The 71,626-nt window shown below is 42.2% G+C and overlaps 2 protein-coding genes and 1 long non-coding RNA gene across 10 annotated transcripts in view; 1 reads left to right on the top strand and 2 right to left on the bottom strand.

Moving 5' to 3' along the window:
* The window catches only part of PPP4R1 (protein phosphatase 4 regulatory subunit 1), a 62,770-nt gene extending 57,044 nt beyond the window's left edge, over window positions 1–5,726 (top strand). For 3 of the 4 annotated variants that reach the window (XM_049620425.1, XM_049620424.1, XM_049620427.1), the window contains 4 exons: window positions 2,663–2,783; window positions 2,881–3,015; window positions 3,478–3,619; window positions 4,577–5,726. In XM_049620425.1, coding sequence (XP_049476382.1) covers window positions 2,663–2,783; window positions 2,881–3,015; window positions 3,478–3,619; window positions 4,577–4,740 — 562 coding nt within the window. In that variant the 3' untranslated portion in view covers window positions 4,741–5,726. Of the gene's footprint in view, window positions 1–2,662; window positions 2,784–2,880; window positions 3,016–3,477; window positions 3,620–4,576 lie in introns of those variants that run through there. The other variant, XM_049620426.1, reaches the window with a different exon arrangement.
* A 7,973-nt stretch (window positions 5,727–13,699) lies between these two features.
* On the bottom strand, window positions 13,700–20,010 carry LOC125914832 (uncharacterized). The gene is made up of 2 exons (XR_007455451.1): window positions 18,394–20,010; window positions 13,700–18,023 (listed from the first exon to the last, which is right to left on the bottom strand). It is a non-coding gene; the product is annotated as an uncharacterized LOC125914832 (long non-coding RNA).
* Window positions 20,011–20,094: 84 nt separating this feature from the next.
* On the bottom strand, window positions 20,095–67,601 carry RALBP1 (ralA binding protein 1). Of its 5 annotated transcripts, none has more exons than XM_049620432.1 (11): window positions 66,955–67,117; window positions 53,570–53,642; window positions 40,873–41,171; window positions 38,458–38,916; window positions 34,430–34,779; window positions 32,731–32,892; window positions 31,598–31,729; window positions 27,192–27,299; window positions 22,762–22,883; window positions 22,393–22,516; window positions 20,095–20,629 (listed from the first exon to the last, which is right to left on the bottom strand). In XM_049620432.1, the coding sequence occupies exons 3-11, from the start codon at window positions 41,114–41,116 to the stop codon at window positions 20,366–20,368; spliced, it is 1,965 nt and encodes a 654-aa protein (XP_049476389.1). In that variant the 5' UTR covers window positions 41,117–41,171; window positions 53,570–53,642; window positions 66,955–67,117; the 3' UTR covers window positions 20,095–20,365. The 5 variants fall into 5 exon arrangements, with proteins under 5 accessions (XP_049476389.1, XP_049476390.1, XP_049476386.1 ...); XM_049620433.1 differs by having other exon boundaries at window positions 67,014–67,117; XM_049620429.1 differs by lacking the exons at window positions 53,570–53,642; window positions 66,955–67,117 and adding an exon at window positions 67,472–67,601.
* Window positions 67,602–71,626: the final 4,025 nt, after the last annotated feature.

Here is a 71,626-nt window from a genome sequence, read left to right as displayed (position 1 = left end):
ATTCCTTTTAATATGTCTTGAAATGCAAGTGTTGACAGCAGTGAGTTTTCTCAGCTTTTTTTTTTTTTTAAGCCTGTTTCACCATTTATTATTATTATTATTATTATTATTATTGTGATAACATACACATAACCAAATTTGCCATTGGTGAAATGTAGTAGGTTCAGTGTTATGCAACCATTACCACTCTCTGGTTCTGGAACATTCCATCTTCCCAAAAGGAACACCATACCCTTTCCCAGTCATTCCGCATCCCTCTCTGCCCTCGACTTCTAGCAGCTGTTAACCTATTGTGTATGGATTTGCCTGTTCTGGACATTTCATATAAGTCGAGTTTTATCACATGTGGCCTTTTGTGTCTGATTTTTTCACTTAGCATAATATTTTCAAGATTCATTCATGTTGTAGCAGGTGTCAGAACGTTATTACTTTTTGTGACTGAATAATACTGCATTGTGTACCACTTTGTAAAATCCATTCAATTGATACACGTTTGGGTTGTTTCTACTTTTTTGGCTGAAGTGACCGGTACTGCCCGTAATACTCAAATACAAGTTTTTCTGTGAACACCTATCTATCTTCAGTTATTTTGTGGTGGATTTGCTGGGTTATTTGATAATTCCGTTTCATTTGCTGAGGAGCCACCAAACTGTTTGCCACAACAGCTGTACCATTTTACATTCCTATGAGTAATGTACAAGGGTTTAGTTTTACCACATCCTCCCCAACACTTGGTATTTGCCTTTTTAAAAAAGATTATAGACATTATTATAGTGGGTGTGAAGCAGTGTTTTATGGTCATCTTAATTTGTATTTCCTTAATGACCGGTGGTGTTTAACATCTTTTCATATGCTTGTTGACCATTCGTATACAGTCTAAAGAAATGTCTATTCCGATCCATTGCCCGGTTTTTAATTGGGTTTATCTTAAGTTGGGTTAAGTTGTAGGAGTTCTGTATATGCTCCGGATTCCAGACTTCACTTGCATTTTTAAAAGATATCTTTGCTGGATATAGAATCGGGACTGCCAGGTTGGGTTGTTGTTTGTTGTTTTCTTCATACCTTAAAGGTGTCAGTCCACTGAGTTCTGGCTTGCCAAGTTTGGACTGTAAATAGGCACACCTCTTCTGCCCTTAGTGTGGAGGGTTGGGTCCATCTACTCAGGAGCAAGCTGGGTTTGGGCTTGTTGTTGCTGTGATTGCCTTCGGTGCAGGATACGCTTTGATTCTTCTCGCCGGGGCCTGCCAGTGCCTTCTGCTGAGGGTGGGGACTGGGGTGCCAGGGGGCCTTTTCACGTGTTAGCATTCCTCCCTCAGCTCTCGTGCACCCCTGCAAAACGGGTGGGTCTCTTCCCTTCCCCTGGCTGTAGGCTGCTGTGAGGACGTGGTTGGCTCGTGCTGGAAAAGGGGAGAATCTTGGTTATTTGGGGAGGCCCTGTGTGCCTGGGCTTTCTCAGAATTCTGCCCTCTCCCTGTAACATCCAGTTTCTGCCTTGTGTCTGTGGTCAGTGTTGGGCAGAGGCTCCTGCCCCTCCTCAGCAGAAGGAGACTTGTGCCTGTTATCAGCGCAGGGTCTCAGCTCAGAAGGTTCTCTACCCCTTTCCCTGGAATAGAGTTTGCTCTTCTCCTCTGCCCCCAGCTGCAGTGTCTGCCTGCACCCAGGCGTGGACAGGCTCTGCCGCCCCTCCGTCAGCGCCTTAAGGCTCGAGCTGGGTAAAGAGAAGGACCCAGGAGGGGAGTGCGCGGGGTTTGATGCCTGTCCCCCAACATGTGTCAGTCATTTCCTGCCTGCTAAGGGGCCTCTCCACTTTGCTTACCTGATGCCAGACTGGCTCATGTGGTGTGCGCCCAGGGAAGGGAGGCCAACAAGAAAGTTTGCAGTGTCACAAAATAAGAGTTGATACGTGTGCCCCTGTCTCTAAGGATTTATGTTTGTGTGTATACACAGGTACATCGGTCATCGCTGCGTTATGTATATTCATGCCTCTAGCTTATTCCCTGCCGACTACAAATGTCAATAATCTTAACCATAAAACCTGAAAGGCAAAAGTCTCATTCGTATCTGAGGTATTTCTTGAAGGGCATTGTTGCGTCCACTCAGAGTAGCGTCATGGACACTGTCAGTCTTCAGGTCTCGCGAGACATAATAGGAACACTCACTAGAGGTAGAGGACCTCTTCACTTCTCTTATCCCTCGTAAGCCTGCCATTCCCTTCAAAGCTGCTCAGAGCCTTGGCGGTTCCACACCAGGCTACCTGATGCTGCCAGAACTTCTTATTTAGAAAACTGATTTGTAGGTGGAAGTATCTCAGTATCTGGACAATACCTGTGGAAAAAACATGTTCCGTGTCCCAGTTGAACCTACTAGGAAATGCTTTGCTCTGTGTCAGTCCCTGCGGACACAGAATGCCACATTTGTCTCCCTTACATTCAGAAGGCAAGAGCTACTTCTTGAACTCGCATAGCGTTTAGATCCATTTCCAGATACACGGAGACTGGAAATAACTCTATGCACGAGAGACCACACTAATCATGAGTCTTTGCATGCACTTGTCTTACAGACAAGTGTCCAGTGGGACAGATGATTTACATGATTAACCTGTTTTCATTTATTTATTTTAAAATTGTAATTATATTTTTATTTTTATAATTCATTTTTATAGACAGCTGATTTTACTTCTAGAATTATATAGTCCCAGAGATGTTTATGACTATTTACGTCCCATTGCTCTGAATCTATGTGCAGATAAAGTTTCTTCTGTTCGTTGGATTTCCTACAAGTTGGTATGTGTTAAAATTTTTATAATTTTAGAACAGCTAACTATTTAATAAGATCTTAGAACAGAAGACATTCCTCACTTGTGTGTGTTCACCCTCTTAGGTCAGCGAGATGGTGAAGAAGCTGCACGTGGCCACGCCGCCCACATTTGGAGTGGACCTCATCAATGAGCTTGTAGAAAACTTTGGTAGATGTCCCAAGTGGTCTGGTCGGCAAGCCTTTGTCTTTGTCTGCCAGGTAAGTGAAGACTTACCCATTTGTGACCCCTTTCTCTATCTAAAGCTATGTTTCTTCTTTCACTCTTGGCCTCTCAACACCTTGTTTCTTATCCCTGCGGAACAGAGTTTTGCCAGGTGGCTTTTCACAGGATCACCTGTTCCTCGGAGTTGGGTGTCTGCCGTGCCCATCCCACAGCCATCCACTAGAGGGTGCTCGGGGTCCACGGCCCATGGCGCATGTGTGCAGATGAATGTGACTGCACACTCCAGGTCTGCGTGGAGCCACTTAAAAGCTGTGTGTCTGCAGGGACTTAAAATTTTGTCATTTTTGTTTTGAGTTCCCAGGTACCTGGAATATTGGCTTGAAAGGAAGTAACTAAAATCTGTAGCACTTAAGCTGTCACTAAAAGATAACGCTAGCTGGTATTATGGTTTGATAGACTAACTTGGCAAATCTAAAGCAGCTGTTTCTCTTCCCTAGACTGTCATTGAGGATGATTGCCTTCCCATGGACCAGTTCGCTGTGCATCTGATGCCACATTTGCTAACCTTGGCAAATGATAGGGTTCCAAACGTTCGAGTGCTACTTGCAAAGACATTAAGACAGACCCTACTAGAGAAAGGTGGGTGGGTAGGTGACTGTGTTAGGAAAACCGTACGTGGCAGGGAGGAGGTTCGTAGACGACATGGGTAGATAAGTCGCTAAGCAGGAATATTGTATGTTCATAGGCAGAGTCTAATAAAAGAATGTATTTGTAAGTTGTTAATGGAGGTTCCCCCTAGAAAGGACATAGATTAGAGGACGGGGACTTTTGGCCTTTCTGCTCTAGTTGCATTTATTTTATAATTGCAAACTTACTGTTTGAAAAATTGGATAGTCACTTAAGACATTATGAAAAATTACCGCCTTTAGTCGGCCCCAATTGACATCTGTTACTGTGTTTGGGGCTAGGAGGCATGTTTGTGTTTCCCCCTCCTCTTCATTAGACAAAAGACAGATGCCCCCTAGGATTTGCTTTGCTGCAAATCCTAATAAGCTGCTCGGGATTCACTTGTTTTATTGTAATCCTCCTAAAATACCTAATAAATATCATTTAAATGCATGAACTCATGAATGAAGCACAGAAAGAGGTTTGTAGTAGGTTTATAAGAATATGGGTAAATGAATAGTGTTTCTTTTTTCTCCTTTAGAATCCAGTTAAATTGTTTTAGGAGCAATTATAGGGAAATGGCTAGAGAAGACTGGCTTTCAGTCTGCATGTATGATTGGTATTTGGGGTGTTTTTCCTGAGCGAATGAATAGCTGTCACAAGTGTAAGTTTTAACATATTAGCTTAGCACCGCTCAGCCTTTTAGTCCATTCTAAAAACAATCAAGATGAACCTTCTGACTCTCTAACGTTTGGGGAGTCTTTTCATATCACGCGAATCGGTTTGGATTACTGCGTATAATTCAGCATGGCTTGTTTATACTTGGAGAAGTTAGGGTTTTGACGAAGAACTTACAGTGTACTTGTACTTGATAAAACTGACATGTCCATAAAACCGATTTCATTTGTAATCTGCCCTTTGCATTTCCAGAATATTTCTTAACCTCTGCCAGCTGTCATCAGGAGGCCGTAGAACAAACCATCATGGCTCTTCAGATGGATCGTGACAGTGACGTCAAGTATTTCGCAAGCATCCATCCCGCCAGCACCAAAATCTCTGAAGATGCCATGAGCACCGCTTCCTCAACCTACTAGAAAGCTTGAACCTCGGTGTCCTCCTGCTTCCTAGGGAGCCACAGGCTGACAGGCGCTCCACACGTGTGTGATCTGGGACAGCCTCTGGGAGGAGGAGAGACCTTCCTCTCTTGCAGACTTAATTGCAGGTGCAAGTTGCCTACACTGATGCCAGGGATTTTAAGAGTCAAGAGAAAGTACAGTAAACACTATTATCTTATCTTGACTTTAAGGGAAAATAATTTCTCAGAGGATTATAATTGTCACCGAAGCCTTAAATCCTTCCGTCTTCCTGACTGAATGAAACTTGAATTGGCAGAGCATTTTCCTTATGGAAGGGAGGAGATTCCCAGAGACCTGCATTGCTTTCTCCTGGTTTTATTTAAATAGGTGGAGTGGCAGCCAGAAGGCGGCTGTGAGCCGGGATGCGAAAGAGACCTTCAGTATTAGCCCTGTGTCCACGCAGGCAAGGACCTGTCGGTTCTGTGGCCCTCTGCCCAGTCCGCCCTAAGTGTGAATAGTTTTTGACGTGTGTAAATGGGAAAGGAGATTTTCGGGGGTTTCTCCTAAGGGCTTGATGCTAACACTAAAGTAGAATCCGATTTTAACTCTTAAATGCAGCATATTGCTGTGCACATTTACAGAACGTTGGCCAAGTATCTGTGTCCTGATTCTCTTCATGCTGGTCATGACCTGAAGGAGTTTATTGGCACGTGTGCTGTGTGTCAGGTGTTTTTACCTTGATCACGACCGGCTGTGAGGTGCGGCTTTCCTTCACGCGCTGCACACGCCTGTAACCACTCTGGGGAGTGCTGCCGTCTTTAATCATGCTGTTTAACCTGTTGTGGCACAAGTTCTCTTGTCCAAATAAAATTTATTAATGAGATCTATAGAGAAAGATGTATACACTTCCGATTGTTTTCTAGGTGTCTGCAAATCCAATCTGTGACCTGTAGCAATGATTTAGTATAAAGTGGGGAAACTAGATTAAAATATTTGTCTTTTAAGTAGTTTAGTAATTTCTTTGCCATCCACACCTGCCACCCAGGGCCGGGCTCTGCTCTCGGCAGACAGCGTCGTGCACCGGGCGCTTAGTGCTGAAGCTCTGCTTCCGGGAGAACATTCGGAGCCTCTGTGTTTCCGAGGAACAGGATAGTGAAACCCGCTCGTCCGGGGCAGAGTGGTCTCACGCTCCGATGAGAGCGTGGAAGTGCCTTGTAGAAATGTCCGTCGCTCTCATGGGCCCAGGTTGAAAGACCCTCGGCCCGAGTCCCTGCGGTGCCTGCGTGGGTGAGCTTTGGTTTTGGTGACTCGGCTGCCAGGGACTCCTCAGGGTTGCGGAAGCAGGACAGGCTCCCTTGAACCTTGTGCGTGGACCTGGGAATGTGTGGGCCGCTTTCTGTACAGATCATTACAAAGAAGCCTCGTGTTCCTTCGCTCTCGCGTTAACAGCCCAGGAACGTAAACGTGAGCGAGTTCCACTGGGACAGAGGAGGCAGGAAGTACGCGGGTGGCATGTGAAGCGGGTGCCGAGGGCAGGGCTGTGGAGAACAGGAAGGTGATGAGGGGTCCGTGGGGCCTGGAGGGCGATCAGAGCAGAGATCGGAGGAGGGTGTGGCCTCGTTTGATGTAGCCGAATCTCTGGGGTGCGTGTTCCCTGATGCTAAGTTCTGGTCATACACTTGGCCCCCTAAACTTTCCGGTGCACAAACTACACCTGAAATTGTACAACTGCTGTAAGTGTACAACTGCAGTTCTACACAAACAGCAGCGTTTTCTTTTAAGCAGTGGCAGTAACAGCATGTTTTGGGGTAAAGAACTTGAACCCAGGGTAAGCCGACAAATGCACCAGCCAGTTCTTCCTCGTGAGCCTTCCTGCTGCTGCCCGGTGCCGCGCTGAGGAACAGCAGCAGGTGCCCTGGGGGTCTCCAGGTGCCCCGGAGCCACGCTGGGATTCCACTCACGTCCATGGCAGTGCGTACAGAAGCCACCTGCACTGTTGAGCAGTGACGACAATGAAAGCAACCTGGTGTGGATAATCATTCAAGATAAGGAAAAGGCTGCAGGTGTCACCTCTTCGGTTCTCAACCGTATTTAGCCCCTGCAGCGGGCTGGCCGAGGTGTGGCTGGTCCTGCTTCGGGGCGTGATGGAGAGTGGTGGCCGGGTCCCCAGGACAGCAAGGGCGCCCTCTCGGCTGACAGGATCTCCTAAGGGAGAAGAGTGGGCTTCCAAAGGCTGCACAAAACCAAGCAAATGAGTAAAGTTGACGACTCGGCAGTTCTTTGAAATCCTTGAGGAGGCAAAAACTACAAACCAGTTAATACTCCAACTAATTTCATAAGAGAAAAATGAATAAAATAGTAATAATCACGTCCTCCTAGGTATTTAACGGGTGGCCAATCTTAGAAGATATTCTGTGATCCTAGGACTTTTGAGGCAGGTCGACAAGGTGAAGAGGAAAACTGTATTTTTCAAAAACTAGAGCTCGTTACTCAGCCAGTACGGTTGGTCTTTGCCGGGCGCGTCTCCCGTCCTCGGCCCTCGCCTCCCCCACCAGGCAGGCTGGGAGCGTGCAGCATCCCCTTCTTCAGCCTCTGCCTGGTGCTCAGCGTCATGGTGCCGCACCTGACCTTGGCTGCCCCGCCCCTCATCTGGGAGAAATCAGTGGGCGAGCTTCTGTGAGTTTTCAGGGCATCCCTTTACCCGGCCCCCAGGTCACCAGACTTATTTGCGTAGTGGAATTTTGGCTGTGATCTTTGTCCTTAGGTCTTGGAGGTATTTCTGTGATGCCAGACCGCTCATTTTTCTGGAACCCTCTAGCTGAGTTGGCAAGTGCTGAGTTCCTGAGATCGTTTACCATGCACATGTCCTGTGAGCTGCCCAAGCTGCCGGCACCCTGTCACGGAACGTCCGTCCAGGCGATTCTTAGTTTGCCGGGCAGGCAGTCGGGTGCACGGTGTGTTACTGATCCTTCCCACGCCTGTTGGGTCCGCGCCCCACTTCACATTGGGTGAATCTGTTTCCTGGCAGACTGGCAGCTGAATACGCCCAAGGAAGCAAGTCGAGAATCTGCCCTCTCCGGCGTCAGGGGAACACGGGTGTCTGAAACGGCAGGCGTGGCATATTTGGGAAGCCTCAGGGAGCAATACTTCACAGAGATAGCTCCAAGGAGGGGGTTTCGAGAGGGGGCAGCGGGGTTTGAAAGTGACCATCTATAGGAAAAAGCGCGGCTCAGGCTCTGGGACACTCGCGATTGTTTCCTTGTATGGTAATGTTTCCGTGCAAGATTCCAGGAGACAGAAGGAATGAGTGATGGGAGGAAAAGAAACTCCCAGCAACTTGAAACCATGCAAGCGGCCTCTTTACGATTAATAATCTTCTGACTCAAACCAGAGGAAAAGAAGGTGAGTCTGGAAATCATGTGAGTAAGCAGGACTCTGTGGTTCTGTTGTATTTGTGAATTCCCTCTTGAGCCTTTCTAAAGTCCTCATACCAGATGGAGAAGGTCAAGAGCAGGGCCACCTGGAGGGGTGGGTCGCTGGAGGAGGATGGCCGGGAAGGAAGGGGGCCCGGCTGCACCCGGCACTGGGACCTGTGGCCAGCAGGGTGGGGACCCTGCGTGGATGGAGGCCAGGCCCTTCCCTCTTGGTGTTCCTGACGGTTAAGTGACCTGGATGAGTCCGAGCCGGCAGAGTTCGCGTGCCTGCTGCTCCCTAGGAAACCAGGTGGTGGTTTAGGTGAGGGTAGGGTAGGGGAAAGAAGCCCAGTTCTCCGATTCTCCCACCAGAAACCCCAAATCTGAGGCCGTGTGATCCTTTGCGAATGGATGTTTTGACCCAGGGGAGGTGTTGGCCTTGAGAACATCTGCCCGTTCGTGAACGCAAAAATTCGAACAGTGATCCGTTTTGGTGAAGGAATTTCTGCAGTGAACTGCATCAAGGCCACATGAATTCTTTCATCTGTTTTCTATAGAGAAGAAACTAGTTTTAATCTTACAGAAACTGTTTTCCTTAAGCATCCTTTTCTTAGAAAGTCGGACGGCGAGCGTCCCGTTCAGGGATCAGATTTTATTCCACGCAGCGTTTTACACCGCTGTCACAGGTTTATTTCCAAGGCTTATTCAAGTCAAATTTTCCCGATATAAACGTGGCAAGATCGGATACTTGGAGTTTCTAGTCAGAGAGTTTAGCCTCTGAATCTCTCAGCCTGACCAGCTGTACTTCGTGTCACGATGCCAGCAGTTACTGACTGGACACAATGCACGTATTGGGTCATGCCTGTCGGTGTTCCGTGAGGAAGCCGTGAGCGGTTCTTGTCGGGCGGCGGAGGAAACTGTCACCGCTCTTGTCCCTGAGAGATGGCGGAGCCTGGAGCTCGCCGGTAGCCCAGTGCCCTGGGAAGGTACGAGTTTGGGAAGGAAAGTATCGGAGGACAGGAACGTTACCTACTCAGTGACGGACAGGAGGAAAGCAGGCCAGCTTCTCCCGGGGCACAGACAGTCTCACTTGGCTCTTTCTTCTCCGTTCCAGGGAGGCCGTGCCCGCTGCCATTTAACCTCTGGTGCCGCCACAGCAGGGATTTGCCCCCTCGGCGGGACACCCACCCTCCCCCTGGCGGGAAAATTCTCAGTGCGGTGTGGTCCGTGTGTGTGCATCGTAAGGCCGCCAGCTGGCTTGTTTTGGACAGCCATTTATTCTGAGATTTTTCTGGCGGTTTTGTTTGGTTCTGGCTTCTAAATATGGCTGGTAGGGGCGCCTGGGTGGCCCGGTTGGTTCAAGTCCGACTCTGGCTCAGGTCGTGATCTCACGGTTTGTGGGATCGAGCCCCACGTCGGGCTCTGCACGGAGCATGGAGCCTGCTTGGGAATCTCTGTCTCCCTCTCTGCCCCCCCGCCCCCCACCCGCCGCTGCCTTCCACCTTCAAACATTAAAAAGAAAAGGGTTGAGTATTTGATACTTAGTCCGTTTCCTCAGTTGCCAACCAGCGCATTCATGTGTGTGGCGGTGCCCACGGGGTGCCTGGCCATCAGGCAGGCGTCACGGCCACAGTGGCTGCAACGGCAGCACCAGACACAGCTGGTAGGCAAGCCTGAAGCCCGGGAAGAGCCAGCCCTCCTGCAGGTGACCGGGATGGGCGAGGGTCAGCCAGGTGCAGGATGGCGGGACGGGGGGGCTGTGTCCTCCAGTGGCCCCAGACTGTTCCGCTCGCCTCACCCACCGTCTTCCCGTCTGCTGCCTCCTTCTGTACATAAGTCCGCCCCCTGGTGGTCAGACCGTGAGCTTGCTCGGCGGGGCTCCCCCCTATCTTACATTGAAGGCAAAGAGCCAAACGTGGTCAGTCCTGAAACCGTCCTTCCCTCCCCAGTTCCACCCACTTGGTAGCGTCAGCACTTCCCGCATTTTCTCCGCGTTTCTTCAGTACACCGAGGCCCCTCTGTTCCCCTCAAGCCAGAACGGCCCTGGCCTGTGCAGCACTCAGGGTCTCTGTTACCTTCCGCAGAGGCGTGAGCAGCCCCGTCGCTAGTTAGCGCACTGAGGTGGGCTGACCAGACAAAAAATAAAAATACAGGAGAGGAGAGAAAAGCCAGGACACCCTTATTCAAATATCTGTCACTGTTGATATGAAAGTAAAACGGAACCAGGACGTCTGCACTTCAACGGCAACCTCACCAGAAGGTCAGCCTAAGTCAAAAGACCGGAGGCCCGGGAGCAAGACGGCATCACTCCTCACGGGGCTCTTCCGCCCGAGGAGCTGCCCTCGGACAGACGTGCCTGGGTGGCCCCACCTGCCAGTTCACGTTTCATTCCAGAGAACTCGCCACTCCTTCCGTGCTGCTGCTCCCTGCTAAGGAAGCAGACAGCAGATGTCACCGAGACCATCTTAACAGCAGCAAATGGTAGAATTTTCGGTGCGGCCTTTATCCCGAGGCTATAGACATGCTCCTGAAGAGGCAGCTCTTGCTTGCTCTAATTGGAATCCTCAGCAGTTTCCGGCCTGTGGGAGCTGGGCACTCCAGAGAATTGAGCCCGTCTCTCCCTCCCCCCGGGTCTATTTTGAGGCCATCGGAACTGGGCCCAGGATGCCTTCACAGAGGCTACTTCATTCCCTCTCAGGGGTGTGTGGTGACGGCACACGCACGCTGTGGAGTCACTTAAGTTAACCCCCACATCGGCCAAAATGAAGAAATCAGGAGACTATAGATGCTGGAGAGGATGTGGAGAAACAGGAACCCTCTTGCACTGTTGGTGGGAATGCAAATTGGTGCAGCCGCTCTGGAAAGCAGTGTGGAGGTTCCTCAGAAAATTAAAAATAGACCTACCCTATGACCCAGCAATAGCACTGCTAGGAATTTATCCAAGGGATACAGGAGTACTGATGCATAGGGGCACCTGTACCCCAATGTTTATAGCGGCACTCTCAACAATAGCCAAATTATGGAAAGAGCCTAAATGTCCATCAACTGATGAATGGATAAAGAAATTGTGGTTTATATACACAATGGAATACTACGTGGCAATGAGAAAAAATGAAATATGGCCTTTTGTAGCAACATGGATGGAACTGGAGAGTGTGATGCTAAGTGAAATAAGCCATACAGAGAAAGACAGATACCATATGGTTTCACTCTTATGTGGATCCTGAGAAACATAACAGAAACCCATGGGGGAGGGGAAGGAAAGGAAAAAAAAAAAAAAAAGAGGTTAGAGTGGGAGAGAGCCAAAGCATAAGAGACTGTTAAAAACTGAGAACAAACTGAGGGTTGATGGGGGGTGGGAGGGAGGGCAGGGTGGGTGATGGGTAGTGAGGAGGGCACCTTTTGGGATGAGCACTGGGTGTTGTATGGAAACCAATTTGACAGTAAATTTCATATATTAAAAAATAAATAAATAAATAAATAAATAAAAAGTTAACCCCCACATCACCAAACCGAGACTCGGCTTAAAGTTTCAGCTTCTCCCAGAAATGGAATTGTAAGGTAGTGGACCCAGGCCATCCTGGGAAGACAACTTTGCAGTAACTGACCTGCTTTTTTGGCCCATTACAACTTCTTTGTCCCTGCTCGCTGCAGCCTATAAAATCTCACTTCGTACAGTTCCTTAAACTCCCTTCTGTCTACTAGACGGGGTATTGCCTGATTCAAATCAGTTTTTGCCCCCCAAAATTTTTAACAAGCCTCAGTTTGTAACCGTTCTGGTGTCAGATGTGGGATCTGAAGGAGACACCCATCAGCCCCCAGGACCAGTGAGGAGCCAGGCATAGGTACCCATCGAGCCCCTTGAGCTTGCTGCTTTCTGGTTGCCTTGGAGATGGTGGGTAAGTCTTTCTTAGCTCAGGCCCTTGCAGTTTTTGCTTTGTGAGCTTTCAGACTTTGAGCCTCTCCCCCCCATCCCCCCCACCCAGATTGGGTTTGACTTAACCAGAATGGATCCAGATTTAACTAGGTCCAGGCTGAAAACTGGATTGTATCCAAGGTCAGACTAGGTCCTAGTTGGAAACCGGACTGGGTCTGGGGTCGGACTAAGTCTAATTTAGCGGGACTGGGTCGTGTGAGGCCTCAGATGAATAAAATCTGCTGTGAGGCTGAACAAGCAGGTTTACCTTACCAAGGGTAATCTCAAGTTACATAGTGGCCACAATGGACAACTTTTAACCTAGCTAAGCTTATCCATTTATGGCATGCCTAGAGAAAAATGGGTCTCAGCCAAGCGCTCACCATTAAAAGTAGAGGAAAATTATTTTTCCTCGTCTACGGTTTCTGGTGAGCAGGAAGAGACCTGGTGGAACAACGCACTTACTGCAGCCAGGATCCTGGGGCAACTGGCAGAAGCCAGCGAGCTGTGAGAATTCTTACCAGTCAGCGCTCCCGTGTCTCTGTGGTGCCTGGTCCAGAGAGGAAGGTAAAATGTTACTGTGTCCCTCCCTCCCTTTCTTCCCAAATTCAGACTGGCAGGCAAGAAGCATTTGTAAGAATTAGACCTTCTGGGGCGCCTGGGTGGCTCAGATGGTTAAGCATCTGACTCTCGATTTCCGCTCAGGTCACCATCTCACAGTTCATGAGATCGAGCCCCACGTCAGGCTCAGTGCTGACCGCACAGAGTCTGTTTGGGGTTCTGTCCTTTCCCCCCACCCCTTCTCTCCACCCCTCCCCTGCTTGTGTTTTCTCTCTCAAAATAAACATTAAAAAATAGATCTTTGAACTGTAACTTGGAATTTGCTTTCCACTACCCATTGGTTATCGATCCTTTCTCTCCCATGGACAGTTATGTTGCCTCATTGTCTCATTTTGTATCCACAGAATTTAGCTTGTCAACTTTTAGGATGGGGACCCCAAAAGTATGGCTGGACAAAAATGTGGGTTACACTCTCCCTTTGGGGCTAGGGTCCAAACCTCTGTTGCCAACTCTCAGGGATATTGTCTCTTCTGGCTGTCTTTAGGATAATCAGACGGTAGTATCTTTTGCACCTTCTTTGGGGATACCTCTTGTGTCCATGGGGTTGTTCAATACTGACAGGAATATTTATTGTCTCAGCTAAAACCCGACAAGCTATCTGAAAGAATTTTTTAAATTAGCTAAATGGCCAGAAGTTGGCCAAACTGGAAGCTGATATTCAGAGCCTGATAGGAACTTGTTTAGGCCTTCTCCCCAAAGTTAACCTGAAACTATAGGTCCTGAAGGAAAGAAAAATATTCTGAAGTCTTTGTGGAAGTATTTACTAAAACATTCCAAAGACACAGAGCTCTAAAACTAGAAAGTAGGAATCTTGATTTCCATCTTAATTGAAGATCTTCTCCCTGATGTAAAAGGAGAAAATTGCAGGCACCCGGGTGGCTCAGTCGTTTGAGTGTCTGGCTTTAGATTTTGGCTCAGGTCATGATATCAGGGTTGTGGGATCAAGCCCCACATGCTGAGCATGGAGACTGCTTAAGATTCTGTCTCCCTCTGCCCCTCTCCCCACTTGTAGTCTCTGTCTCTAAGGAAAAAAAAAAAAAGGCAAATTGAAGATAATATAGTTGGGGGCACCTGGGTGGCTCAGTCGAACATCCAACACTTGATTTCAGCTCAGGTCACATCCCAGGGTCGTGGGAGCAAGCCCTGAATCAGGCTCTCCGGCTGATCATGGAGCCTGCTTGGAATCCTCTCTCTCTGCCCCCACCCCGTCCCACCCGCCACTCACACTCTAAAAACAAATTTTTTTAAAAGATAATGTAGCTGGATGGGTGGGGCAGCCTCTTGGTATCATTCTAATTGCAACCCAATTCTTTAAGGAATTCAAAACAACCGTACTTCTGGTGCCTGGCTGGCTCAGAAGAGTGAGCGGCTCAATCTCAGCGTCATGGGTTCAAGCCCCACACTGGGTGTAGAGATTGCTAAAACCAAACTTTAAAAAATAAATAAAAACATGTTTGCCTTACAGATTGAGCCTTCACAAGACTAGAAACGTGGCTCTGAAACAGTCTAAAGCTCACCTGTCATTTTCATGAACCCTAAAACCGCCCCCCTTCACCTCAGAAGGCCTGCAGGTATTGTGAAAGATGCGGACTTAGGGAACAAAAGTCCTTCTCAGCGGAACTTGCATTCGTTCTCTGTGCCTTTGAGATGGAAGAGTTCTCTACCTGGTCTCCCCGATGTAATGCTTGTCAGGAAAGAAAACTATTTTAACATCTTCTGCACAGATATTAGTGAAAAGCTTAAGCCATCTGAGCAGGTAACCTTAACTTACTCCATTCTGCCAGAAACAAAATTTGATTCTTTTGTAAACTAGTGAGTTTTGTATTATTTAGCTATCTGGGCTAAAATCTTAAAATGAAAGCTACAAGATCTGTTTGCATCTGTAGGTTTATGTATGTCAATGTATGTTATAAACGTGATTTCTTTTTTAGCTCCAAAAGGTGTTGCCAAAATTAATTTGTAAAGAGCCCTATTTAATTGGCTTAAAGACAGACAAATATTATGTAAATCAAGTATCCTCTCAGAAATACAGGAACTAACCCAAATGATTTTCTAGTTCATGTGATCTAGGATAATCTTCAGTAAATAAAAGCTAGTTTAAGTTTGCTGGTTTAACTCAAAAGGCATGTCTTTAGAGTTGCTAACATTAAATATAATCTGTACGTGTAACTTTTATTCTACCTTAGTTTACTTAAACATCAAATAAGCTCACATTATCTCTGTTACCGATTTTGTCAGCAAGAAAGATAAGATGGTGGTTAGCTGCTTAATATCAGGAAAATTTCAATGACTGGTCTAAATTGTTAAGGGCAAGTGAATTAAAATAGATGCAAGATAAAACTTTATAAATGAACTTTTCAACAACAACTGTGCTTTTTGGTATGTCTACTTAAAAGTAGTTTTCAAAATCTTTTTGGTAACTTGAAGCCTTAAAGTTATACTGAGACAGATAACGGATATTCATGGAGGATCTAGATCACTTTCCAAATAAGATAAAAATACCAAAACATTGACTCAACAAAGGTTTTAACCACTTTGGCTTCCTTTTACAGAGGAGGTGAAGACATTCGGATCTATCAGTAAACCCGTTTTTGTGCTGCGTTGGAAATTTTACCAAGAGAAAGAATATGCTTTTAGCAACTTTGAAAATGTATTTATAAATTTGCCAGTCCACAGAATGCAGGCTTTACGGTCCACATTTGCTTACTACTTAGTTTTCACTAGGAACGAAAGATCTAAGGCTTCCAAGTTCTTCTCAATGTGTGTAATTAAAGCTACTTAGAAATTGTAAGGGCGGAAGGAAACATCTGTGTATGGAAAATAGGTAAGGAAAGTAAAATGATTGGTTGAATTTTCCAGAATTAAAAGAGAAAACCTAGGACAAAATCTGAATGGATAGAAAAAAGTTGTAGGTTTGTGGAAAGAGAATCTTGGCAGGATTTTACATGTGGTCAAGCTGGCTAAGATTGGAATAGACTTATTAACGTTTTTTAAAAAATGAGTTTTAATATCAAAAGTACACTGGTACAAAATTAGAATTTGGTTTTCTCTCCGTTAAGAGGACAAAGTTTTCTTAGATTATTGGTCTGCTACTAATAACCTAAGCAACTGCTGCAAAGGTTGTTTTGTGGTTCTTTTTTTAACCTTTGGATAGCAAAGATTGTTTTCTTTCCCAAATACATTACTGTGCTTTCTACAGTCTTGTATCAGGTCTTTGATTACTTAAGAAAATCCAGTCTTTGTCATACTGAGAAAGCTAACTTTTGTTCACCTGTATTTACCTTGATTTTCTATATTTACCGTAACATTTTTTTTTAATTATAAAGTTTTATTTTTTGAGAGACAGAGAGCATAAGCAGGGGAGGAGCAGAGAGAGGGAGACACAGAATCCAAAGACAGCTCCAGGCTGAGCTGTCAGCACAGGATCCGACGTGGGTCTCGAACCCACGAACATGAGATCATGACCTCAGCCAAAGTCGGATGCTCCACTGACTGAGCCACCCAGGCCAGGCGCCCCTACCTTAACGTCTCCTATTGCCACTTTTGTTATACAATTATTTCATAATTATCTGTTACCCTGTTTAATCAAATGTTCAAATCTTTTAACATTTTCTTAAAATTCTCAATAGTCTTTTTAACTTTAAACTAGCTTGAGATTTATCCCAGAGGGCTCCTGGAAGATTTCAAAGGCTATCTCTCATTAATTTAACATGTTCAAATATGTGGGAAGCGCTGTCAAATGCTTTGGGTTTGTGTGTACAGTAAACCTCAGGTTATATGTGCGTGGATGTACCAGAAAACCGAAGTTTCTAGAGATCTGTCAAAGCTCTCAGTGTCCAGTTATTACCCTAAATGATCGTATGCCACAGAATTAACTCCACTTCCTTCTCCGGTGAACCCGTCGGCTCCTTAAGCACGGGCCCGTTGAAGTCTTCTGTCATTTACAAACCGTTGCTCTACTCCGATGCTTCTGTAACAGTGAGATTCGTGGACAGGCCCCGCCAGGTACTCTGTGCTGCCAAACTGCAAGGCGTTGAACCCTGGGTGTTTATTTCACAAGATGGCCCCACCTGACATCCAGTCCTGTGCAAATGCTGGAGACCTCAAGATAAAACGGACCAGGAAGGCAAGTAGCCGTCATCGAGCCAACATCATCCCAAGACACAGGGCCAAGAGTGTTTCCTTCTACTCCCCCTTCCCTCTCTGGCCATCCTTTTCCCAATTCTTACATCATGAAGGTCTTTAGGATTCTTTTCTTCGGCCTTTTTTGCCTTGCCTCTGGCCCAGAAAGTTCTCCCAAGCGGGTAATCGCATCCAAACAACTGTGGGATTTGCCACGATGCTGGTGAGCCTATAGTTCTGTCCCTCACAAATGTCTCTCTGATTCCCGATGCCTCAGTTTCTCTGGAACAAGCTCAGCCCCCTCAATCCTGTCAGGCTCCCTAACCCTCAGGCTCCATCTCCCTGTCTCCAGTTAACCCCAAACCCGGGGGACCTTGCCTCCATGCTCTGGACAAAGAAACAGACACAAGATGTTGACTAGAATAAAACCACCTGAGCAGCCTACAGATCCAGAAATTAGACTGGCCTTCATGGCTGTCAGCTGTCCAGTCCCGAGCCACAGACTCAAACCAGAATTTCCAGGAGGCGTAATCGATTCCAAATTCACGTCCTTCACCAGATTCCCCTACTCACTGTGCTAAGTGCAAATGAAGCTATGATCAGGAACCTCTCCTGAACTCTGAAGATACTGAAGAATCTGCCGCTAAAGCAATTAGCTGCCCAATGACAACTAAAAACCCTCAGCTCTCTCGCCAAAGATGGGCTCCATGATAGGAAAGCCCTCAGTTATCCGGCAGCTGAGCAAGGCGGTGTCTGTGCTCCCTGCACTTGGATCGACACTCATGTGAAGGTTGACACTCCAGCTACATGAGGTCTGTGTACAAGCCAACTGGCTTAAGTGACTCCTTCAAAACAAAATTTTTTTTAATTTTTATTTTTTTCTGGGGGGTGGGGGGGCGGGTGGAGAGAGAGAATCCCAAGCAGGCTCCACGCTGTCAGTGCAGAGCCCAATGCGGGGCTCGAACCCACAAACCATGAGATCATGACCCGAGCGGAGATCAAGAGTCGGCCGTTTGACCGAATGAGCCACCCAGGCGGCCCTTACTTGACTCCTTCGACAGGGAAATCTTTGTTGACTGACTTGGGTCTTGGGAACAAGGGCTCCGAAGTGCACTCCGGATAAGTGCGCTCAGCATTATCCTGCTTACGATCACAGTAGCTCCACGGTGCGCGGAACCTCTCAAAAGCTTTAACTGCGTGTCTGCAGCCACTAAGCACCACGCAAACTCCTTAAGATAGAACATGAGAAAAGGGACAGAGAATGACCAACTTAAAGACTGTGAACCCAACACCATGATCTGCGAAATGCTACAGAGATTTGGCAAAAACTGCAAGACCCTCAGAGTGATAGAGAGAAGCACTAATGCCTTATATTTTAATCACATCTCTCACGGCTGAGAGTCTCGAGTGGGGGAATTATCAGAAACCAGACAAGAGGCCCAAAACAGTCGCTTATGCTAAGTCCCATGTCAGCAAACCACCACCGAATTACAGGTTCAGCTCTCCCGGCGATGGAATCTTAACCAGGAATGTCAGCCCCTAAAAGAAAGGGACTTCGCAATAACCGACGTGCCCTCCTGCCACGTTGGGCCGACTGACCTGCGCGACATTTTCGAAGGGCACGTTCCACTGTCCACAGGACGTCGCTCACAGAAGAAGCTGCAGACCCGATCCCGGTCAGCTGGCTGTGCAGACGTGCTCCCTCAGCAGGTAAGCACCTATTGGGAAGGAGCACAGTAAACCCTAGAAACCAGCAAGGGGCACCAAGTCCACCGGGGCGAGGAACACACGGAGAGTCCGAACAGAAGGTTAGTTCACTCTTGGAAGCAGTATCAGACCAACTCCTTGTCAGCCACAGGACGCTACTTCAAAGAAAGAAGGTGCACAAAAAAACAAGATGCTTTTGTTTGTTGGTTTGTTTTTCCTCAAATGGCTGTCGAATTTATTTGTTTGATCAATAATGGTCCTGGCAAAAATTAGTTAACGAATGCGGAGACAGTTGTAATGAAATACTAATTTTAAAAATCCATGACACCTTGATAGAAATTAGAGTTTACACAAACAAAAAAGAAACCTTCGATATTGCCAGCAAATATAAAATAAGTGTAATATGACCGACAGGACAGCAAGAAGGCTTTTATACGTTTATATTTGACACCTGACCATATTTTCAGTCACCATAATATCTTCTCTCCAGATTTAAAAAAATAGTATGCTGATTTCTATAACAAAGCTTTTTTTCGTACAAAAATCAAACAATGGCCAACAAGTCACAACAGTGCAATAGGTAGAGAATAAAAAACCGCATCGAACAGGTGCTGAAAATAAATAGTAACTAGGAGAGGACAGAGCCCTCGTGGGGGGTTTGTTTCCATCACCTTGAGTGCGTGGGGTTTATCTTCACAGCCATGAGAGCTGACCTACCTCACGGGTGCCATTTATTCAGACAGAGCGTCACTGAACAAAGGTGCCCGAGAGCTGACCTCCCAGATGCCTCAGTCACCGGAGAAGTTACAGAAGCAAGAAAACGGGGTCGGGGAATCACAGCTATCATTTAAAGGAAAAGTTTTTTTCTATTGCTCAATCTTGTCAATTGGGAGTCCGTCAGCAGGTTCACTGAGATCATAGGATACGGGTAACTGAACACTTTTGTTTAAGAGCATATATGGCTTATTCAGGCAAAGAGACTTTTACATTCCAGCCCAAGCAAGCAATCTAAGTCATCCTGTGTTTAATGGAAGATCAGTCACACGAGAAGATCTCCGGGTTAAGGAACCGGTCCTCTGTGTGGAGGCCTCAGGTCAGGCGGCTACCTCCGACCAACCCACTGAAAAGCACGTGATCACCAGCAGCGAGGAGCCCGCAGGAGCCTAGCGGCTGCTCCTACACGGAGGCCACGCTGCCCCGGGGCCAGCGGGCGGGCTCCGCTGGCAGCTCTGTGACAGGTCAGGCCATCCGGTGACTCAGGTTCATGGACTGGTTTAGGGCCGTCAAAGGAGAGGGTGACAAGGGTGGGCAAAGGTAACCTCAGTAACAGCCATTCTGGCCAGTCAGGAAATCTGAGGCAGCTCCCCATTATAGAATCTGCACCGAGAAGGTGTAAAAGGCACAAGCAAGAGTGACTAGTAAGCAGAGATCCCGGAGGGTGACACTACGGGGCAATCCACAAGGCAGGAACAGGATTTACCTTGTTTGGCTCCACCCCCCCCACCCCCCCACCCCACCGAGAGAAAGAGATCCTGATTCTGCTGTAATAAAAAAGCAAAGAAAGACGATTTTTGGTTTAAAAAGAAGCCACTCAAGGGTTAAAATAGTTTTAAGTTAACAAGGAAAATTAATCTTCAAATAAGCTGACACTATCTGGAAAACTCCTCTGTCCCCTACAAGCCCACAATGCGTGCACTGCTTTGTCCTCCCGTGTAACCTGAGCCTGACGCGGAGAAGTCATACGTGTGAGAGAAGAAAGAGTCTGAGGAGAAAAGACATCTTTACAGAATGTACAGCACAGAGTTGTGCACTCTGACTCTCGGGATTACAGTAAGATGCACGGGTCTCGGTGGGTCTGGGCTGCTCAGATGGGCGTCTCCTTCCTGTCTCTGCTCGGCGACGGCTTGGCCTGCTCCTTGGCCGCCTTCGGCTGCTCCTTGGCCGCTTTCGTCTCCGGGGCGCCGTCTCTGGGCGGCTGGCCGGCCCCGCGCCTCTCGGGCTCCTCGTCGCCCTGCCCTGGCGGCTCGGGCTTGGCTCGCTGCAGCTGAAGCAGGCGGAGCTGCACCCGCAGCTCGACGATGGCCTCTCGCTCTTCGTGAATTGCTTGATTCAAGTGATTGTTCTTTATCTTGAGGAACGACAAAAGAACAGTCGTCACTTAAGCAAGAAGGTCCAAAGGAACAGATTCAGGAATAGAGAACAGTTAGCAAGGGTGTGCTACACAGCAATCTATTCTGTTTTAGTCAACTCAGTTGTGAGACTGGAGACAGGAACACGGATGTGCAAATGAGACACGTCAACACCTCGACCCCGAATGCACAAAATTCAAGAACGAAACTGCTGCTAATTACAGAAGAGTGAACACATCTGGAAAACATAAATGTACCAAGAGAAAACAGTTCGCTTAATAATAATAAATATTTCAGTGTTTCAAGTAGGTGCATGTTTTGAACTGGCTCCTGACTAGCCCTTAAGTAAGCAGAAGATGAGAGCGACTCGACCAGCCATTAGAGGGGGACGTCAGAGACAGGATCAAATCCCAGATTTATCTCCAAAGTGAACGTCCTTTGTCTTTTGTGAATGGCATTACTTTACACCTGAGCTGTGCTACTGAAGCAAAAACTACAGAAAACTATCAGTTCTAAATGATCCGCGTGCATTCAGCAAAGTCGAGGTAGCCAGACGGTAGCTAATCCCAGAATCCTACAAACCTCCCTCGGTAGCAGGCTACTTACTGGCTGCACGGCGCACCCTCTCCTCTCTGTGCTGTGGCATTTCTACGCAGCCTGCGTTTCCCAGGCTCCCTTGCGGCTACCTACAGCCACGTGACTGTGCCTCTGCTAACAAGGTATGAGCGGAGGCCCTTAACCACCAGGCATCCTTGGATTCCTTCCCCCTTCCTGCTGAGAGTGGGCAAGACCTAAGGCCACTCTGGACCCCAAATGTTTTCCAAGTGGGGGGAGGGCTTCCCGTGTGGAGGGTGGCAGACGTGCATGTCTGCCAGGCGAGGGACAGAACCGTCTTGTTCAAACCGCGAGAGTATCCTCTCTTACAGCGGCTACACCTAGATCCCAAGTACTACAATTCTGGAATAGATCTTCCTACTTAGGATTTTCATGTGGTCTGCCAAATGTTAGGAAAGCAAACTAAAGTGCCAACGGGAGGCCCCTGTAAAGAAGGGAAGCCACCTGGTGGCCCAGGCCTCAACCGCTGCTCTGCTTCTCCCACGACACACCCGTGGCCGTAGCCAGTGTCCTGGGACGTGGACCTTGGTGGGCAGCCCCTCGGAACTCTGTCCACGGGACTTCTGTGGGCGGCAGTTTTGTGCGGGATTCTATTTTCTATGCAGTGGGAGGCTGATTTGCCCCAGCAGCTGAGTGCACCGGGACGAGGGAAAGCAAGCCGTCGCCCTGTTCTTAGAGCAAGACGAGAACGGCTCTCCTCTCTCAACCCCTGAGGTACATCTGGAGACAATGATTAATCTGGGGTAAGCACGGGAACTCCGATCGCGATCACAGAAATCTCTTGCTTTTCACCACGCGGTTGCCTCCCCGATCCCTGGGGCCGGCACACTGGCTGCTCCGAGGGTTAAGGGACAAGAGAAAGCTCTGTCCCCATTTTACCCACAGGAGAGTCAGGAGGCTTTTCGACCTCTTCCACCAGCATTGCTCTTTCTGCTCATCTCTGGGAACTGAGCCCAGATCTTTCGCAGCGGTTCGAGGGCAGTCGGGGCAGCCGCCACAGCCCAAGGACGCCCGCTGAGGCCACACTGTGCGGCGCGCCCGGCCGGCTCCGGTGAGACGTCCCCTCAACTCTCTCCTCAGCCTCCCGCTCGTTCCCACAGAAAGGAAGACCGCTGCTAAGGGAAACTTTCTGGAAGCCGGTGCTCACTTCTAGCTCCTCGTTCTGCCTCTGGAGGTCCTCCAGGATGATCTGCAGCTCCTCCTCGTCCTCGCTCTCGCTCTCGCTGTCGGAGGAGTACTCCTCGGTCTCGCTGCGGCCGTGCTGCTGGCGGCTGCGGGCGGGAGGCCGAGAGAGCCGGTGAGCAGAGGAGCCGCGCCGCTGCCCTCCCGCCCTTCCTTCCCCTTCACCAGCGCTCCACGGGTCCACTCAGTGGAGCCACTTAGGAAGAAACGGTAAAGCTGACTGGTTCGGATGCCCAGTTCTTTTGCGTGGAAGTCTGAGAGCTGAAACAACTACGTGCGTTTTCCAGTAAACATTCCTGCGAACTTAAAACTAAGACCCTCTGCTTTCCTCTACCTCTGAATTTCAGCAATCTCAGCTCTGAGGCGTTCGATCTCTTCTTTTTCGGAGGCGATCTGTCGGCGCAGAAACTGCTCCATGGCTAGAAGCTCCTCCTGTTCAGTCAGGATCTCGTTCTCCTGAAATAATGACCACTGGTGAGCACCTTCGAGAGTATGAGTCTAGGGAATGTCACCTTTTTGGGGTCTCCTATGTTGCCTTAAATTCTTTAGCCCCATACGTAACACAGGTTATGGGAAAGCTTGTACTACAAAGCTTATAATCCTGTTTCCCTAACTAATGTCACGGAAAGGCTGAGAAAAAGTAGACTAAGTTATTTGGGAGGAATATCTAGATTTTTCCCAAGACAAAAAATGCCACCTCAGAATCCCCTGTCCTCAATTTGCAAAGGCTCCCGATTAACCAGTACCCTGGGCACAAAGGTCAAGTGACTGTCTCTTTTTGATTCCCAGTCCCTCCTGAATGCTTTTCTACTTCTCAGTAAGGACCTCTCTTATCTATTTCGGGGTCAAGATAGAACTAGGAAAAGAAGGACCCAGGAGATACGCAGCTGGTGTATCACCCTAAAGCAAATCCTAGTAAAGGGAAAACATTCCAGATGAAATCTTTCCTCCTCACCAAAATCCACCGTCCTCCTCAACCCACGTCCCCAGAGATGATAAACAGTCAATATTCTGCTTTCACAGATATGCATTTCTAAAACTGGATCACCAAAGGGAAGCTAACCCCTCCAACCTATGAGTCTAGAAATGAGTCTAGAAAAGAACCAAAAGCAGACAAAATTTCAGAGGCAGAAATGTCAGGCTACGGAAAACAAGGAGTCGGAGGCAAGGGTCTACAGCATTTCCTTCTCAACTTCTAGGTATTGAAAGGATAAGCACCTGTGTTTGAACCTGAACGCCACTGGGGTCAAATTCTAGAGGGAAGTACTCAAAGCCTCCAGCAAGCACAAGCAAGCTCTCAGAGATGTAATATGCAGCGTTCCCTCCCCATGTGTTTCTAAACACAGATGCTTTCCCTTTACCCAGGGGACCCATTAAAGCTCATGTTCTGAAAAATGTCAGACTGAAAAACTCTGAACTAAAGACATAATCTGGGACTTTATCCTGTCTTCAGGGGAAGAGCTGTATTCCTGCTAGGTAAAACATGTCCTTCTCAGAAGTGAAAGAAAAGGGGGACGCCTGGGTGGCTCAGTTAAACGCCCAACTTCAGCTCAGGTCATGATCCTGCAGTTCATGGGTTCGAACTCCACATCGGGCTCTGTGTTGACAGCTCAGAGCCTGCTTCAGATTCCGTGTCTTCCTCTCTCTCTGCCCCTCCCCCCACTAGCACTCTCACTTTCTCTCCCAGAAATGAATAAACATTAAAAAAAAAAAAAAAGTGACAGAAAAGGAATGGAACTTGTAAAGCTTTAGGTACCCCACACATGTGAATTTCTGGAAATACACGGACTGCCATCAGAACCTAGGACTTCATTTCTGGTTAACCTCTGGGAGTTTCCAGAACAGAGTGAGGCTGACTTGAGAAATGCAGAGAGAAAGAAAGGAGCTCATTTCCAACTCTATGCCTGGAATACAGTAGGTACTCAAGAGCTATTTATCAAATCAATGAATGAATAATAAAGCAATTCATCTCCAACAAATGAGTTCACCCACAAAGAATAAAATGAAAATATCTAAACAGGTGTTATCAGCAAGAACAATCAGATAAAATCTATACTGTTACATTTCAAGGATCCCAAACTTTGTGGTCAGGAAAAACACATTTTAAAATATTAAAAGTCTGGGCGCTTCCGTGGCTCAATCGGTTAAGTGTCTGACTCTTGGTTTCAGCCCATGATCACATGGTTCATGGGCTCAAGCCCCGCGTTGGGCTCTGTGCTGGCAGGGCAGAGCCTGCTTGGGATTCTCTCTCTCCCCCTCCCCCGCTCACTCACACACTCTTTCTCTCTCAAAATGAAAGAATAAACTTTCATTTTTTTTAAAGTGCCATCTCGGGGCACCTGGGTGGCGCAGTCGGTTAAGCGTCCGACTTCAGCCAGGTCACGATCTCGCGGTCCATGAGTTCGAGCCCCGCGTCGGGCTCTGGGCTGATGGCTCGGAGCCTGGAGCCTGCTTCCGATTCTGTGTCTCCCTCTCTCTCTGCCCCTCCCCCGTTCATGCTCTGTCTCTCTCTGTCCCAAAAATAAATAAAAAACGTTGAAAAAAAAAAAATTAAAGTGCCATCTCATTAACATGAAACAAATTAATTACAACTCCCCTGTAAGTTATGGAAAACATTATAACTCAGACCTGTGTGTGGATAAAATGAGATCAAGCATCTAGAACAGTGTCCAGGAAGTGGCAGTCAGTAGAGGATAGTTTCTCCTGAACACTTCAGCAAACACCACATAAAAGTTAAAACCAACAAATACAACAGGCATGATCCCATTAAAGCCACTTAATCATCTTTCGAGTTTCTTTAAAAGACTCACACCTCTGTGGTTGAGCTTTTCAAATTATAATATATGAGGACCATTTAGAGTCTTGCAACACACTCTTGAAGGACCAACGGGTCAAAGAAGAAATCAAATATCTAGAGATGAATGAAAGTAGAAACACAACGTGTCAAAACTACAGGATGAAGTAAGAGCAACTCGAAGAGGGAAGTTTATGGTGATAAATGCCTTCATTAAGAAAAAAGAAAGATCTCAAACAACGTATCTTTACAGCTGAAGGAACTAGAAAAAGAACAAACTAAACTTAAAATTAGCAAAAGGGAGGAAATAATACAGATCAGAACAGAAATAAATGAAATAGAGACTAGAAAAACAATACAAAAGATTAATGAAACTAAGAGTTGGGTTTTTTTATTTTTGTAAATGTTTATTTTTGAGAGAGCACACACGTGCACAGTAGCATGCACAGAGGGGCAGAGAGAGAGGGAGAGAGAAGCCCAAGCAGGCTCTGAGCTTTCAGTGCAAAGCCCAATGTGGGACTTGAACCCACAAAAGATCAAGACCTGAACCAAAATCAAGAGTCAGACATTCAAACGACTGAGCCACCTAGGCACTCCAAGAGTTTGTCTTTTGAAAAGACAAAATTGACAAACCTTTGGCTACAATAAAAGGACTCAAAACCATACATGAAAGAGGAAAAACTACAACTGATACCGCAGGAATACAAAGCATCATGAGAGACTACTATCAACATTTATACACCAACAAACTGGATAACCTAGAAGAAATGGGTATGCTCTTAGAAACACAGTACCTACCAAGACTGACCCATGACGGCATAGCAAATCTGAACAGAGTAGTACAAACACTGAATCAGTTCTGAAAAATCACCCAACCAAGCAAAAACCACAACCAGATGGCTTCACAGGTAAATTCTACCAAACATTTAAAGAAGTAATGCCAATCCTTTTCAAACTCTTCCAAGAAAATGGAAAAAGGAATGCTCTCAAACTTCCTTTTATAAGGCCAGCATTATGATTACCAGAGCCAGACAAAGACACTACAAGAAAAGAAAATTACAGGTCAATATCCTTGATGAACACAGAAGCAAAGAGATCATACACCATGATGAAGGATTGATCTCTGGGGCATAAGGATGGTCCAACATATGCAAGTCAATAAATGTGATATACCACATTCACAGAGCACACTGTTGGTAGGAATGTAAACCGAACCCAGTCGTTATGAAAAACAGAACAGAAGAACTACCATACGATCCAGCAATTCCACCTCTGGGAATATACCCAAGGGAAATGAAAAGAAGACTGAAGAGATACCTGCCCTGCCACGTTTACTGCAGCATTATTCACAATAGTCAAAATATGAAAACAGCTTCATGGTCAATGCATGAATGGATAGATGCGGGGTGTGTATGAACACACACAGACACAGGAATATTATTCAGCCATGAGAAAGAAGGAAATCTTGCCATTTATGACAATGAACCTGGAGGACACTATGCTAAGTGAAACAAGCCATACATAGAAAGACAAATACTGTATGATCTCACTTCTATGTGGAATGTTAAAAAAAAAAAAAAAGTAGAACTCCTAGATGTAGAGTAGAACAGTGGTTACCAGAGGCTAAGGGATGGGGAAAATGGCGAGATGTTGGTCAAAAGATACAAAGTTGCAATTACAAAAAGATAAGTAAGTCTAGAGATCTAGTATACAGGCATGAGGACTATAGTTAATAACATTGTATTAACTAGTGGAAATGTACTAAAAGAATAGATTTCAGGTGTTCCCATCACAAAAGAAAAAGGTAACTGTATGAGGAAACAATGTTAATTAGCTTCACCATAGTAATCGCTTCACTATGTATAGGTGTATCAACCATCACGCTGTATACCTTAATTATGTACAATTTTTATTTTTAAGAAAGGATCTTGCAAAGTAGAGAGCTTACCTGAAGCCAAAGTTTAGCTTACCTGAGCAAGGAGAATATTTATAACTTCTTCATTTTCATTCATTTCTTCTTTGGAAACATCCTCTTTTGAAAGACTGGCAATCTCTTGTGCAATCTTGGTTTCACACTCCTATTGGGTAAGACAAATGAAAAAGAACTGCTCAGCCCCTATGTAACACATATTCAACAATTCCACACCATCACCAAACTTCCTTCTCACTTCCCAGAATTGTAAAAGTAGCAGTAACGGTCAGGTGACCCACTGGATAGATGAGCATCTGTTAACTGTGCTTCCAAAGTAAGGTGTGCATCTTAGTCTGTGGTCGCACTATGAAAAATGTTTAATTCTGGTTAACGTGCTCACCATTTCTGGAACCCATCCATATAAATGACTGTCTGTGATCTTTTTGTTTGTTTGGATGTTGTCAATTTTAAGTATACAATTCAATTAGTTTGGCAAATGAATACAGTTAAGTAACCAGCACAATAATCACATTACAGAACATTTCCATCACCACACAAAGTACCCTTGGGTTCTTCCACCATCTGCTGGCCTCTGGCAACCACTGACCTGTTTTCCATTGCTATAGTTTTGCCTTTTCTTGAGTGTCATATAAATTGAATCAGTCAGTAAGAATATCTTTTTTTATGTAGCTTCTTTCACTTAGCATTATGCTTTTTTTTTTTTTAAGTTTATTTTGAGAGAGAGGGAGGGGGAAAGAAAGGGAGGGAGGGAAGGAGGGAGACAGAGTGAGAGAGTGAGAGAGTGAGAGAGTGAGTGAGAGAGTGAGAGAGTGAGTGAGAGAGTGAGAGAGTGAGTGAGAGAGAGAGAGAGAGAGAGAGATAATGAATATCCCAAGCAGGCTTCACCCTGGCAATACAGAGCCCAACAGTGGGCTCCAACCCACAAACCATGAGATCATGACTTGAGCCAAAAAAGCAAGAGTCAGATGCTTAACTGGCTGAGCCACCCAGGTGCCCTCAGCATAAAGCTTTTACTATTCATCTATTTTGTTGTTTGTATTGGTAGTTTGCTGAGTAATATGCCACAACATAAATGTACATCAAGTTGTTTATCCATTCACCAGCTGATGGACATTTGGATCCTTCTTGGTTTTGAACTATTATAACCAGAGCTGTTATGTACATTTCATACATATATGCTTCGAGTGGGTACATATGCTTCCTTCTTTTAAATACTTAAAAGTGGGATTGCTTGGTCATATGGTAACCATATGTTTAACTTTATAAGAAACTGCCAAACTGTTTTCCAAAATTACTGTACCATTTTGCATTACCAAGAGCAACAATGAGCATTCCCGTTGCCCCACATTCTTGGCAACACCTGGTATTTTTATTTTTAATCATTCTTGTTGGCGTGTAGTGGTATCTCACTGTGGTTTCAATATGTATTTCCTTTATGATAAACGATGTTGAGCACTGTTTATTTGCATGTGCTTATTTGTCATCTGTACATGATCTTTGGTAAAGTGCCTGTTCAACTTTTTTGCCTTTTTAAAAAAAAATGTTTAAGAGCGTGTGCACACACACAAGGGGGAGGGGGGCAGAGAGGGGAAGACAGAGAATCCTAAGCAGGCTCCTCACTGTGAGCGCAGAGCCCAACGGGAGGGCTCAATTCCATGAACCATGAGATCACGACCTGAGCCAAAATCAAGAGTCAGACGCTTAACTGAGCCACCCAGTCACCCCAGTTTTTTTGCCCTTTTAAAAACTGAATTCTTATTATAACAAATGTACCATACTCTGGTGGGAGAGCAGAGGGTATATGGGAAATCTCTGTATCTTCCTCTCAATTTTGCTATGAACCTAAATCTGCTTAAAAAAAATAAACTCTAAAAAAAAAATTTTGTTGTCTTAAGTTTTTTATATATTTGAGTCCTTTATCAGGTATGTGTTTTCACAAATATTTTGTCACAGCCTCTGCCTTGTATACTCATTTTCTTCAGTGTCTTTTGAAGAGCATGTTTTATTTTTATTTATTTTTAATGTTTATTTATTTTGAGAGAGAAGAGAGAGCATGTGCATGTGTGAGCAGGGGAGGGGCAGAGAGAGAGGGAGAGAGAGAGAATTCCAAGCAGGTTCTGTGCCATCAGCATAGAGCCCGACACAGGGCTCGATCTCATGAACTGTGAAATCACGACCTGGGCTGAAACCAAGAGTCAGGTGCTTAACCGACTGAGCCACCCAGGTGCCCCTGAAGAGCAGGTTTTAGAATGCTGATGAGATGTAATCTAACAATTTTTTTTTTTTTTAACAGTTCATGGGTATTGTGTCCTATTTAAGAAATTACTGCCTGACCTGAGTCAGAGTCAGTAAGATCTTCTATGCTTTCTTCTGGAAGTTCTTTTTAGGTCTTAGATTCACTTTGACTTAGTTTTTGCATATGCTGTGTAGAAAGAGTCAAGGATTTTGTTTTGGTCATTCTTTTTTTGCATACAGATATTCAATTGTTCCAACACCATTTGTTGAAAAGAAAATCCTTCCCCATTGAATTGTCTTATCATCTTTGTGGAAAATTAACTGCCCATATATTGGTGGGTCTATTTCTGGACTTTCTCCTCTATATGCTTGTCTTTATTCAACATCTACTATCTTGGTTACTGTAATTTCAGAGCAAGTCTTAATATCAGGTAGTACAAGTCCTCCAATGTTGTTCTTTTTCTACAATTGTTTACATCATTTGTATTTTCACATAAATTTTAGAAGAGCTTATTAATTTCTACAAACCCACCTGTTTAGATTTTGATTGGGATTAAATCCACAGATAAATTTGAGAAAACCTAACATTTTAACAATATTAAGATATATCACTCCACCTATTTCGGTCTTCGTTCTTCTTTTTAGGTCCAATATCTGATTGCTCATTGCTAATATACAGAAATACAGCAGACTTCTGTGTATCTAGTCTTGTATCCCACAATTGTGCTAAATTCACTTATCAGTTTTTTTATAGATTTTGTATGTACAGTCATGTTGTCTACATATAAAGGATTTTTGGGGCGCCTGGGGGGCTCAGCTGGTTAAACATCGGACTTCAGCTCAGGTCATGATCTCACGGTTTGTGAGTTCAAGCCCCACATCGGGCTCTTGGCTATCACAGAGGCTGCTTTGGATCCTATCTTCTCTCTCTCTGCCCCTGCTTGTTCTCTGTCAAATAAACATTAAAAAATAAATAAATAATTTATTTCTCAAGGTTGAAATCAACTTGACAAAACCTTTTGAGAATTTTATAAATGAACGAGCAGCTATAAAGAGTTAGCATAAAGAAAATTGGTAGAGTAAAAGTAATCCATCCTTTCTAAAGTGCCTCTGGTTTGCTCTGTCACAATTCTTTTAACCAAGAGAGAGGAGAAGCAAGAGTAATGAAAACCAAACATACGTTATCCCTGTCACAGGTCAGAGACCCTTCACTTCAAGTCTGAGAGGCAATGCCACGTGGGTAACAATTACAACCATGAGGGCTAATCGGTCAGTCACTGGTTCCAGACTGAAGCATGAAGAGAACAACAACAACAGGCATAGGGGAAAAAAAAAAAAAAAAATAAGACAGATAATCTGGTAAGCAGGAGAAAAGAAGGAAGAAAAACACACAAAGGGCTTTTGCCAGTCTGCCAGTCCTAGAAGGCATGTGCAAACATCTCATGTTTCCTCTCTGACAAAGCTAACTTCCACATAAATGCAAATCTCTAATCTCAGAGCAACATAAATACATGAGCTGTCTTTGTCTGTTAGCACAACCACAATGGTGACCCACCACTGATCATGCTCTAGCAGTCTGATGGATGCTGACTAACGTTCCCTGGAAGTACTGTGGGGCCCGCCATTGAATCTGAACACAGGTTGTAAGAGGGTCCAGAGATCTGAGATCTCAGCCTTTTGGCTAGGCAACCCACGGCCCCAGAACCAAGCAACATACAGGATAGGCAACCCACGGCCCCAGAACCAAGAAACATACATGAGAGGAGATGAAAAGTCTGATTCGTGTGCCCCAAACTTAGCAGGAGTCACAGGCTACTCTTCCTTTTATGAGGTGAATAAAACTGCCTCCTCATGTTTCCCAAGAGCTGACTCAAAGGCTTCAAATTCCCCAGCAGTCTCTGAAATGTATCACTATCCAATTGCTTCTGTTTACAAGTACAACCAAGCAGGAAATGACAAAACAGCTTTTAGTAAAATCATCTGTTTGACTTAAAAAAAACAAAAACCAAAAAACCAACTTCCTAAATAATCATTTCCCTGATACCAAAATGAAGGATCAATAATCCAGAACTGGGAACACTCAGGGAACTTTACTTCAGGAGACATGTACATATTGTGTTTTAAGAGAAACTTAACTTTAAAAATTCCAGCGCATTCTGTTTATATTCTATTATCGACATGACGTACCAAAATGCCAAATTTACTCACTTGTCTCTTAGCTTCTCTCAGTTTCCTTTTGAGGGCTGTCAAAATTCTTTGCACTTCCCATAATCTTTCTTCTTTAGATAAATCCTTTATCCCAGCCTGCAAATCTCGATGTAAACAATTTAAAAGAAACTCCTAGAAAACAATATACCACACACTGAGTGGTATCCCATGTCTCATCATCGTAAAATAAAACCATACGAAATTTCTAAAGATGTACAACCATTTTTCAATTATTAGTAAGGGAATGATATAATGGCATGAACTATTTTTTTCGAGGCTATCACTGAAAATCCTTTTTTGCCTGGGCATTAGGTTCTCATCATTAATTTACATTGGTTCAGTAACAGTTCATTCACATCCCTTTCCCACAACACATCAACAACTAATGATGGGAGCTCAGAGCAGATAAAAGGAAAGAAAACCAAGCAAAAATTTGATAATATGTATGCAAATAAAAAGTATAACAATAATCAAATATAGGTAGATTTCTTGGCCCTGAATTTCGTAATCAGTTTTGCTAAACACACACACATCAAATGAACGGTATTTTCTGTCAAAACAGAATGGTGGAAAAGCACTGGATTTGGGGTCAAATTCTGGTTCTACAGTTTACTAAAGCCACGTGACACAGTGAGTTAATTTCCACAAGTTTATATCTATCTGGAAAACATGGCTGATAACAGCAACCCTGTCCAGATAAGTTAACACTTTTGGACTCCTTACAACGTGTCTGGCACCATTATCCCATTTATGGTAGTAATCTTCATGCCAAACCACAAGATGACCCATTTTAAAACGGGATCATCAAGGTTAACAGAGGTTAAGCAGTATGCCTAAAAATCAGTTAACTTTAACCACAGCAAGAATTTAAAGCCAGGACTTTTGGGTTTCAAAATCTGTATTCTTTCTACCACAATATTCTGACTTCACCGGCATGAAATAGGGCCAGGCAGAGATTTCTGCCCTCAGAGTGCCACGAACAACGTGCCCAACAATTTCCAGACCCACAGAAAGTGCTCAGTGAACAAGAGCTCCTCCTCCGAACCATCCCTGTTGATCATCATAATCATCCAAAAGGGTCAGAGCAAAGGTAGGCTCTTTAGGGTTGAAGGTGGGGCTGAGCACACACACACCTGTCTTCTGATCTCCTCCTTGATGTTCTCCTGGGTCTCTGGCAGTGTAGGCATAGTGGCCATGTTAGACCATCGAAGAGGTTTGGTCACTTGCTTTAGTATCACATTTCCAAAGAGCTCTTGCACATGTGTGAAAAACACATATAGGACACGATTGCTAATCTAAGAAAAAATAAATAAAAAGATTTGCAAAAAAAAAAAAAAAAAAAAAAAAAAAACCCAACCAAAAAAACCCCAAAAACCTATTCAAATTATCATTTTATTTCATTTAATTTGTGTCTGCTGCATAGTACATCCTTTAATCGTAGACATGGGAGTGACTTTTTTCCAAGGCAGTGACTGGACATGCTCTGCTAAATTACTGACCAACTTAAGAGAATGGAAAAACAGCATATATTTAAGCATGTATTCAAGCACCATAAGGAATTTGAAAAAATAAACAAAAGGACAGGAAAAAGGATGCAGAACTCAATGATCATCAATTTTCTCTCTCTAGAGTAAAGAACATAAGATTTTTTTTTTTTTTTTTTTAGCAATACTGATCTTAAAAATCTTATGTTCTTTACTCTCGAGTTATTCTGAGACCTTCAACACATACCAGTGTATGTAGCGAGGGACAGGGCAAGGAAGAGTACCGGGAGTTGTCAAGCTGGGCTTGACATGAGAGCCATTACTCCGGAAATCAATGCTTTGCAGGCACATATGCACAACCAGTGTTTAAATATCACGTTCATATGCTAGGAGATCAGGACATCAATTACTTTCTACCTAAAACTTAACAACACACTTGAACCTTCTATGAAACTATCATCCCTACTATAGTAATATTAAGTAACAATATAATATTTACCAAATTCTGAAATTCTGACTAGTCTGAACGATCAAACTGAAATTTGAGAAACATTTTGCTTCCAAAATACAGTCAATGAGCGATGAAAGAATCTTGAATACAAGAAAATACACCCTTACAACAACAGTGCATTGTAACAATGGCTGATAATAACCTAGTATACTGGTCAAAAAGAGAGCTTAAAATAATACAAACATCATCACTTCATTTTTTTTGCCTTTTGTGTCTGGCCTGAATAAAATATGGAGCATACCGTATAACTCTAATTAAATGACAATAAACGCTCTGTGCCAGCACCCAGTCAACAGCAATAAACAAAGGCCAAGTATTTATGCTGTAAAGAGACACCAATTAACATACTACCAATTCCCTGAAATGCCTCCTCAGATTAAAATTCTATAAAATCCTTCTCTAGGATCTATCTTTATGAATGAAATCATCAGGATAAATCCCTGACCAAACAAATGATGTCAGGTCCCTCTGTGCTGGAGTCTGATATAGGGTGTAATATAATTAAGCAATGAAGCTTAATGAAGCTATTTGAAGAAATAAATGAAATCTCCCAAAGTCTACAGATGAACTTTGTAACTGTGGGTACCACGGGCTCCTCCTCTACTCATGAGGGATCACTGTCATCAGGAACTGGTTTGGAGAACCACACCAAAGACCGTACAACACTCAAATTGCACAGCTACATGCTAGTCATGACACTGTCCGTGTTCCGAGAGAACAAGACCAATACTCTAGTATCTACTTTTGCTGGTTAACTGCTTGGTGTGCGATTTAGCAATAGAAAATGACTCCCCAGGGTCAGCATCAGAGGGCACGTGTGCAGGGAAGGCCATGTACCTGAACAGTTGGGCTGAGCACTATAGAAATGTTCTGTATATTCATTTTTGTTTCCAGTTCCTTCGCGATAACATGGTCCATGTGCACGACCAGCCAAGAAATCAGAAGATGGTTACATTCTGGCAGCTCTTTGAGCAAGCGCTGGAATTCCTGCACCTTCTCGCTCTCCGTGCTCCGCCCACAAGCCTCTTCAAAGCGAGGCATCAGCTCTTTGGTAAGCAGATTCTCGGGAAGGTCTCGCAAATACTGCTTCAACAAACTGGCCACGGTGTTAGGCTCGTATTCTTCCAAATTTGGAGACTCCTCTCTGTCATAGGCTGCTTTCAGCTCGTCCACCTTTGATTTAATTCCTAAAAACATCCAAATTCCGAAGGGAAAGAGGGTATCAAGAAAATAATCAAACACACAACTTTTTTCACCATGACACCCACTGCTGTGGGAAGAGATTTGAGGAGAGCCAAACCTCTAGTTATGAAGCAATGACCTGCTCGAGGTTCGTACAATTCCTCCGTAAGGATGATAACATAAAAGACTACACTGTGAGGGTGAATTCAACCAAAAGCTAAATGATACCAGGAAAACTCAATATTCAGAACAAAAGTCAGAGCAATCAGGGAATGTTTTAAGTTTTAAAACATGCCAAGTGATTCAAGGGACATTTTTTTTTTTTTTTTTAAAGCTAGGTAGGTAAAAATTCAGGCAAAAATTCAACTACAATCCAAGCATAAGTCTTGCTCCCCAAAAAAGGGCCAATGGCCTTTTCTAACAAGTCACAAGACTGACAACATACAGCACAACTCGGTATTTATAAGCATGTTCCAACAAGTTGTAGGTCATTACTTTTGATAAGCAAACGTTGTATCATAAATACAAAAGGTGGGTTTGCTATCTAAACACACTCTGTGAAAAAAAAGTGTCCATTAAATAATCCCCAACTAATTTCTATTTTTAAATTTGAATTTTTGTATATTTTCTTAATCTGGAACACAGCTGGAACCACCACAAAAAAAAGCGAAACTTGGGTTTCTCAAACCCAATTCTTTTGTTTTTCTTACTGCACAGAAACACTGACACACAAAACGGCTGTTTTTCAAACATTTTATAAGTTTTGAAGCCCTCGGTCCAATCTGAATTTACGTGATATGGATTCAGTGCCAGCAAATGCTCATAAAAGCACAAGGAAGCTTTCTGTTGTGTTTAACACTTGAAATTCTAGGCCAATTACCTGAAACAAGATTAAGGCTGAGAGACTGTAATGGTCCAGGTGCAAATGCTTAAGTGTCATCTAACCTGAAGAGCATTTTATAATCAATAGTGCTTATTACATCTGGGCTTCTTATGTGAAAACCTTCCAAAGGCATTACAAAAAATGTGTCACTTATCCAGTGCTGACAAAATAAAATCAATAACTCTAAATATGAAAGTAACAAAATAAAGCTTATTTCTGTACAATCTTCATTTTGACATAAAAGTTAGAAAATAATCCCCATTTTCTTACTTTTATGACATGACTAAAACATGGTGAGTGATAACTTTAATTGAATCTCTTAGCAAAGACCTCTTCTCTCTCTCACATGTATTTATATGCATCTAATTTTTCTCTCCAATAGTGCCTACCCAGAAAACTGCACAAGTAAACAATTAGAATGTCTTTGGTTTGTTGTTACTCTGAAGTTATCAAAATTGTTTTCTTTTTAAAGACTGGATGCTTAAAAAAACATCTCAGGTAGAGAGAGAGCATACACAAAATGGTATGTATGTTTTAAAACTGGAACTTATAGGGGCACATGGGTGGCTCAGTCGGTTAAGTGTCCAACTTTTGTTTTATGCTCAGGTCATAATCTCATGGCTCGACAGTTCGAGCCCTGCATCAGGCTCCGCAGTGACAATTAGAGCCTGCTTGGGATTCTCTCTCTCTGCCCCTTCCCCACTCACACACATGTGCATACACATGCACACTCTCTCTCAAAATAGATAAACTTAAAAAAACAAAATAAAAAATAAAACTAGCACTTATAATAGGAATAAGAACCAAAAACTCTCCAGCAGAAAACAGTCTTATGAGCATTCAAAGAAAGAAAAAAAAGTCACAGCCATTAACTCTAATCCACGGTATCCTGAATATAGCACACTGTCAGAGCTTAAAAAATGATAAAAAATTGATCAAAGCAGGAGCTCAGCCTCCAGGAATCAATGATCAGGGGAACAGCTCCCTTTGAGTGCTCTGACACACAAACAGAGTTCTGCAACTCCAACTCCAAAAGAATGCAAACATCAAAAATAGGTCAAAGACAAAAGAATCCTTTGAACAAAGCTGTAGAAACTCTTCAGAGAAACTTTCACCTAAAACAAAATTCCTTCCTATCAGACTCAAGTGGGAGAAGCAGCTATGTTGGTGTTATTTAAATCTTTAAAAATCGATTCATCATTAGTTTTAAAAGTCAAATTTTCAAGTTCATTTAAATGTGTTTATTTTCATGTTACTAAAGAATTATAAATTCAAATGCAATGCCTTATCTGTGGATTATATTTTCTATAAAATGGTAGCATGTTAGCCAAAATATTCTTAACAATGATACGCTAAGGGGTACTATGTTAAGGGTTCCCCAATTATCAGAGATGCCTGTCCTTTCCCCAAAAGCCAAATATATCAAATCTGCCCTCTAAAAATTGATTGTGTGAACCAAATCAATGGAAAAACTAAGTGTAATGTCTCTATATTCTAAATGTGTATGATTTGACTCACCATGAAAATGTGTGACCAACAACAAGTTTTATAAAATAGATCTCCAGAGGCAGCTGGGTGGCTCAATCAGTTATGTGTCCAACTCTTGATCTCGGCTCTGGTCACGATCCCACGGTCGTGAGATGGAACCCCCACATCGGGCTCTGCACTGACAGTGCAAAGCCTGCTTGGGATTCCCTCTCTAACTCTCTGTGCCCTTCCCCCACTTATATGCACACTGTCTTTCTCTCTCGAAATAAATGTGTTAAAAAAATAATAATAATAGGGGCTCAGTCAGTTAAGCGTCCGACTTTGGCTCAGGTCACGACCTCGCAGTTTGTGGGTTCAAGCCCCGCGTCAGGCTCTGTGCTGACAGCTCAGAGCCTGGAGCCTGCTTCAGATTCTGTGTCTCGCTCTCTCTCTGCCCCTCCCCTGTTCATGCTCTGTCTCTCTCTGTCTCAAGAATAAATAAAACATTAAAAAAATAATAATAATTAAAAAAATAGTAATAATAAATAAATAGATTTCCAGTATCAAGAACTAAATCATGGGAAAGTAATGATTCAGAACACAGATGTTGCCACAGGTCAGGACTTCCATCCTGTACAGTACAAAAGAAAGAAATAAAATCTTTTTTCTTTAAGTAGCATACATTTAGCTGGATTTTAGACATCCAATATGAATTACATTCTTGCCAAATAAGAAATCTGAACTTTCACATGTATGGAAAACATAAACAGAAAATCAATTTCACTAATATATGTAATAGCTGCACATGGCTGACAAAAACATTGACATTTGGGGCCTAAACACTTAGCAAGTAACATTTCACGTTCTTTCAGCCGAACTCAGGAAATACATTCTATGATTAGGTCAATAAAAGTGTCTCCTGGCCAAGAAGCGTCCCTTAACCAAGATAGCTTTCCTTGTCCTACTGATCTCCCTCACAACACTGAGCCCTGCTCAGAGGGAAGGAGGTGAGAAGAATAAAGCATAGTCTGAGGGCACCCAAGTGAAGGGACATGACTCATATACTTTGTTTAGACTCATCCGGGCTCCTGAAAACTGTGAACAACTCGTGTTTCCAGGCTCCTGATAGAAGAGAATATCACAAAAAAAGCAAACTGCTAAAACACACACACACAGTGTGGGGGATTTCTGTGCAACTGGAAGGACTGAGGAAATGAGTAAGACTTATTAGGAACCATGCCACAATTTTCCTCACAAGTTCTTCTTTTCCCTTCCTTTGAAAAATGGAAGTGAATTTTTAAAAACCCCTAAGAGAAGCGCGTGTGCCCAATACCTGAAACTCTGTAGATGCCTTCACACTTCATGCCATACTTCTCTACATAATCTACACATTCACGGAAAACCGCCGGCAGCCGAATGCCATCGTACATCATGGTCCTCTCTACTGCATCGGCCAAAGGAACTCCAAAAATGGGTTTGAGATTCGGAACGTCAACCTGAGGCACCTCTGGTTCCTGAATTGGCTTCTTCTTTTTCTTCTTTTCCTTCCACTGTTTAACAACATCAGCTGCTGTCAAGTCTTTTGACTTCTTCTCTTTATGTTTCTCTTCTTTGTGCTTTTCTTCTTTATGTTTTTCCTCTTTGGGTTTCTCTTTTATTTTAAAATCCTTCTCTTTCTTTTTAGAAAAGCTGGGCTTCTTGAAAACATGGATTCCCTTGGACCTCTTCATTTTGGAAGGACTTTCAGCCTCATCTCCAGAGCTATCTTCCTGAAAGGCAGCATAGCCTTCAGCTGCCAAAGAAATGCAGGGAATATAAGTCATACACCTGTTTCATGTCAAACCGTCCATGAACTTTTGGAAAACAGGACCAAAAACAGTGCCACCTGGGACTGGCTACTTTGCTTTTCACTTCATGGCCAATCCCTCCTGGGTGCTGCCAGTCATGAAAGGGGTTTCTTCTCAGCTAACATGAGATGCTGCACTGACATCTCCTGACCACAAGAGGGCGAATGCGGCGTGCCAGGCACCTTTGTAACCGGGTTCATGTGTGTGCCCGTGGAATTTTGGCAAACCAAACCAAATATTGTAAACACACAACCAAGGATCTGCAGAGAGGGCTAATGCAAGGAGTCCTTCTATAATATATGATGAAAAATGATGAAAAATCATCATCTGAATAATGGCCTCTTATTTAGATTTTTTTTTCATATATCTGGTCCCTGTTATTGAAGCAATCTGACACCACGACACAAATGGCCCTGCCGTTCAGATGCTCCAGCCGTTCCCCTGTCACACTTTGCCCTCCTGTCACTAGCTGTGAAGTTCTTTCTGGAGACCAGCAGAGGCTGAAGTCTCAACTGGGTGGAGGGCAGAACCAGGAAAGTTCCCTAATCTCTGGATGGTGGCCGAATGCATCAGCCCACTTCTCTGCATCTTGAGCCCTGGTTTTCACACACTGACACTTGTTTTATAGCCTATCAGTTATCCTACTTTGGTTTGGTTGTTATTTTAAAATATGATTTTCCTGTTCTTTTCTTTAGCCAGCTACCTTAATAAGCCATTTCATAACGAAGATTAAATTTAAAAATTTCACAAATTACCCTCTACTTAAAATACCACAAACGCCACAGCAACCAGAAGAGCAGAAATCTTAAGGGCGAGAATACCACGATACAGAGCAGCTGCAGCTCTCAGACGCTGCTGGTGTGAGTGCAATCTGGTACGACCACTCTGAAAAATCGTTTTGCAGGATCTACTAATGCTAAAATAAGCATGGCCTTTTAAGAGAGCAATCCCACAACAGAAATGTATAACCACGTACAACGACATTCACAGAAGCACTATTCACAAGTCAAAAACTGAAAACAACCCAAATGACCAATAACAGAATAGATACATTCTAGCATATTAATGCAATGAAACAAAATCCAGTAATAAAAACGACAAATTACTGCCACGTGGAATAACACGGATGAATCTAACAAATACAACTTTGGGCAAAAGAAACTAGACACAAAAGGAAATATGCTTTCATTTACATAAATTCAAAATCAGGCAGTTTCAAGCTATACTGAAAGAAGCTTACCTTTGGGAAGTGTGGGGGATTCCCTCTGCAGGGGTAATGGGAGGGAATTTCTAAGCGTGCTGATAATGCTTTATTTCCAGGTGCTTGTAATTACAAGGACGCATGTCCATTTTGTGACAGCTCATTCAAGTGGCACACAATTTGTGCATTTTATCTCAATGCTATGCTTCAAAACCAAATTGACTTAAGTATAACATGAAACTCAAAATAAATCACCTCATTTGCTTTTAACATACTAAAGAGCTATGCTTAAACAATTTGGCTTTCCTACAGAATAGGACCTATAGAGAGAATGCATTGTGGCATCTGCTTAAGACAAACAAATAACTACCTTTTTCACAGTTCCAGTAAAGTTGTACCCCAACTGGCCTACACAACCCAGCCAAGAAAGTAATATTCTGTAAGGGTAAAATTTCAATATCTACTTTTTATACATTATTTAAAATGACCCATTTACGAAACCTTTACCACTTCTGGAAATTCAGTAATTTTGTTCGCAAGACTAAGACCCTAAGATACAACTCCAGTATACAAAAATTGAGACCCAGAAAAGTAAAGAACAGAAAATGCCAAACAAGAATCTTTGCAGACAGCAGGCACAGTGATTAGAGTAAAAGTTTACCCAAAATATACCAAAAGCGTGGAGAAAAATGGCACTTACTCCTTTTTTCTTTTTTCTTAAATTTTCCTTTTTTCTTCCCATGGTCTTTCTCATCATCAGACACTATGTCAGGAGGCTCATGAAGGCTGTCATGAGGAGGCGAGGGCTCGCCAGTGCGGTACAATCCGGGAAACTTGGTAGGGCTGATCTCCTCAGAGCTGGGGGTTCGGGTAAGACCACTGCCATGCTCCACCCTGCGGTGCTCACTAGGGCTGCTGGTGGGGGGCAGGAAGCACTCAGTCATTCTGCCTCCCTGACGAGACAGTGAGGAGGGTTTCTCTGTTACCTATCCATTACACCTGCACAGAGGGAGAAAAGATCATCAACACCAACCAGAACACAAAAGCACCGCACAAAACACGGCGATTAACCTTGCATTTACAAATCAAAAATATTTTTCTTTACAACCCTTTTGAAAATACTCGTTCATTTTAACATCTCAAGTTACATTCCATTCATCACACATTTCAGTTCTCAAAGAGGCAGAAAGCACTGGCACCTTTAAGTATTAGAAAAATGAACCAAATGAAAATGGGAGTTGTCAAAGTCGAATACAGAGTTCCTCTTAAAAAGAAGGGGTTTCATTTTGACTGTTTTATCCAACATGCAATCTATTTTTCTTTAAGTCATGAAAAAACAACCATGAATAATAAATTACACAGACAGCTTAATACAACTACACATGAATAGTTCAGAATGAGAATTAAAATTTACAATATTTATAGCGATGTATTTGATGATTCACACAATTATAGATCATTCATTATAGTTCTACAGTGCATGATATTAGGTAGTTCATGTGTTGATAATAACTTATTTTGTATTGCAGTTATGTTAAAAGAAACAAGGGAACCCTTATTTGTTCAATCCGAAAAGACACTAAATAGATTCACTAGAATGGACACTATACAGGACAAATGCAATAAGAGTTCAAGATTTGGTCACTTTTTCTTCCTCTTTAGACAGAGGTAACACAGTCTATGTACATTATTCAAAAGTTACTTGGATTATTAGTTCTTATTCCACTTTAATATCTTTATGATACTCCTTTGGAAAACTATTAGAATCACTTGTTTCTCTTTGCATTCACTTTTAAGGTTATTTTGCAATTTAATAAATCCAAGAGCCCTAAATGACAAGACTAATAAATCTGACCATGAACACACTCAAAAGAAAATGTAAAAAAAAAAAAAAAAAAATTCTGCAGGGCGCCTGGGTGACTCAGTTGGTTAAGCATCTGACTCTTGGTTTCAGTTCAGGTCATGATCTCACGGTTTGTGGGTTCAAGGCCTTCATTGGGCTCTGTGCTGACAGCGTGTGATTCTCTCTCTCCCTCTTTTTCTGTCCCTCCCCTGCAAGCTCTCTCTCAAAATAAATAAACTGTAAAAAAAAAAAAAAAAAAAAAAAAAAAAGAAAAAATTTGCAATAGCTAAGTTCTTTAAAGAGCTAAGAGCTCTTACAAATCAGTAAAAATATGAACAAATCAAGACACCTACACAAAGGACATGATATAATTCACAGAAAAATGACTAATATCCATGCAAAAAGAATGTTCAGGTACAGTTCTAATTTTTAAAGTATAAACTAAAACAAGTTACTTTTCTAATATCAGACTGGCAAAGAACAAAAAAGTGTATAATACCCAATGTTGATAAAGATATAAGCAAAGAAGGACTCGTGAGACTCTCTACTAATGACAGAAGTATAAATTAGCACAATCTTTTCTGAAAAGCAATTTGGCAATATCAAAATATAAAATGTACTCTCTGATCCAGGCATTCCTCTTTCAGGAATTTATCCTTCACATACATTTTTGTAAGAAATCAAAGATGTGCACATGAAAATATTCATTTTAGCACTGTAAAAGCAAAAACACGATCATCTACGTAGGCTATCAATAGATCAATTCAATTATGATTTATCCACATAATGGAATATAAATTAACACACAGTTTCTGAAAGCATGTAAGAAATAGTTAACTACTGGGGCGCCTGCGTGGCTCAGTCGGTTAAGCATCCAACTTTGGTTCAGGTCATCTCACGGTTCGTGGGTTTGAGCCCCGTGTCGGGCTCTGTGCTGACAGCTCAGGGCCTGGAGTGTGCTTCAGATTCTGTGTCTCTGTCTCTCTCTGCCCCTCCCCTGCTCACACTCTGTCTCTCTCTCTCTCTCTCAAAATAAATAAACATTAAGAAAAGAAAAAGTTAACAATTATTAACTCTTGGAAGTGGTAAAATGGGAGAAAGATTTTTATTCCTTCTATGTAGTTTGAAACTTACCATGTGCTTTTATTACTATTATTGTAAAAAATTGAAAAAAATGAACAGAGTATGTTTTTAATTTCATAAAAATCATGCAGCATTTAAAATCAAGCTTTTAGTACTATTTAATAATGTGGGGAAAAACAACTTTATTTACAGCACAATATCAATATTTAAGTACATAAACATTTATGCAAAACAAATCATAAGAACGAGAATGTTAACAATTTTCTCTGAATTGAAAGATCATAAGTGACGTAAGTTTTCTTCCTACCCTTCTACATTTCATAAATTTTGTACCCACTATGCATTATTGCATAAAAAGAGGAGAGAGTTCCATTAGAGGATCTGTAAGCATCACTCTAATTCTTCTGTTTTTCTTTTGGCTATTGTTTTTTAAAAGTACATTCTATTCTCTCTTCAATCGAAGGCATCGTAAGTTTTGACACTCACAGGATTTAGGTGGAGCTGGGGCCCAACAGCATAACAGTTACACATTACCGGTGAGCAAACTGAGCTCCAAAGACAGAGGAGCCAGAAGACAGCCCCCGAGAACACAGCCGTACAGCACAGAAATAAAACCCCTTACAGGCATCCATCCCACCCACACTCCACCACTCGGTCTCGTGCTCCCCTGGCTTTGCCAAGGCTGTCTTCACTCCCGGGAGTCCAGCCCTCCTTCCAGCACTTTTGCATGGCCAACTGCTACCCCTCCTTCGACATGGCGCCTGAAAATGGGCATGAGGAATCTTTTTGAAGTGACAGAAACAGCCTAGATTTGGATTGTGGTGATGCTTACACACACTGGTTAATTTGCTAAAAAATCACTGAATTATACACTTAGAGTAGATGGATCTGATGTGTATGTAAATCACACCTAAATAAAGCTGCTTAAAAAAAAAAAAAAAGGTCAATTACCAGCAACTCTTTCTCCAGGAATCCTCCCTCATCACTCCTTTTCTGTGCCCCCAAATCTCTGGAACACACCTCCAACACCTCCAGCACTGCATGCACCGTGCTGTGTTTTCACTGCCTGCACACCCACTTGTCCTGTCCAGCAAATGTGTGAGCTCCAGCATTTAACACAACACAGAGCATTATGGGAAGTACTCAAACATTTACTTAATGAACTACTTAGTTTTTTCCATGTTCTCAACATATTGTGTCTGCTGATGAGACGAAGACTAGAAGGAATGAACCTGGCCTTTAGCCGTACATTTTAGTTAAGGAAACAAAGCAATGGAGCCCGAATTTTATTTGAGCTCCTGTGGTTTCAGCCATGTTCATATACATTAACTAACCTTAGTACATAGTGTTAGAAAAGAAGTACTTTTTCGTGTTCACAAACAGGGGAACCAAGGCTCAGAGGGCCGCAGTAACTTACATTAGTCACACAGCAAGGAAGAAGTAAAACTGGGATCTTCTTTCCACTACGCTGCCCTTTGCATGTAACACCCAGAAGAGAGGACATCCATGCCAGAACAGCACAGTTAAAGGCACAAGCAGGAAACACGGGGCTTATTTGCAGGATGGCTGCAAGCCTGGTCTGACGGGAGCAGTTCCTGGGAAGGAGGATAGGGAAGGCTCGGAAGGACAAGATGGACTCTGAACTGAAAACCAACCAAATGCCAAGCTGAGAACTTCAGCCTTGATGTGGGAGCTGACTCATCACCAGTTCCAAAGCCAGTAGTGACAAAACTGACACTGAAAGGAGTCAGAGCAGGAACGTGCACAATCAAATGCCACACAGGCATGTGGTCATTCTCTCCCGTGTTCCTGCGGCCTTTTGTAACTTACGCCTATGCGCACACTCACACACATTTTCCCAGCTCCTTACTATCATTACTTAGTTTCCATACTAGACTGATGAAGAAGACACGTTTGTCCATAAAGTGCTTAATAGATTATCTTGCAAAAACTACTTTAGAGAAATATTTGTTGACTTGCTTCCCTATAGTTGGGAATGAGTGAAAGGAAGGGCAGCAAGTAGCAGCATATGAAGGGGTGAAGGCCTGAAAACAGGATGATTTAAAGGCAACAACAACTGGTGTTTCCATTAGGGCACACTGTTTTGAGAACTGGGGAGCCGCAGCAAGCCTAAACTTCACCAAATCAAAGGGCAGAACAGGCCTCAAATGGTCCAATTTGTTTAAGTATAAATAGCCAAAGATAAGAAAACAAAAATTAGAAATTCCTACTTCTAAATTTGTAAACATTTGAAGAAAGAATACCTATCACTATTCCTCCTGGTAAGCACAACTAGAAATCCTGGATAATAGAGTTAAAAATAAACAAAAAACAGACAAAAGACAAAAGGCAGAGAAGAAGGCCGGTGGGTTAGGGACTTCAGGATTCTAACAACAACAGAGCTGTGAGTTCCCTGCATTTTCTTTTTGCCTCTACATCTCAGATGTGCTTCTCAAGAAGCCCGAAACCCAGAATCCCAGACAGGCACAGATAAAACAACAAAAACCTGCTCTCTCTAGCCAAAGGACCAGGAAAGGGGCTGCCTTGCAAGACGAAAACTTCCAGATAATAATGGTCTACCCGAGGCAAACACCAAAAAACATGAAGTTCTGCCCCTATCTGCACCAGTAAGAGGGAGATTAGATTTGTGCCCTCAGGTGGTGGCCCAGCACCCCTGCTGGAGGTTGTCAAAAAAGGACAAGTAGGGAGCTGGGGCCTTTCACACCTGCCAGCTGGTTAAGAGTGCTCTGCTCCTACAGGAGTGTCTATGGAGACCAGGTGAAGAATCTGGACCTCCACCCCACACCCCCAAACTGTAAGTAACTAAGCTCCCTGCTCCATTGCTGCTGGGTAGTCTCACAGGACACCTAGAGAAGAGTCAGAATTTTTCACCATCACCCAGTGGTAGTGACGCCACCCCACCTGAGTGTCAATGGAGACCACATGGGAAAATAAAAGCAAAAGAGAAAAAAATTAATTCTCCAAAGAAAAGGTTAATTGTACAGAAAGCAAATCACAACACGTAGAATTAAAACCAGTAATTACATCACATGCAATGGACTAAGCATTCCAATAAAAAGGCAGGGATGGGGCGCCTGGGTGCCTCAGTAGGTTAAGTGCTTGACTCTTGATTTTGGCTCAGGTCATCTCACAGTTCATGAGTTTGAGCCCCACATCGAGCTTGGGATTCTCTCTCCCCCTCTCTCTGCCCCTCCCCCATCCACACACACCTCTCTCTCAAAATAAATAAATAAACATTTTTTAAAAAGACAGAGATAATCAGACTGCACAAAAAGCAGACCCAACTGTATGCTTTTTACAAAAGGTCCACTTTAAAAATAATTATTACACACGGGGCGCCTGGGTGGCTCAGTAGGTTTTTCGGCTCAGGTCATGACCTCACGGTTCGTGAGTTCAAGCCCCACACTGGGCTCTGTGCTGACAGCTCAAAACCTGAAGCCTGCTTCAGATTCTGTGTCTCCCTCTCTCTCTGCCCCTCCCTTAGTCGCACTCTCTCTCTCTCAAAAAAAAAAAATAAAACATTAAAAAAAAATTAAAACTGTAAAGGAGGGGAGCCTGGGTGGCTCAGTCAGTTAAGCATCTTTCTCTCAGGTCATGATCTCATCATTTGCGAGTTCAACCCGATTGGGATCTGCACCGACCCTGTGGAGTCTGCTTGGGACTCAATCTCCTTCTCTCTCTGCCCCTTCCCCACTCATGCTTTTTCTCTCTCTCAAAATAAATAAATAAACTTTAAAATAAGATAAAATTGTAAAGGAAAAAATGGGAATGGGATGGCGAAATCTTAGCAGCAAAATCATTAAACAAATTGAAAATATTAATGCACAAACATTAAAATACTAAAGATTATATGTTGCATATAAAATACAGTACAGAACCAGGAGGTGCACTATACTAAAGGTAAAAAGTGTTACCTCTGCTGTATCTGACAAAAAGTACTAAAAATATAAAGCACTTTTATGACAGTTACCGCTGAGGTAAAGCAAAGAAAAAGTTTCATAAAACTAGACTCAATGGTTTAAAAACATTCACTTTTCCTAAAAAATAAAATAAAAAATAAAGTAGAATAGAATAGAAAAATAAAATAAAATAAAATAATAAAATGAAATAAAATAAAAATAAAAGGGGCACCTGGGTGACTCAGTTGGTTGAGTGTCTAACACTCGATTTTAGCTCAAGTCACGATCCCAGGTCATGGGATCAAGCCTCATAGGGCTCTGCGCTCAGCATGGTGCCTGCTTGGGATTTTCTCTCCCTCCCTCCCTCTCTCTCTCTTTTTCTCTCTCTCCCCACCCCATTCCTCTACCCTGCTCTCTCCAAAATTTAAAAAATAATAATAAATAAAAATAAAAACATATACCTTTTCTCCAAAGAACTAAGAGAATAAAATTATTCTTTTTTTTAACATTCATTTATTTTTGAAGGTGAGAGAGACAGAGTATGAGTGGGGGAGGGGCAGAGAGAGAGGGAGACACAGAATCCAGAAGCAGGCTCCAGGCCCTGAGCTGTCAGCATACAGCCTGATACGAAGCTCGAACTCACGAGCCATGATATCATGACCTAAGCCAAGTCAGATACTTAACCAACTGAACCACCTAGGTGCCCCGATATACATTATTCTTAAAACAGTCTTTTCTGCTCTGGTACCTGTATTAATCAGCTCATGTAATAAGAATCATCCATGCAGAAGGACAAAGTAATATAAGTAGGGAAGAAAGAAAGATTACTAAATTAAAGTCTCCCAAAATGAGCTTCTGAGAAGAACTCTAATGTTTTATTATACTTGATAATATCTACACAGAAAAAGACCTATGCCAGAAAACCAATAACTTGCTTAACTAGTTTATAAGTCAAACAAATTCAGCATTTTATAAACATTCTTTATTAATAAATACCAGGCTAAAACTCAGTAGAAGCAGGTCTTCCTTGTTTTTATAGTTTTAAAAAATAAGCTGTAAACTAAGAGTCTCCAATCTAAATCTCCACAAGAAAATCCAAATACGGGCTCATTAATACATTACCTACTGAACCTCTAACTAGCATTAACCTACTATTTGGGAATGCCAAATTTTGTAAATAGTATCTGGACACAGAACACATTCTTGTTCTTCAAATGATGTGGAAAGAAACTTTCTCAGAATTAAAGTTCAGATCACAAGAGACCACTAAGCACCCCACATAATAACTGAAGAGACCCGCACTGAAGCACATTACGAAGTTTCAGAGCGTAAGGGGACAGAATGAGATTACTAAGAGATTCCTCCAGGAAAAATGCTTACAAAGATCAGGACCAATATGTCAACAGGAACACTGGAAATTTAAAGACAATGAAGAAATATCTTCAAAACTCTAAAAGAAAATTAGTTCCAACAACCATTCAAGTGTACGGGTAGAACATAGACATTTTTAGACACACAGCATCAAGGAATGTACTTCCCATACACTTTCTCTTGAGTTCCAAAGACCTGAGTGCAACCCTGGAAAGCAGCAAAGGAAGCCCCAGGAAAAGCAGGCCTGTGACCAACTACTGACACAGTCCACAGTGACACAGGAGGAAGAGTTCCCAAGGACAGTGGGATGTACAGACCTCTGACCATGTGGAAAAGAACAGTGAAATCTGGTGAAGAGCTGCTGGGGCTTTTGGAATAAATTGGTCATAAGAACAGAATAGAAAAACAAATAAAAACAGAAGGTAACCAACCATTAACTATAAGGAAAAGAAAAAGGCAGATGAGAAAATGAAATTGTAGTCTATCGCCTAGCTCAGCATTACACATTTGTCCAGTCATCATAATGAAAACAATGAACACGGACTCAATCAAGCTCTGTGACAGGCAGGATTGCATCAGAGGGCTTAAGGGAGGGAATTCTGGAAAAGATATGAGACCTAAATCCTCATCTACCACAACACCCAGTTATTTGACAACACCTACAACTGGTATCTTAAAAAAACAGCAGTGTAAATATATTATTTAGAAATAAGGAAATAACAAAAGAAATAAGACTGAGGGGGGTGCAAGAATGCGGCAGGGAATAGCGTTTTCCATTGTAAGTCGTTCAGTACTATGTTGGGGGGGTCCCCAAGATCATCCCGTGACCCATATAACTCCGCATATAGTTATACCCAAGGCTGAGATTTATTACTATGAAAGGTTGGCAAAAACAGCAGAAGAAAAGGCACATGGAGAGAAGTCCAGAGGAAACCAGGCTCAAGCTTCCAAGAGCCCTCCTGCAGTGGGCTCACAGAGACAGGCTGAATTCTTTCAACAGTAATGTGTGAAGTGCTGTCTGCCAGGCAGCTCCTTAGACTGAGCACAAGGTCTTTGTGGAGCCTAGCACGTACAGGACTCCAGACTCCCAAAAAGAAAGCAGGTTATTCAGCAGAAACCGCACTGTTTTTACCAACAGTTGAGACACAGTAAGCCACTCTTCTCATCTAGGAAAAGTTGAATGTACTGTGCAAAACATAACATCAAGTTTTCCTGTGTCAGCCAGGACTGACTTTGCAGGCAGGCCTTTCGATGGACGGCAGTCTCAGCCAGCGGTAGTCACTCTACACGAGCACTACTGGATACCTTAAACTATCTTCAGAATTATTCTGATACAATTTTAAAACTTAAAAAAATCATGTCTCACACACACAAAGAAGGATGCTGGCAATCTCATTTTAAAACCAAATAAAAGAGAAAAAGGGATTTCTCTTAAAATATGAATGTTACCGTCCAAGAAAAAAAATGTTTTAAGTTTATAAACAAAATGGGACCTATATAATCCTTCAGATGAAGCAGATAGGGTTTAGAGGGGTTCAAAACATCAGCAGTGAGATTATCCCCATGATAGTATGCTTGAGGTTTATGACCTATGCCCAGTAAATGCACACGAGTATTCACATTTACAAGCTTGACGACAATTTCTCATGCACATCCCCACAGATCAATTGCCCTTGTTACATAATTAGTCCTTTCAAATCTACTAACAACTATTTAGGGCTGTACCTTAATAGAGATTTTACTCTTTATGTGAAGTTATTGTTTCTTTTCTATACCCTTCTTATATATTCTAAGACTTCACCTTTAGTTTCTCCCCTACCCCCAGGTGTCTATCCAAACAAACATTTAATTAGAGTCCCACATGCCACTCACAGAAATTCACTGAATGACACAGTGATTTCATGTTTTCTACTCAGCTTTCTAACATTATCAGTGTCACTGATTAAAATAATATGCCTACGGGTGCCTGCGTGGCTCAGTGGGTTAAGTGTTGCCTGACTCTTGATTTCAGCTCAGGTCATGATCTCATGTGAGTTTGAGCCCCACACAGGGCTCCATGCTGACAGTTCAGAGCCTGCTTGTAAATCTCTCTCCCCTTCTCTCTCTGTCCCTCTCTCTCTCTCAAAATAAATAAACTAAAAAAAAAAAAAAAAAAAAAGAAGAAAGGAACAATATGCCCAAGATATTCATGTAAAAGAAAATTTAAAAATTTTAAATTCTGAAGTTCATTATAATGAAAATGAATGCATTTTCAATGCTGACAACTACTATACAATTAATGACAAGAAAACAGAAAAACTAACAAGTTAGTTCAGGAAATTAACATAATGCAATCTGTAAAATCAACCTCCAGATGAGAATGAAATCTGAAGAGCATAAGAAATAGACTCATAAATACAGAAAACAAAACTAATGGTTGCCAGAAGGGAGAGGGGAGGGCAGTTAAGCAAAATGGGTAAAGGGTAGTGGGAGGTACAGGCTTGCAGTTATGGAGTGAATAAATCACAGGGATGAAAGATACAGCATGGGGAATATAGTCAATGGTATTGTAATAGGGTTGTGTAGTGACAGATGGTAGCTAGGCTTGTGATGAACAATGCATAATGTATAGACTTGTGGAATCATTACCTTGTACACCTGAAAGTAACGTAACAATGTGTGTCAACTATGCTTCAAGGTAAAAAATAATATAAAAGAGCATAGCTTATGTCCTTTATTTAAAGTGAAAGTTCAGACTCTAAGGATTCGAATGTCAAGTGTTGGAAAATGAGCAGCCAAAACATACAGAAAATAATTCCACCTTCTGTCTACAAGGTAGGCTGGAAAGGACACAGTTCAGTCCTATGTGCAGCTGCCCAAATCAAAAAGTAGAGATGTATATTAAGTATCAGGGGAAAACCCACAGTGGACTCTTGCCTTTAAACAAAATCAAAGTGGTATCACTAGCAGTCATTCTATACACAGGACAAAAAAAGTTTTCTTATTAAAAAAAATCATAATACATATCATTTGGTACTTATCAGTGAAACAGAACATTTTTAGAGGTATGGTATACCCTTTTGAGGGGTGAGAAGACAGGCCTCCTTCCTGCCACATTTCATAATCAGATAATCTATTCTCAAGGAAATCTTACATGAGAATTTAACTGGAGAGTATAAGGACAAACAAACTTTATTTAACAATAACTTTTAAGACACACACCAAAGGAGGTACCTGGTTGGCTCAATAGGAAGAGCATGCCACTCTTGATCTTGGGGTTATGAGTTCAAGCCCTATGTTGGGTGTAGAGATTACTAACAAACAAACAAACAAACAAACAAACAAACAAACTGAAAATGCACACCACTGGTTGCAACAGAAACTGGGCAGAAATACCTAGTTGATGGTTCCCAAACAGTGCACTGAGGCACCCAGAGCATCATAAACCAAGTCATAAAAGAGCCATGGGGCATCTTCAATTTGAGACAAAGAGCAGTGCTCAACATCTGTCAGACACTGTACAAACTACCAGCTAAAAGAAGTTCAATTTCAACATTAGGTTGAGCTACATTCCTGTCAATGGCATATTTTTGTGAAGTGAGATTTTGGGGATAGTAGCTATAATTTTTTTTTAAGTACCATGTGAAAATCAACATGGGATAAGAAATGACAGTGGTAATGTCCAATCTGATTACAAAGTTATTAATATGTACAGTATCCAGCAGGCACAGGCAAACCATTTAGTTATTTAAGAGTGAAATAAAAATATTATCTTCTCTTTCAATTTATATGTATTTTTTTTCAAATATGAACTAAATTGTCATGACATAAATACACATTAAGTTGTGTGAACATAACAACATAACATGGAACTATTAGATATTTCCATTAGGCTGACACCAGATCTCAGAGCAGGATATGTACAAGACGAGACTGAAATATCATGTCATTAAAAAAAAAATAAAGTTACAAAAGATGCTTGAAATCAAGTCCAAATGACTCAGAAGGCAAGTAGAAGATGATCCCACTGGTCAAAAATTAATAAAATAATTGCAGTCAACTAAAATGTATCAAGTATATTTAAATCCATGAGTTCATAATAGACTCAAAAATAAAATTCACTGGTCACTTTGCAGAATGCTAGAGAACCATCTCATTATTTGCAATAGCTGGCAAATAAAGGGGGAAAAAGGCATTTATCCTGAACTTCCATTACAAAGTGTTGATGCAGCAAATTTATTTTGATCAAAATCTTCCACCTAATAAACAAAGAAATGAAAGACTATCACCACTTAATAAGCGAGTTAAAAATGGGTACTGGTAATGATTATCAATGGCTGCTAATATCTTACACAAAAAAGAAACACCTTAATGTGCTCTCTGATGGACACACACATCAGCCTTGCAAAAATAAGCAAATAAAATCTTAATCTGATTAAGCTTCAAAATCTATAGGGTATGGAATTTAGTTTCTTTAGTTAATATTTTGTAAGAAAAAGAGAGTGGGCAGGGTAAACATAAAAATTAAGAGACTTAAGACCAAGAATGAGAAGACAAGCCACACTGGATGAAAATATTCATAAAAGACTATAATGTAACAAAGGACTGTTATCCAAAATGTACTAAGAACTCTCGAAACTTAACAATAAGAAAACAAATCCATTTAAAAATGGGTAAAAGAGCAGAACAGACACCAAAGAAAATATACAAATGGCAAGTAAACATATGAAAAATGCTCCATATCATTAGGGAACATTTCTAATTAAAATGATGAACCTGATAAAAAAAAATCTAGATTTAAAAAAAATGATATATCTATTTTTAAAATTGTTGGGGCACCTGGGTGGCTCAGTCAGTTAAACGTCTGACTTCGGCTCAGGTCATGATTTCACGGTTCATGAGTTTGAACCCCACATCTGGCTCTGTGCTAACAGCTCAGAGCTTGGAGCCTGCTTCAGATTCTGGGAGAGAGGGAGCTCTCTCTCTGGCCCTCCCCCACTCACACTCTGTCTCTCTCAAAAATAAACATTAAAAACATTAAAAAAAAATGTTTTTGTAACTACGTATGGCAAAGGATGTTAACTAGACTTCTTGTGATCATTTTGCAATATATACAAATATGGAATCATAACATTGTACACCTAAAATAAATGTCAGTTATGCCTCAGTTAAAAAAAACAAAACAAGAAAATACTACATACCTATTAGAATAGCCAAAATCCAAAATGCTGACAAAACCAAATGCTGATGAAGATACGGAACTATTATTCAGTGCTGGTGGAAATGCAAAATGGCAAAGTCACTTTGGAAAACAGGTTAGCAGTTTCTTATAAAACTAAACATCCTCATACAACATACAACGCAGCAATCACACTCCTTGGTGTTTTGGTATTTACCCAAATGAGTTGAGAGAACTTATGTACACACAAAAACCTGCACATAAGATGTTCATGGCGGCTTAGAGAATTACATTTATTCATAATTGCCAAAACTTAAAAGCAACCAAGATGCCCTTTCATAAGGGAACGGATAAATAAGCTGTGATATATTCAGACACCAGAATATTATTCAGTGATAAAAATAAATGAGTGGAATCTTAAATGGAGGAAGAATTTTAAGTGCCTGTTACTAAGTGAAAGAAGCCAATCTAAAAAGGTACATACTGGGGCGCATGGGTGGCTGAGTCAGTTAAGCAGAGTTCAAGCCCTGTGATGGGCTCTATGCTCACAGCACAGAGCTTGCTTGGGATTCCATCTCTCTCTTTCTCTCTCTCAAAATAAATAAATATATAAATATTTTAACATAATAATAAATAAAAACAAAAAAATTTTAAAGGCTACATACTGTACTGACTCCCATTATATGACATTCTGGAAAAGGCAAAACTCTGGAGACTGCTAAAAGATCAATGGTTGCTGTGGCTGTGGAAGGAGGCAGGGAAGGAAGAACAGACAGAGCACAAAGGATTTTTAGTGCAGTGAAAACACTGTGTGATAACACAATGGTAGGTACATGTCACGTATTTGTCCAAACCCACAGAATGTACAACACCAAAGGAACTTTAATGTGGACTGTGGACTCTGGGTGATTATGAAGTGTCACTGTAGGGTCATCAAGCATAACAAATGTACCACTCCGGCAAGGGTTCGTGAAGGGGGTGCTGATAATGGGGTAGGCTATGCATATGTGGGGGCAGGGGGCATATGGGAAATCTCTATCTTCTGCTCAATTTTCCTGTGAACCTAAAACTGCTTTAAAAAAGTCTGTGAATTTAAAAAAAGAAAAAGTAACCTAAGGAAAACCTAAGGAAGCTAAATTTAATGTCATAATATGCTCATTTTCTTAAAACACTAAACTTAAGTTGAAAAACTTGGATGGTATCTGCTGCTTTCCAATTGTGTTACCACACTAGGGGGTTAACAATATAGACTTCAACGAGCCTCTTCTCCAGTTTTACATCCACACTTTTGTTTCCCATGATTTTCCTAAGCGGAACGTCAAAGGTCTTGATTTATTATTTTAACTTCCGAAGAAACTACTTAAAATTGCCAACATCTTAAAATTGCTACAATCTATAAATTTTCCTTACAAAGTCTTCTTTCTAGTATAGGAGAGGGGAGCTTTCTTCCTCATCTTCCTTCTCTTTTTCTCTTCAGTATTTCTGTATCCAAACTGGGGGCACCTGGGTGGCTCTGAAAGCAATTCCAAATGTTTTACTAGTACTTTTGTTTTTAACAATTTTTGATGCAGAAGCTTCATATCTAAATATTTGTACAACTTTCTAAGGCAATCAGTTTTAAGGACTTCACTCAAAAAAATAGGCCTAGTTGGGGCGCCTGGGTGGCTCGGTCAGTTAAGCGGCCCACTTCGGCTCGGGTCATGATCTCACGGTTTGTGAGTTCCAGCCCCGCGTCGGGCTCTGTGCTAACAGCTCGTTGGAGCCTGGAGCCTGCTTCGGATTCTGTGTCTCCCTCTCTGTACCCCTTCTCCACTCATGCTCTGTCTCTCTCTCTGTCTCTCAAAGATGAATAAACATTAAAAAAATTAAAAAAAAAAAAAAAAAAGAAATAGGCCTAGTGCCTGGTACGCAGCAAGCGCTCAACAAATATTGATTCCCTCACTCCATGTACTACAACTGTTTAGAATGGAAGATATACATGTTTAAAGATATACATGTATCTTTGTATGTGTATAAAATATCTCTGCAAGAACATACAAGAAATTAAGTTGTTCTTCCTTTGGCAGCATCTTTAACGGCTGAGAAAAACACAATCATATTTGTCTCATGCAGACTCCCTTCCCTCTGTAAGGAAACTGGGAAATATCCCGACAGAGAGCTAATTTGGTAAATAGGAAGTATATTGGGCTCTGGAGTTTGATGATCTGGGCTCGAATCTTAACTCTGTCTGGAACACAACTATGGGTTTTGACTAAGTACCATCACCTTTCAGAGACCAAATTTCCTTATCTGTACAAAAGAATACTGACATCTGGCAAGGCATTGGCAAGATTAAGTAGAATGGAATCCCTCATATATAGTAGGCACTCAGTAAGCAATAAGAAGATTAGCCAATATTTACTTGTGCTATTAACTATAAAAAAAAGCAAGAGTATAAAGATGTCTGGACAGAGCACCTGGGTGGCTTAGTCGATTAAACGTCTGACTCTTAATTTCAGCTCAGGTCGTGGTCTCACCCTCTGAGATCAAGCCCTGCATTAGGCTCTGTACAGGCCCGATGCCTACTTAGGATTTTCTCTTTCCCTCTCTCTCTGCCCCTCCCCTGCTAATGCTGGCGCTCGAGCTTTCACTAACTTTAAAAAAAAAAAAATGTCTGGACAAAACTTGAAATTTTCTAAACTATATTTCTCCCCCATCTAACACTCTGAAAAATGAGGTTTTTCCTGCCTTTTCTTTGTGATTGTCCCTTTGAAAACCCCTCAAAAAATTTTAAAAACATCGTAAACACATTTAAAAAGCCAAGAAGAGGGGGACCTGGGTGTTTCAGTCAGTTAAGCATCCAGCTCTTGGTTTCAGCTCAGGGCATGATCTCACGGTTCTTGAGTTCAAGCCCCATGTCAGGCTTAGAGCTGACAGTGTGCAGCCTGTTTGGAATTCTCCCTCTTTCCCTTTCTCTCTGCCCCTGCCCCCTGAGCGTCTGCATACTCTTAAAAATAAATAAATGAACTTTAAAAAAACTTAAACTTTAAAAAAATAATAAGCCAAGAAGAAACGTGGAAAAAAATACTGACACTGCATGTGGCAAATATTTTATAAAATGTTTTAAAAAGAAAAAAAAGGGGCGCCTGGGTGGCTCAGTCGGTTGAGTGTCTGACTTTGGCTCAGGTCATGATCTCACAGTTTGTGGGTTCGAGCCCCACATCGGGCTCTGTGCTGACAGCTCAGAGCCTGGAGCCTGCTTCGGATTCTGTGTCTCCCTCTCTCTGCCCCCGCCCCCACTCACACGCTGTCTCTCCCTCCTTCAAAAATAAACATTAAAAAAAAAAAAAAAGTAAAAAGAAAGAAAAACAAGGGGTACATGGGTGGCTCAGTTGGTTAAGCATCTGACTCTTGATTTTGGCTAAGGTCATGATCTCAGGGTTTGTGGGATAGAGCCGCACATCAGGCTCTGCACTGAAAGCATGGAGCCTGCTTGGGATTTTCTCTCTCAGAAAAAATAAACATGCATATTTTACATACTGTATGTTAGCCAATTTGACAATAAATTATATTACAAAATAAAATCTAAAAAAACATTAAAAATTTTTTTAAAAAGAAAAAAATGGTAGAGGGTATAAACACAAAACACACAAAAAAGAGATTTTAAAAATTAAGGAATAGGAAATTAAAGACATGTTCTTTTTTAACTGCAAATCTTCTGAAGATGAACAGGTCTGATACCCAATAATGGAAGGGTGTGTAGGAAGAGACACCCTAATACATTAGTCGTAAAAGTGTAAACTGATACATTTAAAAGGGCAATTTAACAAAACCTATCAAAAATTAATATTCTCACCTAGCAATTCCACTATTAAAACCTTATCCTCAAACACACAAAAGTAAGCAAGAATATAAGTAAAAGGATACTTAACATCACATTTATAACAGCCAAGAAACCTTTATTTACATTGCATCTCTATACACATCTAAAATCCTTTAAAAATAAAGCACTGAGAAGAAGAATATGCTGGCTTACTGTATGCTACATGAAATTCACTTGAACTATACGAATACCAGGTAGCCTAAAAGTTAAGTGTAATGTAATAGATGGAATGTTGGCAAAATGCTGGCATGAGAAACAGCAAAAGTCCACCCCTCCGTAAAAGCAACTAAAAACTGTGAGAATCAACTTTTCCAGAACAGCAGAAACTAACCCAAAGCTTGCAGCAATCCCAGGATTACTTATTCAAGACACCACTAAATCTTGGTAAAAACACAGAGCTTTGTGGCATTTAACTTACTCTCGTCCTACCCTGAGCTCCGCAGATCAGTGGCAGCCATGAAAACAGCAGCACACGTTCCCAGCACTGGCCGGCAGAACAAACCTCATTCACAAACAAACTGAAACTATTTGTTTTGACCTACCTAAGGGCTCCCTGGAAGACTTTCTGAAAAGTCGAGCTTTATCTCACCTAATACTGCTACCTCAGACTTTCCCCAAAGCTAAAGCCACTACAGGACACAAAGGGTATTTGCCAAAAACATTTACAGGCAGATGTTTTCAGCGCTGCTGCCTGATGCAATGAGTAAAAGCTGGGGCAAACAAACTGACCAAAAAACCTTGAGTGGTGAGGCTGGGCGATGAGATGTTTTGGGAAATAAAGACTTGAACAGATTCCTGGGAAATCTAGGACGCAATGTGTATGCCCAGGGCTGTGCACATGCTCAGGAATTTTGTCAGCTCTTGACTTTTTTTTTTTCTTCCAGTACTTGGACTATGTCATCCCACCACTTCCTGGCCTCTATGGTTTCTGCTAAGAAGTCAGAGCAGTTGGCTGTTAAGTGATATTGAGGATTCTTGTATGTGGGGAGTCACTTCTGTCTTGCTTCTTTCAAGATTCTCTCTTTGTTTTTCAACTGTTTGATTAAGAGTCTCAGTGTGAATCTCACTGAGTTTACTGTACCAAGAAGGCTCACTCTGGATGACCCTGACCTTTATACAAACAGGAAATTAAGACTAACCAGAGCTGTAAAGTGGCCGAGTGCTCAAGGAATACTTCAACAGTAGCACAACACCCCTCTGAACATACTGGGAGATATTTTTGGTATGAAATGTTTTAAGGAAATACCTGTCCAATCATTAGCTGACCAATAAGCTAACAGAACACAGACTTCAATGGGCACACATAATAAAGAATATATATACTTTAGAAAATTAGTTCAGAAAAGTTTCTAAACAACTAACAACAGTTACAAGTAGCAACAACCTTGGGGAAACAGGAGAACCTAATTTCCAGAACTGCCATTTTATAATACTCAAAATGTCCAATTTCAACAAAAAATTACGCACATGTAAAGAAACAAGAAGGAATGGCCCACACACACAGGAAAAAAAAAAAAGCAATCACCGGAAACTCCCTAAGGAATCCCAGATATCAGACTTACTAGACAAAGACTTTAAGATCTGATTTAAGTATGTTCAAAAGCTGAAGGAAATGATGCCTAAAAAACTAAAAGAAAGCGTAAGAATTCTGTCTCACCAGGTAGAGAACATCAATAAAAAGATAGAAATTACTTTTAGGGGCACCTGGGTGGCTCAGTCAGTTAAGCATCCAACTCTTGATTTTGGCTCAGGTCATGATCTCATCGTTCACGGGTTCAAGCTCTGCATCGAACTCTGTGCTAATGGCGCAGAGTCTGCTTGGGATCCTCTCTCTCCCTCTCCCTCCACCCCTCCCCTGCTTACGTGTGCACTCTCTCTCTCTCTAAGTCAATAAACACTAAAAATAAATAAATAAAAATTAAAAAATTATTTTTTAAAGAATCAAATAGAAATTCTGGAATTAAAAAGTATAACAACTGATATGAAAAATTCACTATACAGACTCAACATCAGATTTGAGAAGGCAGGACAAAGACCAGTGATCTTAAAGACAGGTCAATTGATATATATCAGTCTGGGGATCAGAAAGAAAAATTAATGAAGAAAATATAACAAAACCTAAGAGATCTGTGGTACACCATCTGGCATACCAAGTATAGTGGCAGTCCCAAAAGAAAAGGAGAGAGAAAAGTGAAGAAATAATATCTGAAGAAACTGTGGCTAAAAACTTCTCGAATTTAATGAAATATTAATCTATATATCAAAGAAGCTCACTAAACTCCAAGCAGGAGAAATTCAATGAAATTCACACTGAGGCACATCTTCATCAAATAGTTATAAAAACAAAGAGAGAATCTTGAAAGAAGCCCACGGAAGTGACTCATCACATACAAGGCATCTTCATTCATTAACAGCTGACTTCTCATCAGAAACCATACAGGCCAGAAGGCAGTGGGATGACATAATCAAAGTACTGGAAGGAAAAAACTGTCAACCAAGAATCTTTATCTTGTATAATTATCCTTCAGAATTGAAAGAAAAAAATAATACATTCTCAGAAGAAAAAAATCTGAAAAAATTCATTGCTAATTGGCTTATCCTACAAGAAATGCTAAAGGGAGTCCTTCATGCTGAAATGAAAGGACACTAGACAGTAATTTGAATCCACATGAAGAAATAAAGAACGGCAGTAAAAGTAACTACATAGGTAAATGTAAAAGATAGCATAAATGTATTTTTCATTTGTATCTATTTTCTCTGCATAAAGCAACAGTTTTAAATCAGATGGACATACAAGGTATAAAGATACAACTTGTGACAACAGCACTATAAAGGGGAGTGGAGCTATAGGAGTACACTGTTGAAATTAACCTGTTATTAATCTGAACTAGACTAATACAAATTAAAATGTTAATCATAACCCCAGGTTAACCACTAAGAGCTAACTCAAAACTATGTAGTAAACAAAATATAGGAATTAAAATAGTACACTGCAAAGAAACAGAAAAGGCAATAATGGAAGAAATGAAGAATAAAAAAAATTTTAAATATATAGAAAACAAACAGTAATAGGGCAGGAGTTCTTATTAATGAATAATTACTTCAAATATAAATTGGTTGAATTCCCAAAATTAAAAGGCAGACACTAGCAAAACAGATTTTTTTTTTTTAAAGATACAACTATCTATTGCCCATAAGACACTCACTTTAGGTTCTAAGACACAAGTTGAAAATAAAAAGATATTTCATACAACCCGTAACCAAAAGAGTGCTGGGAGGACTGGCTATACTAGTAACAAAATAAATTTTAAAACAAAAATATATTCTAAGAGACAAAGAAAAATATTTAATGATAAAACGGTAAGATAACAATTACAAACATATATGCACCTAATAACAGAACCCTAAAAGACATGGAACAAAAAAACTAACTAAATTGAAAGGAAAAACAGTTCAACAATAGTTGAAGACTTCAAAATGTATAGACTAACTAGACAAAACATCAATAAGAAAAAGAGAAGACTTGAACAATACTTTAAACTAAACCTAACAGAAATCCACAGAACACTCCACTCAACAATAGCAGAATACAGATTCATCCCAAGTGCACCTGGAACATTCTTAAAGAAAGATCATATGTTAGGCCATGAACAAATCTGAATAAATTTTATAAGACTGAAAGCACATAAAGTATATTCTCTGACCACAATGAAATAACAATGAAAATCAATAATTTGAAAAATAATTTTTAAATTAAAAAATATGTAGGAACCTTAACCAACATTTAACAGAACATCTGACAGACTAAGAATAGAAGGGAACTTTGTCAAACTGATCAAGGGCATCAGTGAAAAACCCATAGTTAACATTACAATTAATGGTGAAAGACTGGAAGCTTTCCTCCTAAGACCAGGAACAGGACAAGGAGATTTGTCCTTGCCACTTCTATTCAACATTGAACTGGAAGTTCTAGCCAGGACAACCAGGCAAAAAAAAAAAAAAAAAAAAAAGCATTCACATTGCAAAGGAAGAAGTAAAACTGTCTCCATTCACAGATGACAGAATCTTACATAGAAAACCCAAAAGAATATACTAGAAAATTATTAGAGACAATAAATGAGTTTAACAAAGTTATAGGATACAAGGTGAAGATAGAAAATTAACTGTGTATGATGATACAGTCCAAAAATGAAATTTTAAAAAAATTCCATTTGTGGAGGTAAAAGGTACAACATAGGGAATATAGACTTTTCAGACCGGAGGACTCAACAATGTTAAGACAAAATAATAATGCCCTAACTCAAAGGGATATATAGATTCAATGCAAACTCTATCAAAATTTCAACAATCTCTTTTGCAGAAATGGAAAAACTGATCTTCAGTTTAACATGGAATTACAATGGGCCCTGAATCAAGCCACAAAAAATAATGAAACAGAAGAAGGTGGAACACTTACACTTCCCGATTTCAAAAGGTACTACAAAACTATAGAATAGCCAAAACAATGTAGTACTGGCATTAGTATAAACATACAGACCTACAGAATTGATTGGAGTCCAGAAATAAACCCAAACATCTATGGTCAACTGATTACCAACAAGGGTGCCAAGACTATTCAATGGGAAAAGAATGGTCTCTTCAACAGATGGGTATGAAACAACTGGATTTCCACATGCAAAAAAACGGACCCATATCTCAGACCACACATAAAAATTCACTCAAAATGAATCAACACCGAAACATAAAAGCTAAAACCATAAAACTCTTAAAAGAGTACTAGCCTAAATTTTTACATCCTTGGATTTGACAATGGATTCTTAAATATGACAACAAAATCATGAGTAACAAAAAGGAAAAAATGGACAGACTGTACTTCATCAAAATTAAAAACTTTTACTATCAGAAGATGTTATCAAGAAAGTAAAAAGACAACCTAAAGAACGGAAGAAAATATTTGCACATCATCTATTTGATAAGGGTCTAGCATCCAGAATAAACAAAAAGAACTCTTACAACGCAAAAACATAGAGACAACCCAATTTAAAGTGGGCAAAGGACTTGAGTAGGTATTTTTCCAAAGATGACCTACAAAAGCCATTGAAAAGATGGTCAATATCATCAAATCAAAACCACAATGAGATACCAATTCACACCCACAATGATAACTAAAATTTTAAAACCCAGAACATAACAAGTGTTGGTGAGGATATGGAGATACCAGAATCCCTACACTGCATGATGAAATGGTACAGCTGCTTTGGGAAACAGTTTGGCACTTCCTCAAAATGTTAAACGTAAGAGTCGCTATACGATCCAGCAATTCTATTCCTAGGTATATACCCAGGAGGAACATACATCCACACCAAAACTTGCACATGAATATTCACACCAACATTATTCACAATAGCCATAAAGTAGAAAAAACTCAGTCACCAACTGATCACTGGATAAACAAAACATGGTGCAACCAGGCAATGGAAGATTATTTGGCAATAAAAAGGAATTAAGTCCTGATATATGCTACAATATGATAAACGTCGAAACCATTATACTGAGTAAAGGAAGTCAGTCACAAATGATAATATATATGATTTCATTTATACAAAATGTCCAGAGTAGGCAAATCCAGAGAGAGCAAGTAGGTTAGTGGTTGCTAATGGGTGGGAGTAGGAGGAATGGTGAGTGACTGACAATGCGTAAAAGGTTTCTTCCTCGGGATAATAAAAACGTTCTAGTTGACTGTGGAGATGGCTGCACAACTGTATGAATATACTAAAAACCACTAAATTGTACACTTGAAAAAAGCAGGCTTAAATCTTTGCCATGTTAAAAATCACTCCCTTAACCCTTTCTACCTTCTGCTAACACCTCTTTCCATTCTTCACAGCTAAGACTTATTTATTCTTGAAATAATCTACATTTATTTTCTTCACTCTCTGACCTTCTATTAACTCCTCAATTCAATAAAACCTAGTTCCTTCCCCAAAAGTTAATTGTATTAAGTAGAATTTAAGTTAAGCATTAAGTAGAATGTTACAACTGATCTTAGTTATTAAATTCAATAGACTCCTAACAATCCTTGTTTAACTCAAGTTCTCAAAGCAGTTAGAGCATAGCTTTTTTTTTTTAATTTTTTTTTTTTTTTTTCCTGGAGAGTTGGTTTTGAAGTACAACTTCCTTTTGAAATGATTCCATTTTGGCTTCTATGACATTTTCTCATGATTTCTCTGCATCTCTAAACACAGGAATTTCCCTTTCCAGGTCTTATTCCTCTATCTGGCTTTAAATGTTATTCTCCATTGTCTATTTCCAGGACTATCCTCCATTGGTAAATTCTTCCTACATGGTATTACCTAAATCAAAGGTTTCAGCTACCACCTAGAATACAGCCTGCTGACTTGCACAGTAAGACTTCTCGGAGACTCCAAATCCACACACCCGACTCTGCAGCCAATGTTTCCACTTGAATGTTTCATAGATTAACTCCCTATTCAGTATATCCAAAAGCTAAAATACTGTTCCTCCCCAAGTTTGCTCCTCTTCCTGAAGTCCCTGTCTCAGTACAGAGTTGACCCTTGAACAACATGAGTTTGAGCTGTGCAGGTCCACTCATGTGGTCTTTTTCCATAAATACAGTACTGTACTGTAAACGTATTTTTCTTCCTTATAATTTTCTTAATAACACTTTTTTTCTCTAACTTTACCGTAAGAATACAGTATATAACACACATGACATACAAAATATGTGTTAATTGACTTTTTGTTATCAGTAGGGCTTCCAGTCAACAGCAGGCTATTAGTGGTTAAGTTCTGAGGGGGTCAAAAGTTATACATGAATTTTAGACTGCAAGGGGGTCAGCACCCCTACCCCCTGCATTGTTCAAGGGTCAACTGTACTTTACCATTGTCTATTCAATCACCCAAGTTAAAATCCAACTGTAACTGAATCCTATGAATTCTACTTTCTAAATGTTTGTGCTAGGAACTTACTCCTGTGTATCTCCACTGCTGCTACCTTAAACGTAGGGTCTTACTTGTCACCTCAATTATTACAAAAACTCCTAACCAGTCTCTCTGCACCCTGCCTTACCTCCCCTCCCTCCCTTCTGAAATCTGCATTCTGTAATACCAGAATGATCTTTCTAAAATGAAAACCTTTCAAGAATCTTTCCTGATTAAAATCCATGAACTCTATTATTATCTATAGGAAAAAAAACCTCTAGAATCCCTAGAATGGCATGCAATGCTCAAGGATCTATCTAGGCAGCCTCATCTTCTGCTACTTCCCACCATAAACCCAATGCCATAGTTGTAGAGAACGACTTCTAATTTTTAAAAGTGTTCTATGCTCTCTCTAATCATGTCCAGCTTTCCTTCTGCCTTAAGTTCCTTTCTCTCATTTTCTGCCTCAGTCATGCCTAAACCTTCAAGTTTAAGAATTTAAAGCATGAAGTACCTAAGACAACACCTAACACACAGCAGGGAGCTAATGGGTTGAGCTGGCCTAGGCTTCTCTTTTCTTTATCCTGTCTCAGTGACTCCTATTTGCTCACAAGATAAAAGCTGGCATTACTTCAACTGTGTATAAGACTATCCATAATTTCGCCTCTGCCAACTCACTATGGCAGCTTAGACCCCTGTGCTTTTGCTCACACTCCTTCTACCTAAATGCCCATCCTTACTCTTTTCATCCCCTCCTATACATAACGTTTTCCTTACCGCTGCCACCTTTCTCAATCTCCTCTTCCCTTAGGAAACTGGCCACTAACTCCTTTATACACCCTGTATACGCCCACGCTTTGTCCAGTCAAAATAATCTCAAAAACGTACTGTACTTGGTAACGGTTCAAGTCAGAGATAGAATCTGACCATTCTGAAAGCAGGGGCAGTGCCTTATCCATCTGGAAGTCTTCTTCACCTGGGACAGTACCTGCTGCTATGGAATTATTACTAGTAATTCTCCCATACTAAATGACCTGCATTCTTCCTTATTCCTCCCACATATACTAACTTAGGTTTCGATCAGGAATTTTCTTTCAAAAAGGACATATTTGGGGGTTACATTCAGGCCCAATCTCTCCTTGCCAAGCAAACAGCTGTGCAAACACAACGATACAAATTAAATATTCATTTTCTGACACTTCTGGTTTTCTAAATTAGAAAGACCTAAAATGAGAGATTATTTTGAAGAGAGAGCAAATTAAGTTATGGTACATGGCCTCAAGATTCTTTGTTCAAAGAATTACCGCCCTGTGGTTACTGTTAAACTAGCCTACTCCACTTAAATCTATGGGTCACTTTGAAAAGTGGGAACCACTCTACTAACTAACTTCCTTCCTACCTCTCCTACTGCCAATACAGTTTACAGCAATTACTCATTTTCGGGAAGACACTCAGAAAGGAACTATCAAATCACCAAGATAACTGGAAACGTGTCAAGTGAGGTTACCTTTCTTATTCGCAGTCCCATTTTTTCATTTGGAAGTGCTGCCTCCATAATCACCAAACCAAAAGCGAGCTTGCTCCTTATCACCACTTAAATATTTTATGAATAACTCCCAAGTATGATGGAATGCTACCTAAAGTTGCAGCAGCCTTCGAACATGCCCACTCCACTAAAAAAATTCAGCGAAAGCTTTTCTAATCAGGCTAGATGGTGTGTGAACTCCATGTCCAAACGACTGCACTTCTCTTACCATGCACATTCAAAGTATCTCGACTTCACATTTTAATTACTGTCAAGAACTCTACTAGGCCTTAGAAGTAACAAGCTGCTTAGGCAAGAGGGAGGCTCGGAAGTAATGAATCGCAAAACTCGAAACAGCGTAATTATTTCAGGTTAAGGCTGAGGTGTGGAATATTGTGTAAAACCTGTTCCACTCTGCTAAGGATAAATTTTAAAAGGGGGAGGGGGGTGCGACCTCAAGAAGAGCCTTTTGGCACAAGCATACTTGAGAATGAGTTGTAAGAAGGATTCTCAACTCCAGATCTGTCCCCATTCGCACTGAAACCTGAACGAAAGACCGAAGCACTCAAAGGAGCTCCACTGCTTCCATGCCAGCGGTGGGAAACATCAAGAGCCTTTTCCTAGCCCACTGGGCAAGTCCCGGAGACGGGTCAATACTCCGGGTGCGATGAAAAAACAGTGATTATATAAAAGACAGAGTCCCCTCTCCTCCGTTCCGGTGCCCAAGAGCTGCCCTGAGGCCTGGAGACTCAAGGGGGGAGGGGCCCGGTTCCCGACCCTCCTCCTCCGGACCCCGAGAGCACCAAATCACAAACGCGGGTGCCACGAGGGAGGCCCGGCCGGCAAATGGGAGGAACGGCCGGCAAGGGGGCGAGAACTGGGGAGAAGCCTGCCCGGGATGAACCCGCACTCGGGGCAGCCACGCCCCCCACCCCCAACTCCAACCCCGCGCGCGGCGAGCTCCCAGCCCCGCACGCTGCCTGACAGACGCCGCTGCGAGGTGGGTGCGGAGAGCGCCCCGCGGGCAGGCGAGGGGCACCGCCACGACCCCCGCACGCCACCGCTGGCCGCCACTGACCTGTGCCTGACGCCGCGCGACCGCCCGCCCCGCCGCAGCCGCCGCCTCCTCGCGCTCACCGTGCCGCCGCAGCCACCGTAGGCGCCTCCTGCGCTGCGCCCCTGGCCGGCCTCGGGCGCCCCATTCCCACCCCGCCCCAGCCTCCGCCTGTTTACAATGATTGGGACAGAACGGGACGAGCCGGCCCAGCGCGCACGCGCATTCCCTCCTACCGCCGCTGCCGGCTTCCCGGGTCCTCCTCCCTGCGCTGACGGCTAAAGCCGTCAAGGGCAAACGCCCTGTGCCCTCGCGCGGGGCACGCTGGGAGGCGTAGTTCTCCGACGCCCAGCGCCCAGTTTACGTGAGGGCCCTTCGTCGAGGAAGCACACTACAACACCCTGGAAGCACCGCGCCTCCTTCGGCCCAGGGGCTCGCTAAGGAAGCTGAGGGAGCGCGCGAGAGAACGCGCCGCGCGGGTGCTCAGCCAGCGCCTGCGCAGTCCCGGGTCTTGGGGGACTGGGTGGGATGTAACACCTACCTCCAGCGAGTATCAGTGAAGGAGGTTTTGGGGCAGCGCCTGCGGTGGTCTTGAGAAAGGAAAGAGCTTTCCTCTCCACCCTCTGGCTGGCTGCTCCTCAGCTCCCGAAGTGCAGACCTTTTGTGCCAGCAGGCTTCGGTCGTCCCAACCAGTTAAACCAGCCTAGGAGGCCGGCCCAGCCTGCCGCTGGGTGGGGCATCTTCCCGGCCTTGGACTGGGTGGGGAATCTTTTGCTTGGGTGGGGACTCTTGCTGTGGGCTTTCTTTAAAGGAAGCTCCGTGGGCCTCTGAGGCGAAACTTGGCCTAAAGCTCTGTGTCGGGACCCCTCTAAGAATTCCTACAATAGGTGTTGACAAGGGCCAGCCCTTGGTGCGTGCCGTGCTGTGGGACTGCCGTCTTCCACCGCCCTCCTTGGTTCAACATTGGCAAAGGAAGACCTGAATTAGCACTGCGGCCGCATGCTTAGGTTGCAAGGAGAAATAACAATCCTGGGGAAGGCTGACAATAACTAAATTTCCCCCCAAGACTCCTAGGCTTGAAGAATTATTCTGCTAATGCGTGGCTGGAAATCGGGTCTTTTGAAGTGTTCTTGTTTTATAAAAGTTGGGTGGCTAATCAGGGGAAAGATATGCTTTGGGATAAATGGCCTTCCTGATCATTTACATACCTACGTGCAATACTGTCTTCAGAACTTCATTGTATTATGTAGATGAATCCGTGGGATCTGCCCTGCCCTGTACCTCCCAGATAAACCGACAAGTTGACAATAGGTCTCTCCCTTGTACACGTGTTTTCTACTCAGTAAAGTTCAGCCCCCTCAGCCTGACTTTCGAGAGCCTCCCACAATTAGATCCCAGCAGGGTCTTTGGTACCTGTTGTTTCCTGACTGCTTGAGAAGCTTTCTTTTTGCCCTTCTGGCAACAGAAGAGTGTCCTCTGACCACTGAGATGGGCATGTTACAACGTCAGTTACAATACTCTTTGCTTCTGGCAGCACTATTTGGGCCAAGGGATAGGCACTGACCTGAGTTGGGCATTATTGAGCCCTTGCTTGAAATTGCTACATGGACAAAGAAAAGGGAGGGGGGAAAAGCCGCTTATTGGGGTAACTGCTGATGGCCATATCCTTCACAAGGTGAGCCTTTTCTGCAGTAGCCACGAATGAGGCCGAAACAGGAGGGGAGGGTGGGTTGGAACGAGAAATCAATTGCTGACAGCATGAAGACTCTGGTTTTAGTTTCAAAGGCCAATTCTTCTTTAAGTGCTTTGAGCATATGAGCCTCGCTGGGGGAGCCGATACAGTTGTTTATTTATTCTTATTTAGGGCTAATTTGTGTGGTTGTATAACATTTGTTGGTTGCCTCCTGAGCATTCATTCCTCTCATTTAAGCCATCGAGCGTAACCATTCCCTCTGGCAGTTTCTGAGATGGCCATGTTTCTGAGATGGTCATGGAACCCAGTCAGAACCAGTGAGTTCCACAGAGACCTAAGATGGATCTTCTAATAAACTGCAGCCTCCTTGCTCTTCTGGTATGGTGTTGAGTATATGAGGTGTGGGGCAAGTGTTTTGTTCCTTCAAGGGGGAAGCCTGAAGGGATAGCATCTAGGGAAAAGGCACCAATAAAGCCTGAAGATGAAGTCAGTACTGTCAAATGAGTGCTGGAAAGGAGAACTAGGCGTGTAGTGGCATCATTAGAGCTGCACTATCAAACCTCACCTGTCTGACTTAACTTATAAACTATCCTATAGACTGTTTAGAATTGTGAGCCATAGGGATGCCTGGGCGGCTCGGTCGGTTAAGCATCTGGCTCAGGTCATAATCCGCTGGTGAGCTTGAGCCCCATCTCGGGTGTGTGGGATTCTCTCTCTCTCCCCTTCTCTCTCCGCCCCTCTTGAGCCTTCTCTTTCTCTCAAAAATAAAAATAAATAAACAAATAATAGTTTAAGAAATTGTGAGCCATCAATTTCCTATATTGTTTCAGCCAGTTTGGGAGAAGGGGAAGTTCTGTGACTCAAAATTCTTAAAGTCCTAACTAATTTAGTTGGATTTCTTTTACATGACTAATACAGGTCCCCACTTAAAAAGAAACTGTGGAACGGGGCACCTGGGTGGCTCAGTCAGTTAAGTGGCCAACTTTGGCTCAGGTCATGATCTCAAGGTTCATGAGTTCAAGCCTACATTGGGCTCTGTGCTGATAACTCAGAGCCTGGAGCCTGCTTCAGATTCCATGTCTCCCTCTCTCTCTGCTCCTCCCCAGCTCTTACTCTGTCCTTCTCTCTTAAAAATAAATAAACATTAAAAAATTTTTTAAAGAAAAAAGAAACTGTGGAAGAATCTTTCAGCAGCAGCTATGTGACATGGTCAACAATTCCTCTGCACACAAAACAAGTACATAACTGGACAAAATTGTCAAAAACAACCATTTCAAGGCTCTTGAAACCAAACACAGACAAAAATTTGAGAAATATCGATTCTTGAAAAACTTCTAGAAATTCTAATAGAGATAGTAGATGTCTGTGACATCTACTCAGGCAGGACATGCCTGAGGCTGCTTCTGTCCTGCCCCACCTGTTGCCGCAGAACTCTAGATTTTACTAGTGTGGACTGGGCTAGCTAAGAAAACTAGCTACTTTTCTGCCAGAGGGGATGGACTTCATTCCTGCTGGGAGATAAAAAACCCATGGCTTTGCCAGCTGGAGGAAATATAAAATGGTGCACCTGCTGTGGAAGACCGTATGGTGGCTTCTCAAAATATTAAACATACAATTACCATTTGATCCAGCAATTCCACTTCTTAGTATATACCCAAAAGAATCAAAATCAAGGACTCAAAGAGCTATTTGTACATCCATGTTTGTGTTAGTGGAAGCAACCCAAGTGTTTATTGATGGATGAATGGGTAAATAAAATGTGGCATACACACACACACGCACACACACACACACACACACACATATACACACACACACACACACACAAAGGAACATTAACTAGCTTTCAAAAGGAAGGAAATTCTAATACAGGTAAAACAAAAATCATGAGAACTGAAAGGATAAATTTACAATTCACTTGTGGTTATAGATCTCAAACTCTTCTCTCAGCAATGAAGACAGAAAGTCAACACGGACATAGAAGACCTGCATTACAATATCAACCAACTTGAAATATTTGACATGTAGAAAACTCCAACAGCAGAATACACATTCTTTTCAAACAAATGAAACACCATCCAGAATAGATTATACATAGCAAGTCACAAAACAAGCCCCTATAAATTTGAAAGGACTAAAATGTCCGAGATATGTTCTCTTTCTACAATGGAATTAAATTAGCAAAAACAAATATAAGAACCCCCCAAATATCTGGAAATTAACACATTTCTAGGGGTGCCCGGGCAGTTCAGTCAGTGAAGTGTCTGACTTTGGCTCAGGTCATGGTCTCATGGTTTTTGAGTTGAAGCCCCACGTCAGGCTCTGTGCTGACAGCTCAGAGCCTGGAGCCTGCTTCAGATTCTGTGTCTCTCCTTCTCTTGCTGCCTTTCCTCTCCTTGTGCTCTGTCTCTCTCTCAAAAATCAATATTAATTTTTTTTAATAAATAAATAAATAAATAACCCATGGGCCAAAGGCGAAATCATAAGGAAAATTAGAAAATATCTGGAACTGTATGGAAACAAAAATACAACATATCAAGTTTAAGGGAAGCAACCAAAGCTGTGCTTAGAGGGAAATTAATAGCATTAAGTGCTTACATTAGAAGGAAGACCATAATTTAAGCTTCCGTCTCAAGAAGGTAGAAAAAGAGGAGTGAAAAAGCCTGAATTAAGTAGAAATAAGGAAATAGGATAAAAATAGAAATCGATGAATCAAAACCAAAAGGAAATAGAGAAAAAGACCCAAAAGCACATTCTTTGAAAAAATTAAATTGATAAATCTTTAGCTAGACTAAGAAGAAAAGAAGGGTATAAATTACCAAAATGAGAAATGAAAAGAGGGACAAAACTATAGACCTTACAAAAATGAAAAGTACTATAAGGGAATACTTACGAACATCATAATTCCAATAATTTTAAAAATAGTTGAAAACAGAGGCATTCCTAGAGGGAACAAATTACCAAAACTAAATAAAATAAAATAAAATAAAATAAAATAAAATA

Source organism: Panthera uncia (genome assembly GCF_023721935.1).
Source record: "Panthera uncia isolate 11264 chromosome D3 unlocalized genomic scaffold, Puncia_PCG_1.0 HiC_scaffold_8, whole genome shotgun sequence".
Lineage (NCBI taxonomy): Eukaryota > Metazoa > Chordata > Mammalia > Carnivora > Felidae > Panthera > Panthera uncia.
The sequence above is the reverse complement of the archived record's forward strand: the minus strand, read 5'-3'. Positions and strand labels throughout refer to the sequence as shown.

What these genes read in the sequence shown, in the direction of transcription:
- RALBP1 (XM_049620429.1), bottom strand. Translation starts at nt 41,116, where the DNA reads ATGACTGAGTGCTTCCTGCCCCCCACCAGCAGCCCTAGTGAGCACCGC. An exon ending in AGGAGGAGATCAGAAGACAG is followed by an intron (nt 31,730 to 32,730) that starts GTGTGTGTGTGC and finishes ATTGTTTTCTAG; the next exon opens with GAGTTTCTTTTAAATTGTTT. An exon ending in GGCAGAACGAGGAGCTAGAA is followed by an intron (nt 20,630 to 22,392) that starts GTGAGCACCGGC and finishes TCGTTCCTCAAG; the next exon opens with ATAAAGAACAATCACTTGAA.